The sequence below is a fragment of the Gopherus evgoodei genome, chromosome 2 (assembly GCF_007399415.2).
Source record: "Gopherus evgoodei ecotype Sinaloan lineage chromosome 2, rGopEvg1_v1.p, whole genome shotgun sequence".
NCBI lineage: Eukaryota > Metazoa > Chordata > Testudines > Testudinidae > Gopherus > Gopherus evgoodei.
Genome location: NC_044323.1, coordinates 108360219 through 108432307, shown reverse-complemented (window position 1 = coordinate 108432307; position 72089 = coordinate 108360219). Strand labels below are relative to the sequence as shown.

At 41.6% G+C, this 72089-nt stretch overlaps 1 protein-coding gene and 1 pseudogene across 1 annotated transcript; both read right to left on the bottom strand.

Moving 5' to 3' along the window:
* Nucleotides 1-24618: 24618 nt before the first annotated feature.
* LOC115644920 lies at nucleotides 24619-25317 on the bottom strand (annotated as a pseudogene).
* A 2208-nt stretch (nucleotides 25318-27525) lies between these two features.
* LOC115644980 (hsc70-interacting protein-like) lies at nucleotides 27526-28236 on the bottom strand. Its single transcript, XM_030549398.1, has one exon. The coding sequence runs from the start codon at nucleotides 28234-28236 to the stop codon at nucleotides 27526-27528; it is 711 nt and encodes a 236-aa protein (XP_030405258.1).
* Nucleotides 28237-72089: the final 43853 nt, after the last annotated feature.

The following is a 72089-nucleotide window of genomic DNA, read 5'->3' as shown; positions in this document are numbered from 1 at the left end:
ATAGTGTAGACCTGGCCTGTGTGTTTCATGTGCTACACTGCCACATGCCCTGTGGGAGTTAAACTTGGAGCCAGAATTCCCACATGGCTGCAGGTCTCGTAGAAGGTGTGTTTAAGCTACTAGGGGAAGTTAGTCTGAGGAGTCAGAACTGGTAATAAGGATGAGGTAGTTTTAATGATGAGGTCTTAGCAGGGAGCGTCAGAGCAAGATCCACATCCGGGAGTGTGCCTAGACAGGTACAGTGCCTAGACTCCAGTGGCTTAAAACACATGGTATCCCACAGCTGGACCCGCCCCTGCCTACAACAGTCTGGCGAGCAGCCAAGATCAGGCACCTGACTGGAGCTGTGCCATCTATGCAGAAAGAGAAGTGAGGGGGAGGGTTTGAGGAATGAGACAAAGACAGCAGAAGGCAGCTGCTTTGTGGGCATGGGATTCAATCAAATTAGAGGAGTGAAGTTGTTTCAACAGGAAGATGGCAGAACCGAAGGAAGAGAGAATGAATTTGCAGTAGAGGAATTCAGCGGGTCACAGGATTTCTGCCACATATGCTCTGCAGAAGCGGAGGAAGCAGATGCTGGGGGTTCTCAGGGAACACCTTGCAGTGAGAGAGAGATGGTTAAAGAATTAAAAGTGGAGAAGAGTGAAGTATGGAGAGAATCAGCATAGCATATCAATGGAATTTGTTCCTCTCCTTTCTTTCACAGTGTTCTGAGTGATGTGGGTCTCAGGAAGATGTAGGTACTCTCAAATAAATTGTGGCTTTGATTAGGAAAGCTATTTTCTCAAGTAAGTTCTCAGAGTGAATGTCCTCCAACACTAGGGGACATTATCGCTTTTTCCACAGATTATCACAGAGGATTATTGAATCATTCTTTCATTTGCATATTCATTATAAATGCATGTAATAAAGTATGACCAAAATAAGTGTGCATTTTACAATATCATAATTATCAAAAGTACATTTCTAGGAATCTGAACAAAAGTCCAACTTTCTTATCTTTTGCCAGGATAAATTATTAAAAAAACAATTTTTTACAAAAGTAAAAATGCATTTCCATAACATTTAGTGATATTTGGACTCAGATTTTGGACTGAATCCATCTCTAGTTTCCAGCTAAGTATTTGTTTTTGTTTCTAAGAGTAGCTAACATAAAATAATTTTTAAGAAGTATTAAAACAAACAAGCAGAGACCAGAAAAAGAAAAGGAATAATGATTTCCTTTATTTAGGTTTATTTAGGTTATTATTTGTGCTGTGATATTTGGACAACACTTAAACCTCTGAAGCTAATCTATTTTATTTTTAAAGATAAACATGCGTGGTTAGGAGGAGCTCACATTTGTAAGCTTTCCTGCTCACTTTTGCCAGCAAGTCTCAAACTTTAAGACCTAACATTCCACATCTAAATCTCAAAAGTAGTTGCCATGTCATCTTTGCAATTTTAAACAGTGTAGTCCTATGGACTCTTATTTAGATAATCACAGTGTCTTAAACAGGTGGAGCCCCACAAATGCCCATCCTTTGAGTGCATCTGTGCATACTTTGATTTACTGAGCTGATTGTTAGGGCTATTCTAATAGAATCCTAGAATTGGAGGACTAGAAGGGACCTCAAGAGGTCATCTCATGGACTCAGGGCAGGACTAAGTATCATCTTCTAGACCATCCCTGACAGGTATTTGTCTAACCTGCTCTTGAAAATCTCCAATGATGGAGATTCATAACCTCCCAAGGCAATTTATTCAAGTGCTTAGCCACCCTGACAGTTACAAAATTTTTTTGTAATATCCAACCTAAACCATCCTTCCTGCAATTTAAGCCCATTGCTTCTTGGCATATCCTCAGAGGTCAGTGAGAACAATTTACCTCCCTCCTCCTTGTAACAACCTTTATGTACTTGAAAACTGTTATCATGCCCCCTCTCAGTCTTCTCTTCTCCAGACAAAACAAAACCCATTTTTTCAATCTTCCATCATAGGTCACATTTTCTAGACTTTTAATAATTGTTGTTGTTGTTGTCTGATATTTCTCCAATTTTTCCACATCCTGTCTGAAATGTAGTACCCAGAACTGGACACACTACTCTAGCTGAGGCCTAATCAGTATGGAGTAGAGCAGAAGAATTACTTATGTCTTGCCTACAACACTCCTGCTAATACATCCCAGAATGATTATGTGTTTTGTTTCTTGGCCACAGTGGTACACTGTTGACTCATATTTAGCTTGTGGTCCACTATGATCCCTACATCCATCTCTGCATTATTCCTTCCTTGCCAGTCATTTCTTATTTTGTATGTGTGCAACTGATTGTTCCTTCCTAAGTGGAGTACTTTGCATTTGTCTTTATTGAATTTCATCCTATTTACTTAAGACCATTTCTCCAGTTTGTCCAGATCATTTTGAATTTTAATCCTATCCCTCAAAGCACTTGCAGCCCCGCCAAGCTTGGTACTCTCTATACCATTATCTAAATCACTGATGAATATTTTGAACAGAAACAGATTCAGAACTGATCCCTGTGGCACCCCACTTGATGTGCCTTTCTAGCCTGACTGTGAAACACTGATAACGACACGCTGGAAATGGTTTTCCAACAAGTTATGCACCCACCTTATATGCACCCACCTTATAGCTCCATCTAGATTGTATTTCCCTTGTTTGTTTGAGAAGGTCACACAAGACAAAATCAGAAGCCTTACTAAAGTCAAGATTATACCACATCTACTACTTCCCCACATCCTCAAAGCTTGATACTCTGTCAAAGAAAGCTATTAGGTTGGTCTGAGATGATTTGTTCTTGACAAATTCATGTTGACTGTTACTTAGCACATTATTATCTTTTGGGGGTCTGAAAATTGACTGCTGAATTATTTTCCCCATTATCTTTCTGGGTCCTGAAGTTAAGCTGACTTGTCTATAATTCCCTAGGTTGTCCTTATTTCCCTTTTTTATAGATTGGCACTTTATTTGCCCTTTTCCAGTCCTCTGGAATCTCTCCCATCTTCTGTGACTTTTCAAAGATAATTGCTGATAGCTCAAATATTTCCTCAGTCAGCTTCTTGAACATTTTAGGATGTATTTCATCAGGTACTTGTGACATGAAGACATCTAATTTGTCTAAGTAACTTTTGACTTGTTTTTCTCCTATTTTAGCCTCTGATCAACCTCATTTTCACTGGCATTCACTATGTTAGATGTCCAATCATTACTGACCTTTTCTGGTGAAAACTGAAACAAAAAAGTCATTTAGCACTTCTGCCATTGCCACATTTTCTGTTATTGTTTCTCCTGCCTCATTGAGTAACAGGCCTTTTCTGTTCTTGGTCTTCCTCTTGCGTCTGATGTTTTCTTCTTTATGTCTCTAGCTAGTTTAATATTGTTTTGTGCCTTGGCCTTTCTGATTTTTGTCCCTACATATGTTTGTTTGTTTACATTCATCCTAGTTTCCAGACTCTCTTTAGAGTTTCAGATTATTTCAGATAATTTCAAATCAATAATTTCCACTGAAACTGTTTTTTGACAGAAAATTGGGTTTTCACTAAACATTTCCCCCCAAAAGCAGCAGGATTCTGTGGACTACTTACAATTTTTATAATTAAAAAAACCTAAAAAATTTAAAATTTTTCATCTTGTAACTGAAAACTAAAACATTCAACTTAAAACATTTGACTGAAAACCAAAAATTTTGATTAGGTAATGATGCCTTATTGCCTCATTGGCTTTGTAGTTCAGATGCCTCATTTGCCCATTCTTTATGGGTCAGGTTGAACATATTGATTACATTTCCTATGACGCACAGCAGTAGAGCAGCAAGAAGGGAGATTGTGATGTATCATGAGAGATGTAGTCCAGTAAGCAGCCTAGTTTATAGAAAAGAATGAGGGCATGAGGCACCCAAATCACAATTTCCTTGGGGCAGTATATTTAAATTAAAATTTTGGTTATCAACTAAAAAAATAGTTTTTGTTTTTTCACTAAAAAGGTGGGATTTTTCACAGAAGCAAAAAACACAATTTTTGATCAACTTTGCTGATTATAAAATCTTTTTTAAAGCCAACTAGCATACCACTTTGTTGCAGCCAGTGTACTAGTTTGAGGACCACAGCTTTTGGCAGATTTGGAAACTATTGTTTGGTCTTCCTTTTTACACTATCTGGAAGGATGGACTACAAGAACATAGTTATCTTTCTATTAATATATAGAGAGAGTCTTAGTAGATGCATAGTTTATTTTACCATTCTAATCTATGATCCCTCATCCTTTCCATTTATCCCATGTTGCACTCTTGAATGACAAGGAGAAATTCCCTTTCTTTTCAAGTCTTACTTATACATATGTTGTTACTGATATACTGCAAAAATCAGTTAAAGAACACCATTTGTGAATGTGCCTAAAGTTGGATGACCTTTTGCTTTGGATTGTACACTGATAAAATCCATGACATTTTGTAATTATGTCCACATATGTTGCAGAATTCTTATGAGGCAAAAGGCAGATGATTTACCCAGCTCCAGTTTTATCCATCACTTTATTTGGCTTCAGTCTTTCAATACACTTTTATTGCCAAGGGACTGATAAAGTAAAATATTTATTTTTCCTACATGTAACAGGAGGTCACTATACCCTGAGAGCTCTAATATAGGAAAGCTCACTTTATTCCAGCACTGACTCCTTTCTGCCATCTAAAGCACCTCTATGGGCAGGAACTGCATCTTTTCCTGAATGCTTTTTAATCACATTTGGTAGCAAGTCAATGGAGCAACATCAGTTTATATGAGCTGTGTGTCTAGCTCAAGTGCTTCTACAAAGGAAGCCTCCTCAGGAACCAGGGGTTACAACAGGGATAGGCAACCTATGGCACGTGTGCCAAAGGCGACATGCGAACTGATTTTCAGTGGCACTCACATTGCCGGGGTCCTGGCCACCAGTCTGGGGGGCTCTGCATTTTAATTTAATTTTAAATGAAGATTCGTAAACATTTTAAAAGCCTTATTTACTTTACTTACAACAATAGTTTAGTTACATATTATAGACTTATATAAAGAGACATTCTAAAAAACACTAAAATTATTACTGGCACGCAAAACCTTAAATTAGAGCGAATAAATGAAGACTCAGCCCACCACTTCTGAAAGGTTGCCGACCCCTGGCATGACAATTAACATTCTGATTTACGACCCTGAAAGATAAGATGCATTTTATTCACAGTGAAGGAAGAGGAAACCAAATGTAGTAAATTGGCTCACAGGTACCCAATGTAAAGCCGATACAAATGTACTTCAGTTGAAATCCTGTCCATTGGTTTTTCCCTTATGCGTTCTCATATCAAAATGTATGTGGGTCAGAGCATAAATAAAATGGTAACTTCTGAAATAGGTACACCTGTCATATTTATCTTGGTCTTTTTTTCTTAATTGACAGCATCCCCTGTGTTTCATATCTCTGTAGCTATAGTTCAACTGATAATGTTGAAATATTTCCTGGGTCAGGACTAGGTATGGGCTGAAATGGGATTTCATCCTCTTTGTATGTAAGAACAATCCATAAAGTGGGCCATGTAACTTGTCATTTCAGGATTTCATTAGCCCACCCATTCCTTTGCTATCAGAAAATAATATCACCAGTGGTCTTTTCATTGGCTATAATGGGCAAAGAGAAGTTCTTGTTATGCTGTATTACTCTTGTACCACGCTGCTAAACTATTTCTGATTATCACTAGAATAAAGAATAAACCTATACAAACAAAGGAAGACAAAGCAGACAGCTCATGTTGTACTCTGTAAACTTATTGTATATGATCAAAAGAGTGTATATACCCTTATTTGAAAATATACCCAAATATCATTATGCTATTGATGAGTATCTTGATGACTTGTAAAGATGTGAAAAAAAATATGCCATTCACTCTAGGTAGAAGAGCCTTAGAATAACAAGTATAACCTTACTTACGTAACATAAAAATGATCAAGAGGCTGGAAGAATTGACTTAAGAAGAAAGATTAAAGGAGTGAGATATGTATAGCTTGCCTAAGTGCTGACTAATGGAGAACATGATAACAGTCTACGGATATCTAAAGGATGTAAATGCCACGTCTTTAGAGAAATTATATAGTGTTGCTTTCAGAGGTAGAATAAGGAATAATGGGATGAAGTTGAAAAAGGGAAAATTTAGGCTGAACATCATAGAAAATTTCCTGACAGAGAATTGCATTAGGCTGCAGAGTAGTCTCTCAAGAGAAGCAATGGAAGCATCATCTGATGTGACATTAAAAGTTAGTCTGGGGTAAACAAGAGAAAATGTACTGTAGGCAGAGACGGCTCTAGGTTTTTTGCTGTCCCAAGCAAAAAAATTTTTGGCTGCACCCCAGCCCTGGGCTCTCCTCCCTCCCCCCGCCAGCACTCCCCTGCTGCCCCAGCCCTGGGCTCCCCTCCCACCCCAGTGCTGGGCTCCATACTTTTCCCCGCACCAGTGCCCTCCCTCCACCTGCATTCCCCTGCCGCCCCAGCCCTGGGTTCTCCCTCGCAACCTGCACCCTCCTACTGACCCAGCCCTGGGTCACTGGTAACTCGCTCCCAGGGCAGGTCATTCAGCAGGAATTTTGGATGTTCACAGAACACAGACAGGATTGGTTCCCATATGGTTACAGAACTGCAGTAAAGTGGAACAACTTTCAGCTTGTGTGATTGGAGGATATCTGGATACATATTATAAGACTGTCCTACATAAATGAGGAAAAGTTGAGATATCTTTATTATTCTTTTGTTCCACTCTTTCTTTCTATGGGGAATTTGCCAATGCAATATCACTGTCTTCCTTTTAAACAAATAAAACTTTAAAAAAGGGGCGGGGAGGCGATAGCTGTTGAAAATAGCAATTCCAGTTCTAAAAACCACTGGGAAGCATTTCTTGCTTCTTTATTTCTTATCCTACTTTTTCTACATCAAGTTACAGTGGATCAGTATATTTGCTTTGGGAGAAATGAAGTAACTGCTGCCCAAATTGAGTTTGCACACTCCTGAAGTTTGAGGGTGTTCAAATCAGGAAGGCAGGTGCTAGATTCCGTTTCTGAATATTAGCTAAATCTGGTAAGGAAAAGTTAATTTCTGCTTCCATGGCTCAGAAGTAGACATTTTCCTACGTGCCTGGTACTGTATTTAAAGCTGCTGAAGTCCCCTAGCAGAGCCTCCCATTTCTTACTTTTCATTTTAAATTCTAGTGAAATTCACGTACCTCCTTTGCTAGGCTTCAGATAGAGAGGTGCACTGTTCATTTAGTCCACCCAATTCCTCTTCTTGTGGGCTGCAAGGTGAGGTCCCACCAGTATCCCTAATGCAGTCTGGGTAAGTCTTCTGAAGGGGATATCTGGGCCAAAGCCTTCTACTTCTTTGGCATACTTGTTCCTCATTCACAGTGCCACCCCTTTCAACTTGCAGCATGGCTCAGCTACTTCACGTCCTACCCCTCTCTTTCCTCTTGATAGCTGCCAAGGGATTGCTGGGAAATGTAGTTCTTTCCCTGCTCCAGGACTGGCTCTATAGGCAAGGAACTACAGCTCCCAGGATCCCCAGCTCCCATGCTGGATCCCCAGCTGCCCCAAGGCTCTGCTTCTGCAGGGTTGTGAGAGGGCAGGAAGTGAGTTTAAAAAAAAAAAAAGGTGACCGAAATGCTGCCCCCTGGAAATGTGCTGCCCCAAGCCCCTGCTTGTTTTGCTGGTGCCTAGAGCCAGCCCTGACTGTAGGAAGCACTCCTGTATTTGTAGGGAGATTGAGTGAAATGGTGTAATAGATCTATCTCTAATTGTGCATAATAAAATAAAAACTTGTATAAGAAATTCCACTCCTTCTAAAACATTTAAGATGACAGATGGGGAAAATAGTTTGGATTAAATAAGGCAGGCCTTTAAACTAGAACCAAACCAAAACTTTTTTGTATATTAAGAGGATTAGTTTATGTTTATGTAGCACATTGAAGAAATCTAGATTACATCTACACTATGGCTAGGCAGATAATTCCCCTCCTCAATACACATCCTCACATCAACTGTCATAAAGCTAGTTTGCATATAAATAGCAGTTTAGCTTCAATAGCATGGATAACAGCAGCAGAGCTATGGCTGAGCCGTGCTGAGTACACATAACTGTCAGGGGCGGCTCCAGGCACTAGCACACCAAGCGCGTGCTTGGGACGGCAAGCCCGGTCAGGGCGCTCTGCTGGTCACTGCGAGGGTGGCAGGCAGGTTGCCTTCCGTGGCATGCCTGTGGAGGGTCCTCTGTCCCGTGGCTTCAGCGGACCTCCAGGTGTGTAGCTGAATTCGAGGGACGGGGGACCTCCCGCAGGCATGCCGCCGAAGGCAGCCTGCCTGCCGTGCTTGGGGCAGCAAAATACCTAGAGCCGCCCCTGCACACTGGTTTCTGGTGAGTTTTTGCTGCCGCTGCCCTTACTACCGTGGCTACGCACCTCCATTTATACTCACACGAGCTCAATGAGAGCTCGTGTGAGTATGTATACACAAGTAGGGGAATCACACTCCTATATCAGAGTTTAAATATAGCCATAGACAGCTACTTAGCTACAGGATGTGGCTATTCATAACTATTATTTACCATTACTTATATACTTCCTGAATTTAGAAAATGTGAGTGGATAAGGTTTCTGTTTTGTTTAAATGTTTGTGTGCTCCTTAACTACCTGGTTCTGTATGTATCCATATAAGCATAAGTACCATCTCAGTTCTCATGGTATTCCCAAGACAGGCCTATTTAGCAACTAGAGCTGGTTAAAAATTTTCTGATAGAACATTTCTGTTAGAACATTTGGATTCTGCTGGAAAATTTTGATTTCAATTAAATTTAATTTAAAAAATCAAAACCAAGTGTTTTGATAAGTTCAAAAGTATTATATTAAAAATAATGAAAAAAATGAAAAATAGAACATAAAATATAAATATTAAATAAAAATAAAAAACCTGAAAAGTGAAATCAAACTGAAATGTCATGAGTTTTTTCGGGGGGGGGGGGGGGAATCAGAAACAACATTCCATTACAGTAGAGACTTAGAGTTATGAACAGCTTGGGAATGGAGGTTGTTCATAACTCTGAAATGTTCGTAACCCTGAACAAAACATTATGGTGGTTCTTTCAAAAATTTTCAACTGAACGTCAACTTAATACAGCTTTGAAACTTTACTATGCAGAAGAAAAATACTGCTTTCCCTTTATGTGCTTAGTAGTTTACATTAAACACAGTACTGTACTGTTTTTTGATGATTTTTTTGGTGTCTGCTGCTGCTTCATTGCATACTTCTGATTCCAAATGAGATGTGTGGTTGACTGGTCAGTCCGTTGCTCTGGTGTTCATAACTCAGAAGTTCTACTGTAACTCTAAACAACTTTTTTTTTTTGCATCATGGGAAATTCTGAAACACCAGCTTGTTGTTGTGAGAGGGTACTACTTTTTTCAAAAGTCCAGAATTTCACAGAGAACAGAAATTATAGCGCCTGATCAGCTATATTCTGTATGTAACTGTTATCCCTCTGTTTTATGTGTACTATTGGCCTGCTCCAAAGAATGAAGTCAATGAGTTCAGGATTAGGCCTTATACCATCCGCCCCACTGTTTGCAGAGAAAGGCATTATTTTGAGACAGAGTTGCTGTGGCATTTTGCAGATAATACATGCATTATTCCTTACAGAGACTTTACTGTTTTCTCTTGGGTTGGCTATTTCCCTTACTCTAAAACAGGCTCATTCAGTCAGAAAGTATCTGTTGGCTGTGTATGGAAAAACAGAAGGCCAAACCAGGAAACACTGCAAATTTGACAAGAGAGTATTGTTCATTTCCTTACATCAGTGGGGTATGTAGTGAAGGTTCACCCACCCAAGGACAAAAACCATTCTATAAAAAGAATTAGTTTCTTGTTACCTCTTATTCACTTCACTGATTCATATGATATATTTGAGTTTACATTCAATTATACAAAACAGGACACAAAATGACATACAAGTGCACATTATAAAGAAATGGAAAAATTCAGCTAATAGAGAAAATAAAAGAGAAAAACCCAAAGGTTATATAAATATTTGGGAGGCATTGCTAAGCAAGTAGTTTGAGACAAGAAAATATTTGCTAGAATTATTGTCTGCTGGAATATTATCTGCGATTCACAGAATGTACAGTGTGTTCAGACTGGGATATTTCAATTTAATTATTATCAAATAAACTTCCCACTAATAAATAGATTTTTTAATGTTATATGTAGACTGCATACACTAGAGTGCTGTAGAATTATAGTATAATCACTAACTGAGTTGTACTGGAAAGTTCAAAGCTTAAGAAACACTTACACGCTGGCAATTTCATTGTAACATGGCAAGGAAATTATTGTACTTCCATGCTGTGCAGTTCCCAGTTTACTTTTATTCTGGATGTGTTTACTAGAGCTGACCATACACAGCTGTTATAGTTCCTGAAGGACATTTTGGGATTGATTAACCATCTGCTAGTTCTCACTCTAACAGCCCAGTGACAACAGCAAGATGGAATTTGCTTTAGAAAATCTGTAAGAAGGGGGGGAAACACATATTCCTTTCCCACCTGCTGCTATGATTTGGTATTCCTGGTGCTATTGTGTAATAGAATTTGGATTAGATCTGATCTTTGCAAGTCTGTCTGTGTAAGTTCTATGTACAGCACCTGGCTTGCAGTTAAAACAAAACAAAAACTGGAGTCACTATAATGTTATGTCATTATTTATGATGTCTTTTGACATAGTGTGTTATCACACAAAAGCACTGAATTCCAAAAAGTGTAACAGCAGGTTTTGAGTGCAACATAATAGGCTCTAAGTTAGCACTTTGTAATTCTTATTAAATATGAATAAAACAAAGAAGTCGGAGGCTGCTAAGAAATCATTTCTGATTGCAGTGGAGTCAGAGTGCAAATTTAAAAAATGAAAGATGACTGTACATTACCAGAAAATTAGTGAATGTTCATTTAGTTCTTATTGTTGTTATTCCAAATAAAATAAATACCAATTCTAAATGAGAGGTGGACATATGGTACCCAGTTCTCTGATGCTAAATAGAAAATAGCTGACCAAAATCTGCAATGTAGTACAATAATGGAAATATGCTTATTTTCAGAATGCAGTTCAGCAATTTTTTCCCCTGCTTTTAAAAATATTGTTTAATAAGAAATGGTAAGGTGAAGTGTTACCTTCTGTTTACATTTAGTTTTATTAAAAATATGACATCACATATTATTTAGAAAGCGCTTACAGAAATAGAAGGCACTCTACAAGGCAGTCATCAATTCAGGAGAGGTGCCAGCCCGAGCCTCATTGAGACTGGATCCTGAAGTGATTCCATCTACTTCATCAGTTCCTACTTGAATGTCTAACCAGTAAGAGTCTATTCCTGTAACATCTACTTGAAAGGCTTCTGCTGCAGCCCAGGAACTGCTGCCAGTTTTGCTCACAATTCAAAAGTATTCACGCCCAGGAATGGTAGCTACTGTTTCTTTACCGGTGGTGTCCCAACAGGTGGTACTGGGGGCAGTCCACTCTCCCACATCCCCGTACCTCTCCCCACATGCTCCTATGAGCAGTATCAGCCACAGAGAAGTCAGTCAGGATTTCACCACTATCCATTTTTCCAGGCTCCCAACAGCAATCCCTGGCACTGAGGGCATGAGTGCGCCCTTGGTTGGAGGAAGTGGATTCATCTTTGGACTCAGAGATCAGCTTTTCTGATTTGCAGCCACATCACATATGGCACCATTTGGCACCTACCATTAGCAAAGACAGTGAGACAGGAATTTGTCATTGGTGGATAAGGATAAATTAGTGGCCAGGACCTCACTCCAAGTGAATGTGGATATTGCTGATTCTGCAGCTAGGGTCACGGCATCAGCTATTACAATGTGCAAATGTTTGTGGCTCCAGTCATCAACTCTCCCTCAAGAAGTCCAAAGGCTGTACAGGTCTATCCTTTGAGAGTCTGTCATTCATTTCTGTGCAGACAGATGACAAGCTGCATAGCCTGAAGGACTCGAGTGACACTCAAATCTTTGGGCACTTACACACCTGTCCCAAAGAGGAAGCAGTTCTGACCTCAGCAGCCTCATCATTATTCAACTTTCATACCTCACCCCCAGTATCTAACTAGGAGAAAAAGGCAGAAATTATAGCAGAAGATCATCTGCCCCTTCCCCTCCCCCTGCTTCTTCTGCAGCACCTCTCAAGTTCATCTAGACAGCCTGGGAGTTCTAAGCAAACCTTTTAATGTGTTTGCTCAAGACAGTCTATAATTTTCCAGAGTGCCAGCCTCTCTTACTGCATTGTTTGCCAATCTGCTGTCCCATTACATAAATGCTTGGTCCTGCATCACTACAGATCAGTGGGTCTTAATCATGGTGGGATTGGCATACAACATTCAGTTAATTTCTATTCTCCCTTCCTCGTTCCTTTTCAGGGACCAGTCTCATGAGGTTGTTCTCCTTTCAGAGGTGCAATCTCTCCTTTAAATGGGACCCATAGAGGAAGCGCCTCTGTTTCTCAGTGGGAAGGGGTTTTATTCTCGGTACTTCCCAATCCCAAAAACAAAAGATGGTCTCTCAGTTCTATTTTAGACTGGAGAGAGATGAACAAATACCTGAAGAAGATAAAGTTTTGAATGGTCACCTTGGCTTTCATTATGTTCTCTCTGGAAACTGTGGTATAGTGTCATCAGCTTAAAAGATGCATATTTTCATGTGGCAATACATCAGAGCCACAAGAAATTTATCAGATTTGTGGTCATCAAAATCCCACTAGCAGTTTGTAGTACTACCATTTGGCCTGTCCATATCCCCATGTGAGTTTACAAAGTGTGTAGCAGTGGTGGCAGCGTTGCTGAGATCTCAGGAGTTCAAGTGTTTCCTTACTGGGATGACTGGTTGGTCAAAGGCAGATCCTAGCCTCAGGTGCTGTCCAGCCTGTTGGTCACCTAGTCCACCGTCAATGCTGGGGGTTGCTCATCAACACTGAAAAGTCAGTTCTGTCACCTGTACAAAATATAGTGTTTTTTGGAGTTCTCTTGGATTCTACAGAAACCAAGGCCTCCCCTCCACAACTAAGATACCAGATAATACTGGCCACTGCTTTGGATCCGAGGCCCATCCTATCACTATAGTTTGAAATTGCCTCAGGCTTCGAAGACATATGGCCTCATTCATTGACGTAATTTAGCATGCCAGGCTTCATCTCAGGAAACTGAAAGGGCAGCTAGCTTTGATATACACACTGATTCATCATCCTCTGGGCATGTCACTTCAGGTACCTGCACAAGCCCAGACTGATGGCCAGACCTTGCAAATATCTGTGTGGGAGTTCCATTTGCTGATTCTCAACCAGCTTTCATCCTATTCACAGGTGCATCTGCCCTAGGTTAGAGATCTCACCTGGGATCCCTGCAGATGCCAGGTTTACTCTACATATAAATGACAGAGAATTGAGGGCCATCTGGCTAGCTTGTCAAGCCTTCCTTCCCTATATCAAGGGGAAGAAATCTGCTTGTAATTACAGTGGCCATGTTCTATGTGAATAGGCAAGGAGAAGCCTGGTCAACTCTGCTGTGCCAGGAGGCAATGAGGCTGGCACTACTGTGTCACCAACTCAATCCACCTCCAAGCCTCTCATCTTCTAGGTGTGCAGAACAATCTGGCAGACTAGTAGAGCAGCCCTTTCACCAGTCATCTCAAGTGGTCTCCCAACCTAGATGTTGCCAGGTGGGGGACTATCTATATGAACTTTTTTGCAACAAAGATCAACAGGAAGTGTTCTAGCTTTTGTTCCTGAGCAGGTCACAGCCCAAGGTCTCTGACAGATGCTTTTCTGTTGCCTGGGACAGAAAAGCTTCTGTACGTATATCCTCCAGTTCCACTCCTACCCAGAGAGTTGTTGAAAATCAGGCAGGACCATGCTTGAGTCATATTCATAGCTCCAGCGGGGTGTTGGCAACATTGGTTTTCTGCTCCAGGGATGCTCTTAGACAGAGCTCTATTGACACTGCCACTGGACCCAGACCTCATCTCTCAGGACCGCTGTTGTCTACTCCATCCTAACTTGCAGGCCTTCCATCTGATGCTTAGATGCTCCATGACTGACTTGTCTGGAGGAGGTTTGTTTATAGGAGGTTCAAGATGTGTTTTTGAATAGTTGGAGACCTTTTTACTCTGTGTTCTTACCTGGAAAAAGTAGAAGAGATTCTCCATCTGGTCCCTGCAGGAGAGTGGGTAAATTAGGAGCTCTAGTTTCTGAATCTCTGTATATGGTCTTCTACAAGGACAAGGTATATCTATGCCCTGATCCAACATTTCTCACCAAAGTGGTGTCTCAATTCCACATCAGTTTAGGCTATCCATTTACTAACTTTCTTCCTTAAGCCTTATAGTCATAGGGATAAGCAGATACTCCACACTTTATATACTAGGAGGGTGTTAGCTTTTTACCTGGATGGACTAAACCATTTAGGTCATGTTCACAGTTGTTCATGGCAACTGCAGACAGAATGAAGTGTCTTCCAGACTCTTTTCAAAGGATCTAGGAAGATCGCCTCTTGTATTTGTTTTTGCTATAATTTGGCTAATGTAACACCACCAAGTAAGGTGCTAGCACATTCAGCCAGATTTCATGCAACCTCTGCAGCTTTCTAGCTCAAGTGCTTATTCTGGACATTTGTAAAGCAGCAACTTGGTCTTGTGTCTGTTATGTAAAGCCTCCCCTCAAATGCGATTGTAAGATCTGTAACTTGTACCATTAAGTTCTGCAACCTTTTTGCAGACTTCGTACCTTCAGTTATTGTTAGCATAGCCTTTGAAATTTTGTAATCTCGCAAGCTCGGCAACCTTTTCAAGTTACCACTTGTATGAACTTCCAAGCTGTGTAATATCCCATTACACAACCAGAGAGAGTGTGAACAAGGGAATGTATGTGTGACTGGGTGGAGAGAAACTGCAAGGACAAAGGAGCCAGGTGTGTCTGATATAATCTGCACTGAGAAGACAATCATGAAGTGCTGTAAAGAAAAGAAGAACCTGGTATGAATGAAAGGAACTGGTGTGGGAATGCTTCTCTGTGAAGGACACAGAAGGAAAACTCAGTGTATGTGACAGGAGCTGCCCAGTTCCAGCAAAAGGAAGCAGCCATGCACACAAGCAGCTGCTGCTCCTTGACCTGCTCATCAGCCTGGATTCATGACCGCAGGCAGACACATCAGATCTACCACACTTTGACTTCTCAGGCTCTATGCTGTCTCTGGTAACGCTCCACCTGTGTAAGAGTGTGGGTGCATGAGAGTCTGAATGTGGTCAATGTGTGTGTCATAAACAGATAGTTAAGGGTTAATAGAACAGAAGTACTTCATGTCTCTTTTGCCTGTAAGGGGTTAACAAGTTCAGTGAGCCTGGCTGTCACCTGACCAGGGGACCAATCAGGGGACAGGATACTTTCAAATCTTGAGGGAGGGAAGTTTGTGTGTGTGTGCTGTTAGTTTTTGGTTGTTGTTCACTCTAGGGGCTCAGAGGGACCAGACGTGCAACCAGCTTTCTCTCTAATCTCTCCGAGACAGGCTCTTATAAGTTCAGAATAGTGAGTACTAGGTAGATAAAGCGAGTTAGGCTTATGTTTGTTTTTCTTTATTTGCAAATGTGTATTTGGCTGGGAGGAGTTCAAATGTGTATTTGGCTGGAAGGAGTTCAAATTTGTATTTTGTTGAAATGATTTTAATTTGTACTTGTATACTTAGGCTGGGAAGGTATTCCCAGTGTCGATAGCTAAAATACCCTGTACCTATTCCATTTTAAATTTACAAAGATAATTTTTACTGTTTTTCCTTCTTTAATTAAAAGCTTTTCTTGTTTAAGAACCTGATTGTTTTTTTATTCTGGTGAGACCCCAGGGGACTGGGTCTGGATCCACCAGGGAATTGGTGGGGAGAAAGGAGGGAAGGAGGAGAGAGAGGTTAATTTCTCTCTGTGTTAATTTCTCTCTCAGGGAGAGTCTGGGAGGGGGAGAGAGAAGGAGGGGGGAAGGTGCATTTTCCTCTCTGTTTAAGATTCTAGGAGTTTGAATCACAATGATCTTCCAGGGTAACCCAGGGAGGGGAAGCCTGGGAGAGGCAATGGTGGGAGAAAGGGTTTACTTTCCTTGTGTTAAGATCCAGAGGGACTGGGTCTTGGGGGTCCCCGGGCAAGGTTTTGGGGGGACCAGAGTGTACCAGGCACTGGAATTCCTGGTTGGTGGCGGCGCTACAAGTAATAAGCTGGTAATTGAGCTTAGAGGAATTCATGCTGGTACCCCATCTTTTGGACGCTTAGGTTCAGAGTGGGGAATTATACCATGACAGTGTGCATGTATGAATAAGTTCCATCTCTTTTCTATCTGACCCAACAGTGACATGATGATAAAACTAATACAAATGTGACCATGGGTTGGTTTTTAGGGGAACAGATATGGAGAATGCAGGCAGCTTAGTGGAGGATTTGACCCAAGAGTAGGGGTCCCCTGGTGCCCCCCAGTGCTCTCTTGGGTGGGTCTGGCTTGAGCCTGTGTAAAAAGTGGTAGACTAGCAACCCACTGCAGGGAGAAAAGGATACCACTGTTGAGTGCTGTTGTAGGGCAAGGGAGAGAATTAGGCATAACCCCCCTGGTGCCCCTAATAGCTACTTAAGCTAAGCAGGTCCAGTTTGTGCCTGCATGGAAAAGTGGTAGGCTAGTAACCCACTGCAGGGAGAAAAGGACACCACTGCTAAGTATGCCACTGTGGGGCAAGGGGAAGGGTGCCACCTGGGGTGTTGTTAGAATGGCTCCAAAAGAAAGGGGCAGAACCCTGGATGCCAAAGGCCGTTCCACCTGGGAGTACACTTCAGGAGTTGGAGAAGGAATGGGATATGTGGAATGTGCAGGCTCTGACTGCTAGCACCCAGGCATCTTCTCTCTCTGTAGCCGTAGTGCAGGTGATGGCAGCAGAGGAGCTGGAGCGAGTGGAAGCAGAGAATGCCGCTCTGAGCCAGGTAGTTACCTGCCTAAAGGATCTGGTCCTGGAGGGGTCTGCCCAGGAGAACAGGGTCTGGGGGGCTTTTTCAGCCCTGGTTACCACCATCGGAGTGAAAGCCCAGGGGGTGCAGGACCATATAATGATTGGAACAGAGATATCTGGTATGATCCAGATCCGGACTCCGGATGGCCGGACTGCAGACACCACAGACAACTCAGATGAGCAGGGTCTGCCACGGTGGGAGCACTGTGCTAATTTGTTTCTAAGCTTCTATCTTTCAGCTTCCAAACCAGAACATAAGGAGAGGTGCTACAGCTGAAGAATTATAAAAATATCATGGTTATAGTGTCGCAACAGAGTCTGTGTTCGGTGTTCTGTGTTGCATGTTCTGTGTTGCATGTTCTGTGTCTCTGGTGGGTGTCCTGTGCTAGCATTGGGTCCAGAGAGAGAGGGGATATCACACTAGACAGGGTAAATGCCTTTTCCTCTCTCTACTTCCCTCAGCTGCAACCAAATTATCAGTCACATCCACCTCTGTCCAAAAGACTTTGGTCCCCAATGCATCAGGTTTATTTTTTGTTAGGTTCTCTAATAAGTATTTTGTTGTTGATTTTTTTTATTGATACATTTGTATTGTGAGTTACATTCTCTTGTATTGTTAATTCCACACTTTCTTCTATGCACCCTGGTTCTACTTCCCCAAGCCCTGAAGGATAGTTCATGGGCCCCCATAACCTGTAAGGCCTTGGCCTGTGACTGTAAGGCCTTGTCTTTCAGGTCTTGGATTTGTCCCCTCCCTCCCCCAAAAAGACCTCTTAAGAACAACTGTTAGTAATAGGGGATTCTGCAACATTTTAGCAGTTAAATGTTAGGTTAAGTCCAAATCATTTTAACCTTGCATGACAACTGTGGTACTTCTACAAATCTTATTTGTTATGTGTACTTAAGGAGGTCCTGACCTCAGTGACTTTTATTTTTTGATGGCTATTGCAGCATCAATCTTGGGCCTCATTTTGTTTGTAAATGTACCTAATTATTGTAATGGTGATGTTTTTATTGTATTCCCAATTATTAAGATTATGATTGTTTGCATTTGTGTTTATGTTATATCTCATGGTTAGTCAATTACAATGGTTTTACTTATATTCACCTGGTTATGATTGTTTGGTTCACCTGTGCCCTGCAACTACTACTACTGTAATGATCATAGATCAAGGGGCGAAGTGTTGTAGGAGCACCAGTGATCTGTATGCTATGTATAAGCTGTATGCTCAAAAGGTCTGTTACATTTCCCTCTCCCTCGTCCTGTTTTGTCTCCTCTCCCTCTTTGAATACCTGTGAAGTGGCTTTTCCCCTTCCCCTCCCTCCTGGAATGCTTGTGGGATGAATGGGCTGATTGAAAGAGCAGGTCCTCAAAAGGGGAAGGGGCCATGTGCTCAGCAGTGCACTCATAAGCTTGTACCTCCTGTGAAGGCCCTTCACCCGGACTGCCTGGCCAGTGTTTCGCCACACTGCATTCCATCATGCCTTGGGATGACTTACCTTCATCACACTGTCCATTGCTGAGCTGGGGGACATTTACTTTAAAGAATCCTGACATCTCCAGTGCTGTGCCTGTCCTGGGAGCATGAGTATGCGAGTGTGAATGTGACCCCCGCCCCTTCTTTTAAGCTTAGCTATCAGTATAATAAATATGCTGCTTTCTGCCAAACTCTGATGGGTCGTTAGTCCTCCCTAAGCTTACTAGCTAGCCCAATTTTGAGTAACAGTATCCATACCTTTGCCTCTCATTATGCCATCTCTCAACTATTTAAAGATGATGCCGAATTTGGATGTTAGGTCCTTCCATCTTTATTCAGATAGACTCCAATCTCACTTCTACATTAAACCACTTATGAGTCACCTAAAGTGGAATGGACATGTGCAATCACTTGAATTAAAAAAAGACCAGTTACTACGCTGTCCTTGTCCTGTATCTGTCATTCTTTAAGATGTGTTGCACATGTCCATTTTGCAACTCACTCTCCTTCCCCTTTAGATTGGAGAATATCCGGTAATAAAGAACTGAGGAGGTTCGGGGGTGGCTCTGTGCTTTTTACTTGCATGCACTGGTGCAAGGCAGCAGAAGGCACATGTGCTGCCCCAACAGGTACTCCTGAAGGAAATACCTCCTACAACTGTGTTTTGGGCCTACGCACACGTGAAGTAGAATGGACATGTACAACACATCTTGAAGAATGACAGTTATAGAACAGGTAACTTGTATTTATTCTGTTATTACCTGTTAGTAAATATTACTCCCTTAATCCTCTTTTTCTTGTATATTAAATTTATTTGAATATTAACTATTCCCCCAGAATCTTTTACAATATTAGCAAAGAGTGTGTCTGAATTCTAAGGATCAGAGTATTGGTTCTTGACTTGTGAGTGACCTGTTTTCAGGAACTTCATGTGATCAAGTATTTGGCTGTACTTCATTGTGGCAGGTGCTTCTAAGTCTGTGGGGAAATAAATGTGTACGGAAAGGGCCCCTTAAATTGATAACAAGTTGTTTACAGAAGTATGATTTAAACAAGACTGAGTGATTGATAAGAGCTACTTGTTACTGCAAACGTTTTCTGTAATTTTTAACTCAGAAAGGACTGCCAGTGGTCATAGCTTTCAGTAATAATCATCAGATTAGAATTCCCTTTATCTTATTAATCATATAACCTAAAAATACCATAAAAGAAATCCCTTAAGTAATTAGGTAAAATGAAAATGTCAGACCAGAACATATAGTGAAATTAATCGTGGAAAAGGATTTTCCCTCCAGAAAGGAGGGTGGGAGGTTGGTCTCGTACTCTATGTAAGACAGAAGGCTTGAAAAATTAGGTTGGGCAGTGCAAACTACTGACATCCCAGCAGTTACAGGGGAAAGAGAGAGAGAGGCCAGCTCTTTACCTTACATTACCACCCTTGGTGTATCTATTCTTTCTGTATTCCATATAGCACTGTAGTAATCTCTCTGATATTTAATCAAGAGATTAACAAATTCCATTTGTATTGTTGCATGGTTGAAGTCAATAAAAAATTGAGATGCTTAAGCTGAGCACAATATGTAGGCTTTGAAGGATTAGATTTTATCAGTAAATGTCAGTAAACATCAATTTCACCATACATCAAATACCCAGTGACAAAATAATTCCATTGATAATAAGTTAAATGTACAGATAGGTAAAATAAGAAAAATGCTGCTTCAAAACTGACTTCGATTTCAGGATACTTGCTTTTTTATATTTTGACATGTGGTATTGACAACTTGTACTTAACCGTTATAAAATTTAACTTTTTGAATCTCTCTACTGTCACTAAAAATTGTTTGACTCCTCAACCAAGCCTAATTATATGGTAATGTTTTCACTTCTAGCCTTATGATGGTTTTAGGCAAAGCTGTAGTGACATCTTTGAGAAAATCCAGCTGGCATGAAAGTCTATTTTAAAAATAAAGCGCACCAAACTCTCAAGCCAAAATAATACAGTTAAAACCAATGGAATTCCTCTTTTCTCTGATACACAACCTTAGCTGTCCCTCCCACAGAAAAACCCTTAGATCTTAGATATGATTTCTGGGACTCAGTCCATTCTCCAGTCTTTCTCACTTTTCTGCTTGCGACACTGTTTCTGTAATGACATAGATTAAATATATTAGCGTGAATCAGAGCTCTAAAAGGGGCACAGAACAGCAGGTTTCCATTAGACTGGAATTGTTGAGCTCTATTCTGAGACTGAAGAATAGATGAACTTATAGTAGGGTTCTGAAGTACTGTTTGCTGGTACTTCAAAGAACTTGGACCAGATCCTCCAATCCAGCAGAGATTCAGGGGAAATCAAACTGAATCCTTGCCTGCTAATCAGATGGATCATAGCTACATGGCATCACCTGAAATTCTGGTAGGGACACAATGTTTCCCCAAAGCAGCCAGCATCACAAAGAAATCTAAGGAGGCTGCAGTCCCACACCAGAGCATGCTGACTGCATTCAGAAAGTTCTCTCAGCAGCAAATCTGAAGAAATAGTTCATCTGGAACGTCAATGCATAGACTATAATGGGATGTAATAAATTCTTTGTTAATGAATTACCCTTGGACTTGTCATATGACAATGGTAAGAATCACAGAGTTATTATTTTTTCTATACCTAGAAGAAACATTATTAGAATAAGGAACCAGCATTATCCTAATGTATTCTGACTCCCTGGATCATGGAACGTTTTCTGCCTATAAATTTCCCCAACCTCCTTTCTGCCAGGCTTATTGCTACAGATTTAAAGAGACAGTGCTCATTCTCCCACAAATCAATTACATTGTAAAAAATGTTTCTCATGCTTTTCTATAAAACTGTTCCACATTCATGATAAACATTCCTTAGACTTCTTATTCTTAGCAAGCCTAAGAAGGTCTGTCCATCTCTTCCTTTTTCCTTTTCCCAAATACTTTGCAAAAGTGCTTTAGCTGCTTGTAAAAAAAATATGGTGAGCTCTGGCTGCATCAGTCACTGGTTGAAGAGCCAAAATCCATTTGCCGTGTTTGTAAAAGCCTGACCACAGGCCCTGTCAGAAACTTTCCACAGAGGCCCAAAGTCCAAAGCTTGGTTTGAGCTGGGGGCCTACCGTGAATGATATTGGCTAAAAGAAGCTGAACAAACAAGAGACAACCTTGCTTTTTACTAAGATAAGCATGATCAGTAAAACTCCAGATGGAGAGAGGTAATTGGTGTCCTTATCAGAAGCTACAGACATACCAAAGTATTGAAAGGATCCTCCATATTCACTCCGTGGAGGAAGAAGATAGCTAATACCCTCCCCACATACCAACCTTGAATTCATGGAGAGACCCAAGCATGTCAGTATGAGATATGACATTCTCTCTTCCACAGATGCATCCCCACCCCTCAGATGCCAATGTTAGCTTTTAGAAACACAATGGGGCACCCTGAAAACACTTTCTATGGCCATGTACTTTTCAATGTCTTTTTTGCTTTAACCCCTAGGAATGTACCTGTTGGACAACTGGAAGAGCTACCTCATTCCTATAGGCCTCAAATCAGAATTCAACATATATATATTTTATAATTATACACTTTATACATTGTTTGAGGGAAAACACCTGTATACTAACAATCTGTTGTATGTTAATATGTTAACCTGAAACCATGGGCGAAGCCATTATGTAATCTTTTAGACTATTGGCTTATTGTGCTTATCTGGTCTTACTGTTAGATCTATCCAGGGGCTCTGGACTTCCCACGCTGTCGCTTCCCTCCACCCACGGATAATCTACTGTTATCAATTTCTTGGCAGTGTCTTTGAGCCTAATAAGCAAAGTGACAATCCGCTAGTGCTTTGTATAATAAACCCATGTGCTTGACTCTACACAGTATCCATTTTATTCCTTCACTGGTGCAAAACAGTAGTTACATAATTCATTAAAAATTATATTAGGGGCTATATGGAGGAGCTCTTACTCATACCGATGAGCATTTACTCTCTTGAGAAGTCCCACTGACTTCAATAAACCCTCACATCACATGCAATTAAAAACTCAGCAATTCACTGATATTAAGGCCAGAAGAAATCATTATGATCATCCATTTTAAACTCTCTGCATCAGACAGGCCCCTGTGAGGAAGAGTAGCAGAATCTGTCCTCTGGTACCTTTGTTGCTGTTCCTGTGTTACCCTTCTCTTTGGTCTTTTCTTCTGCTGATGAGATCCCCTTCCAGCCACCTCTTTATTTCAGTGTAGATTATTTCCGACACTGGAAAATGTTTATCTGCATTAAAAAGAAGAGACAGAACAACAAAACCTCTATTGTGCTTTTGAATGACAGAAGCATCTGGAGCCACCACTGTACAATGTGTGCTTTCCACACTTCCTCTGCAACCTCTTCATATGCTTTCTTGGGTGACACTCTGTCCTTTGTTCTTGAATTTTGCTAGAAAGGTTTAATTAACTGCTGCTGAAATTTCACTTCCAGGATTATTTGTCACCTGGTGTGAAATGCACTTATAGAAATGGGATTTCATTGTGTGATGGATAAGACCAGGGTATCCCTAAACTCTGTAAAAAAAAAGTTGGGCAATGGCCAATCCATTTATTCATTATTTGATTTAGTTTCACTTATCTCTCCACAAAAGGGCAGAAGTGATAAGTGATGGGAAACTTCTGACAAATGTTAAAAACTTTGTAAGTGATATTGGATATACTGAATTTCTACAAGGAGCTCAGGCTTCCGCTGTATATATTAAGCAAAAGAAAGGCTTGTATTGATTTTTTTTTGATGGCATAAGCAATTTTGAAACCATCACTGGAATTAATGGGGAAAGGTTAAATTCCCTGAAGAAAGATCTCTTCTGCTATTAGAAGTTTTTGCTGAGAGGAGATTTTACTACTGGAAATTCACTTAGGAAATATAACTGAACCAAAAATAACTTAGTTTCCAAATATAAATGATTTGTTTACAAAATTGTGGAGAAAGTCTGGTAAAATTCTAAGTGGCAGTGATGGAGAAGGGAAAAAAGTGCCTGCTCTGGTTAAAATATGAAGATGTTAAATGATATCTTCTCATTAAAGCTCTGTTCCTCCCATATCTGGTTTCTGAATTAAATATTGTGGCAGAGCACTGAATGCTTCATTGAGTAAACATGGGATTTTCAAAGGCACTCAGTCTTGGCATAACTGTGCTTCCATTGAAGGCAATTTAAATTTTTCAACCGAGCTCAATGGGAGCATAATTAGGCCAATGCTTTGCACTTTTGAAAATTGCAAAGGTGCTCTATACCAGTATAGCTATTCCCAGACAGGAAAAGGAATAAGCTATACTAATATAAAGCACTCTTCTGTTTAGGCTTCAAAGGATAAGATTATTATCAGTACATACTGGTAAAAATTGATTTCAGTTTGCACACACAGAGATGAAAAAATATGTCAATTTATAATCATAGAAATTTACATATAGGCAAAGTAAGAAAAATGCTTTATAATTTAGATTTTGATTTAAGAGATAGGTCCACTTTGTATTTTTACATGTGATAGACAATTAGTGTTTTAATTATAATAAAGCTTTAACTTTTTTGAATCTCAGTGTCTGTCATTAATTATTGTCTGACCTCCATAATTCCCTCCAAAAGTAAATAAAGTAAGAAAAAATGTGTAAAAATAAACATGAATATAATCCATTGAAATTCTAAGAAAATCAAATTCTGTCAAACCTACTATATCCATGGTAGGGGTTGTAGTGATTGAAGTGTTTGGTTTAAAAATAAAATCACACCCCTAAGTGAAATACTTATACTGGTACAAAAACTATATGTAGCCCAGGCCTTAAAGAGACATTATAAAGGATAAATCATGTTTTGTCATAAACCTTACATTTATTTGAATGAAAAGGCCATTTATGGTTGACTTCAGTCATACTGACCAATTAACTTCATGAACTTGCAGTTGCTCTGGTATTTGTAAATGTTATCTGGGTTCCAGGTCACATCCATCCATGCTATTATAATCCTTGGATCCAGAATGGTTGTAAAAAAGTCAAAGTACTTCTACCAGATACTAATCATCCATTGCCAGGTACTTTCCTCTTTCTGGGTTCTCTTTTGCTTTTCCAAGGCCAATTTTACCTTTTCCAGTATCTTGCGGTGTGCCTTTAATTCATGCTTACGCTCACACATTTGCTGATGGTTAACAATCTCCTCAGCCCTTGGTTGTGCATTCTTTAGCATGGTGTTGGTATCTTCATCATAATCCAGTTGACATGCAAAGGTAAAATCTTGGGCTTCCTCCTCCCCGTGCCCCCAAAGCAGGTGTGCTTGTCCTGTCCTCTTGTCAGACTCTGCTGAATTGGGGTTAAGCTCACAGGCTCTGTCACAGTCTCTAATGGCAGCATTCGGCTTCTGCAGCTTCACAAAAGCACTGGCTCGGTTAACATACAAGAGGGTGAAGTGAGGATTCAGCTTGATAGCATCTGTGAACAAGTCAATAGCTTTCTGAAGTTCATTTTCATCCAGGGCGGCAAAGGCATGTTCCCTCTTTTCATTGGCCTGATTTATCATCTCATTTGTTATTTCCAAATATTCATCTCCCATTTCTTGGGGAACATCCAGATCTGGTTCAATAACACCATCATCCTCAATTTCCAAGTCACTTTCCTCACTCTCAGCTGCTTCAGGTTGTTTCCCTTGCTCCTTGAATGTCTTCTCTGCAGAGCCATGTTTCACTGAACATAATATGGTATCTCCCATGCTATCTATAGAGTCCCGCAGGAAACTCAATTGCTTGGCTCTCAAAAGAGTTGGATCCTGGCTGTAGAGATCCACCAAGGCCTGAAGTTCAGTAATTTTTTTTTGGATCCATAGTGGCTTGGCCAGAAGGGAGCTGGGCAACACAGACTGTGCTGGGGCAGAGGGAAAAGATAAAAGCTGTAGCAGTTGCTTAACTACTAACTCAATGTGAGACTATACTATGGAGGAACAAGCTAAACTTGTATGTTCCCTTCTGACTGTGGTCTTTATACTGCAGTTTGCAAATACGTATATGGTGTGTTTTTTGAAGGTGTCATTCTCTATTACAGCTCTGGTTATGTCATAAATTCTGATGATGTAATAAATTATGATATCATCTGAACCCACAAAAAGATTATCTATTTAATCACCAGACATGCATTCACTGAACTACATATATTATAGGAAAGCGCCAGGGGAAAGCGGCTGACCATCCACCTATATTTTTACTGGAATGTTATGACCTTTTATTAATATATGTGTAAATAATAAGATTAGTTTGATCCCTTTATTTATTTTTAAAGAATATGAGATCTTGCATTGCTATATAGAGGGTAATGCAACAATTTTTACTGCATGGGCTTCATAGATGCAATCATATTGTGATTATAGAATATTTTACCTCTCATTATTTTATGACTACTGTAGTAATTATAACACCAGATATTAGGCACTATAGCCAAGCTGTATCAGCATTTCCATTAAAGGCCCCTACAGTATATTTACTATTAATTACCTCTGAGTCAAAACACAGCAGATTGATTCTTGACCAAGGAAGGAAGCTTTTTCCTTAATTTTGAGTAATATCTGTCCTGTACATTTTTTTTTAATGGAGAGATCACTGTGTCTTCAGAATGTTTATTTTCCTCACCCCTAAACAGGCAAGATACATACAGTTTACACTTGATAATTCAGTGTAAACTGTAACAGAAGACAGAGAATAATTTTGGATAATAAAATACATTTTCGGTAGGAAATTTTATCCTCTTTTGAATAACACAGTTTGTGACTACTGACGTTTAGATAATCAAGATTACACTGTGAAATAGCCACTTATTCCTGATTCAGAGCAGAAATTTTCTGATGTTTTCATAAGATTCACTAGAAATGCACACTCGCTTTTCTATAAATATCACTGATAAAAATCATTACAAATTTGAAATGTTACATAGTTAAATATGCTGTCTGATAACCACTCTTTTGAATGATTACACTGTATTTGCAATGAGATTAGTGTGCCATTCACATAAGTAATAATCAGTTTTACAGTCAGTGCTTTCTAGTTTATCTTCATAAAAGAGAAGCATCCCGGTCTCCGTAGACAGGCTTGTGCTATGAAACAATCACATGGATAATCTTCCCTCCCTATAACATCCTTGTGGCTACCATAGCAATTGCATATACGGAAAAAGCAATTTTAGAAAGGCACTTACTTTTTTTTTTTCAAATGTGATATAGTAACTGAAAACAGAGAAAAATCTGGAATCACGTAACCAGATTTTTCTCTATGAACCAGTAGTAGAGTACAAACCCGTTTACACACGGATGTTAGGAGTCAAGGTGTCATGACCGCGTGTTAACAGACTGCAGGTTAAGAGGGCCATGCTGAAATATCTTAAGATATCTATATAGACATGTATATTTATCTAAGATTACATACATATTCACAGTGTCCCAAATACTGCAGGCGTATCTGTTAATGGTGCTTTGCAAGAATATAAATTTAAATGTGTAATCCAATAAAACCATTATTATGACTACACAGGGGTGAAAGTAACTCAGAACATTTACCGTATGGGGCAGGGCTCTGGCCCCCAGAGGAGCAGGGCCTTGGGCAGAAGGGGTGGGGCTAGGAGTCAGCATCCCCCAGCCAGCCCTTCCAGGCCACCTGGTCTGTGCCACCCAGGGTTCCTGTGGTGATTTAAAGGGTCCGGGACTCCGGATGCCACTGCTGCAGTAGCGGCATCCAGAGCCCCAGGCCCTTTTAAATCACCATCCCCAGGGCAGCTGCTCCCTTTGTCCCCCCTGCCCAACGGCCCCTGAGGAGGGGAAAAAGAATACTCAAAGCGCTGCTGTGGCAAAGGACCATTCTTAAAACACTGCCATGGCGGCGCTTTAATGTCCCTGCCCTTTTTGCCTCCCCTGTTGGTGGGCCTGCTGGTAGGGTCCCTACCAGCAGGGCCACCGTTGGGGATGGAGGGGGGAAGGGGCAGCACTTTCAGGACGGTTCTTTTCCATGGCAGCGCTTTGAGGATCCTTAAAATGCTGCCACAGCAAAGGACTGTCCTTAAAGCACTGCCGTGGCAGTGCTTTAAAGTTGCTGCTCCTTCCCAGCTCCCCCCTTGGCGGTAAAGACATACAACACGTTTCCGCTGAACTGGGGTTAAGCTCACAGGCTCTGTCACAGTCTCTAATGGCAGCATTCGGCTTCTGCAGTTTCACAAAAACACTGGCTCGGTTAACGTACAAGAGATTGAAGTGAGGATTCAGCCTGACAGCATCTGTGAACAGGTCAATGGCTTTCTGAAATTCACCTTCATTCAGGGAGGCAAAGGTGTGTTCCCTCTTTTCATTGGTCTGGTCTATCATCTTGTTTGTTTTTTCCAAATATTCATCTCCCATTTCTTGGGGATCATCCAGATCTGGTTCAATAACACCATCATCCTCAATTTCCAAATCACTCTCAGCTGCCTCTGGTGATTCCTCCTCCTTCTTGGATGTCTTCTCTATAGAGGTATTGTACTGAAGAAGTGATATAGGATCTCCTATGATCTTCACATTGTCACACAGTAAACTTAGCTGCTTAGCCCTCAGGAGGTCTGGATCCTGTCTGTATAAATGCACGAGGGCCTGCAGTTTTTTCAGTCTCCTAAGATCCATGACACTCTGACCTGCACAGTATAGAGGAATTGGCAGGTTGCTGTTCTGCTTGTAAGCAGAGAGAGATGAATTAAACAGTAAGCTCTTCAGAAGAGAAAATCACTATGGAGCTGCAAATGAACAGAACAACCTGTAGCTTTCCCGTGCACTAGTATAATGCTGCCAGTCGTTAAAAGGCTGTAGCTCCAACTCTTTGGATTGATGTCATAATACATGCAAGTGCTGATGGTGATATAATCAGTTCTGATACAACAGCATAAAAACCTAACTGTATTTTATCTCCTTATTTTTATCAGTTTTTAAAAATTTTTAAATATAAGTATATAAATGCTCAGTACTAAGTACCATAAGTGCACAGATGACACATGTGCCTGCTATACAGTATGTTTCATGTTTTAACACTGGGATTTTATTATCTCTACAATTAAAATGGATTTCCTAATTAAATAGCTTTATTATGGTCTAATACTCAATGTGTGGGTTTTTTTCTGGTGTAGAGAGAATCTTATGTAAGAGACTTTCAAACTGCCTTTATCTAGTGGGAAGAGAAGATCATCCTGACTGTAAGGTTGAGAGAGATAAGGAGGAATCCCTTGGTTCTCTGTTGCAGTTTTTCATGATGAGGAGTGAAGAGCATAAGTGAGTTAGGTGCCCAACTCCCACTGACTTTCAACAAGAGTTAGGAACCTACTGTGCTTAATCAGATTGAGTAATCCTACAGTCCTCACACAGTCAAAATTCCCATTGACTCAAGTGCATTTTGCTTAAGGTGTGACTATAATTAGGTATTATACTTCAACCCAAACTTATTTATATTGTGGGCCACTGAGCTCTTCTCTGCAGTGACAGACCCAATATTGAGCAACTTTGAATTTTTATCTATACACTTCACTTGGTCTATCTGGTTAATAACAAGAGGAAATTTTCATAGACCCAAAGAAACAACAGCCTGCACTGGGCTCACAGTAGTTAGGTCTGTGCTAGATTTACACTCCTCTCTCTTTCTCTCACACCTACCCTACCTTTCTCCAGCAAAAGAAAATGTTCCAATCAAAATCAACATTATACATGTAGAAATCAGCCTTTGATAGTTTGTGTGATTAGTCAGTATTGAATGTTTTATCAACTAATAACATGGCATCTACTAATAAAAATACTTAGTGATTGTGCCTTGTCTTTTTTGTTTTGTTTTTGACTAGAAAATGCTAATGAGGTAACCAGAGAAAGGAGGATAAGAAGTGACTTTGAAATTTAGGCTAATACATCCTACAAGCTACTTTACTGTTTTAGGACCCATTTCAGCAAAATTCTTAACCACAGTCTAAATATAAACATGGGCAACTCAATTTGCAATGACACAATCTTCTTTTGCCCACACTTTCAAATCCTTTTTATTAAACGTTTATATTTAATTTTTGTGGAATTTATTTGTGATTAAATAAAACCTTGTCATCATATTTCCTAAGATTTTAAGCACGGGGAGAGGCGGTAGAAATACCTGGATAAATTCCAGTTTTAACTGGTATCCAGATAATTTAAACTTGGTCCTATCACAATGTGCAAAACTAGCCCCTTCAAATTGTATACTCTACACAAGAGAGTTAATTTAGGAAAACTCTTAATTCAAGAAACAAATAATATCACTATAATTTAGGAAGATAAAAACTTCATATTTTCTGTTGCAGAATAGAGTGAAACTTATATTTTACTATAATGTTGATTCATGAGACATAGTACATATACTGGTAGGGTTCATGAAATATGTCATGGAATATACCAGGAATTATTAGGTAGTGTCTAATTTGTAGTTTATTTGGCTTTTCTCTGAAGATTTGCAAAATGCCATAGATGAAACTCAACTCTCTCAGCAATGTTTTTTTTTAATAAACATTAAGGGATCATCCAGAATGATTTTTTCCCTAACAAGATTTCTCAATTTCTAAAGCTTGAGTTTTAATAGAAAAATGTTAGCACAACTAATAGGAGCACAGCACTTAAAGATGAAAAAGACCTATTATATCATTTAATCTGAGTAAAATTTTCAATACCTACATGACTTAAAAGCTTAAATCTCATTTTCAGAAGTGACTTAGGGCCAGATTTACAAATGTGTTTAAGTAGCTACATGAGTTGCTAGCCAAAATTCAGGGTCTTGTAGGCTGTTCTGATCAGGAGGAGAAATTGATGGAGTCTTCTACCTTTGATGCAATCTTCTTTCTATGTTTAAAAAGCATGTATGAGGTTTTGTTTCTTTGAATACATGAGGGACCAAACAACAGGAGGTAGTTGCTTTCTGTTCTCTCTCTCTCTCTCTCTCTCTCTCTCTCTCACACACACACACACATGCACCCTTAGCCTGCAAACTCCCTCGACCCAGATCATTCAAATTCCAGACTCATATACTCCTTTGTTTTGGTCTTAATTGTCTCTTATAGCTAACTTAAATGAAAGGGCAATGGTTAAACCTTTAACATGTATATAGGTGCCTAAGGGATTTACAAAAGAACCTACGTAGGTAAACCTCTAACTCCAATGCACTTTGAATTAGATTTCAGCTTCTAAGTGCATAAGTCACTTCTGAAAGGGGACTTCAGCTACCAAATCACTACAGTACTTTTCATAATTTTACCCTCTGTCCTTTTTCCAAGCACGGCAGGCCAGATCCTCTATACAGCTAGGGTGACCAGGTGTCCTGTTTTCGACCGGAACACTCAGTTGAATAGGGACCCTGGCGACTCCAGTCAGCACTGCTGACAGGGCAGTTTAAAGTCCAGTTTGCGATGCTGCAGAGCTAAGGAAGGCTAGTCCCTGCCTGTCCTGGCTCTGCACTGCGCCCCAGAAGCAGTCAGCAGGTCTGGTTCCTAGACAGTGGGGACATGGGGCTTTGCACACTGCCCCCTTCACAAGCACCAACTCCGCACTCCCATTGTCCAGGAACCATGGCCAATGGGAGCTGTGGGGGTGGTGTCTGTGGGCGAGAGCAGCATGCAGAGCTTCCTGCTTCCCCTCCGCCTAGGAGTCAGACCTGCTGCTGGCTGCTTCCTGGGCACAGCATGGAACCAGGACAGGCAGGAAGCCTGCCTGAGCCCTCTTGCAGAGCTGCTGCCCAGGAGCCATTGGAGGTAAGCCTGTGCCCCAAACCTGAGCCCCAACCCCCTGCCCCAGCCCTGAGCCTCCCTAAAACCTAGATCCCCCTCCTGCACCCCAAACCCCTCATCCCCAGCCCCACCACAGAGCCTGCACTACCAGATGCAGCCTTCACTCACCTCTGCACCCAACCCCCTGCCCTAATACAGAGAACCCTCTCACAACCTGAACCCTTCTGCCCCACTCCCAGGCTGGAGCGCCCTCCTGAACCCCATACCTTTCATCTCTGGTTCCACCCTACAGGCCACACCCCAGCTGTAGCCCTCACTCCCTCCCACACCCCAACCCCCAGCCCAGAGCCCCCTTCCACACCCTGAACCCCTCATTTCTGACCCCACCCTGGAGCCTACACTCCGGGTTACAGCCCTCACCCCAGCCCTGTGAAAGTTGGGGAGAGCGATCCACCGAGGGACAGGGAATGCTGTGAGCAGGGGTGGGAGGGGCCTGGCCTCAGGGAAAGGGCAGGGCTAGAGTGTTCAGCTTTGTGTGATTAGAAAGTTGGCAACCCTCTTTAAATCACCATCAGTCCACTGAAAAATCAAAGTCTTTTAAAGTAAATCAAGTTGGGCACTCCAAAACTGAGGCATATAAAATCACTAGTCATTCATGAAAACTTAGGGCTGTATCTCTGACTCCCCCAGTGACAGGAAACAAAGGATTAATGAGGACAATGTTATGTGAAAAATCTATATTGCACGTATAATATGAATCTTGGAGATAATCCCAAATTAAATATAATTTCAGAAACACCTTTGAAATTACAGACTTGATAATGCCTTCCTTATACACCCAAAGTTGTAAATCTAATCAGTAGAGGTTTTATGCACACAACAAATGCATATTTATCAACCAGTTGATGGAGGAAGAAATTAGTATTACCAAGTGGTATCCTTATTAGAGGAAGACTAGAAAAACAGTGGTAATCATGCATGACAAATCTATTGTAAGTGAAAAATGCAAATATAGAGTCTCCAGAGGTTTAAGTGATCAATGCAGTGATGTAGAATGAAAAACAATGGGAAAAAAAATCAGGATATATATCAGAAAGTACATTTACCCTACAGAGAATCATCATAGCTGTATAATGGCTATCCAGGCAAGATTACTTATGCAAAAACATTGCATTATTAAAGAAACAATTAGCTGGCATCAGTAGGCAATGGAGCATTTACAAATGGAAGTTTACAATAGCTAGTTAGATTGAATGGTCTTCATTAATGCCTTAAAATCTTCTAACACATGCTGTCAGGGCAAACCTATTTTGAAAAAAGTACCATTATCTTTCCCGATTGTTAGATGTGATCTCAAAGCAAACTCTTTTTCATGGTTCGAAAATGTTTTAATCCTTCTTTCTCATTAGTTTTCATCGTCAAGCACATCTACACTTTGACGATTGTAGTGGTATATCTGGCCCAACCAGAAGCAAGAAACACTGAAAAGTTTAACACCTTCACCCATGTGTTTCCTAAAAGTTGGAACTTAATATATGCAATTTCCAGTTGAACAATTTCTGAATTCACAAATATTTTTTCTACAGATGTAAATTGTCATTCTTCTTCCTACTCTGTAACAAGTGTGTAATCTGCTCATTGGGGCTGTGCAACACTTAACTATGTAAGTAATTTTTCTCTCTTACTCTCTTAAGGAACTTTATGGTACTTATGGAAGCTGGTTTTACGTACAAATGTTACAAGTCTAAATACTAAGATGAGTGAACTTGAGTGCCTGATATTAAATGAGGATATTGATATAATAGATACCACAGAAATTTAGTGAAATGATGATAATTAATTGGACACAGTAATGGCAGGGTACAAAATGTATACGAATGACAGAGTAGGTCATGCCAGTCGGGTTGGCACTATATGTGAAAGAAAGCCAAGAGTCAAATATACTAAAAATCTTAAATGAATCAAACTCTACCATGGAATCGAATTCCATGCTTGAATAATAAGAATATAGAACTAGGGATGTATTACTGACCACCTGACTAGGATGATGATGATGATTGTGAAATGCTCTACAAGATTCAAGAGGCATAAAATAGAAAACTCAGTAATAATGGAGAATTTCAACTATCCCCATATTGACTGGGTGCATGTCACTTCAGAAAGGGATTCAGAGATAAAAAATGTTAATACAACAAAAGATTGCTTTTATCTTTTTGTCTATACAACGCACAACAATTTGAAAGGACATTTGCTTTAATTAATTAATTTTGAATTTATTTTCTATTTTATTAAACAAATTCACAAAAGAATTTATGAAATTGCCTCTAAAATACTATAAACAAAAATACAAGAAGATCCAAAGATTCAAACCTTGGACAATCAGCAGATCTCATCAGCTTACATGAAACTTTCCCACTTAACTATTACAAAATGTCCATATGTAGAATAACTAGATTATGAAAAACCAAAATTCTCCCATATCAACAATGTGGAAGCTAAGCGCTCATATAGCACCTTCGGAATAGAGTAAAAATTATTATACAAAAATAAAAAAATAGTGGCAAAACCGAATCAAGGCATTAGAATAATATGGTCTTTCCTAAGTTGAATTGTTTTGAGAAGGTACCATTTTCAAGCTCTACTAAACCTTTTCAAGGTGACTTATGAAAGTCTTTGAAACATTGTATTCTGCAAGACATGTAACAGTCACCAAAATGAAATGGGTCATTGAATAATTTAGTTTCCAGTGGTATGGCACTGAGGTGGCACTACATGGCCTTTATTCCCACAGAGAATCTGCTTGGAAATACTCTAGATACTGAGGTCTGGGCATGATGTGGACTGCTTGGTGAAATAATGGCCTCACTGAAATCAATTACAAAACTCCTAGTGAATTTATTGGGGCCAGGAGTTCCCCCTATAAGGTTCCCGGCTAAGGTTCTCTAACACACGGCATAGAAACAAATATTTCATTTTGATGATGAACTTCCTTTCCTTTATCTTTCCATATGTGTGTGTGCATCTGCATGGTATGAAATGGCAGTAGCACACACAGAACTAGCCATTCAAAACTCCGCATGCCCTGATGCTAGAGAAGAATCTTTTATTTTATTTATTTATTTGATTGAGTGATTTATTTATTTAATAAGAAGAACTTAGTGTTTATTGAATGGAACTCAACCTGCCAGACAGAATTTTTTTTCAGGTTGGAGGACAGTATTTTTTTAAAATAATTATATGTAAGAAGAAAAAGAAGGAAATAGCAACCCCGATCCTCTGTTGGTGTAAATCAGCCATAGGTCCACTAAAATTAATGGATCTAGGCCAGTTTACGCTAGCTGAGAGTCAGGCGCATCATGTATAATTATAAAGATAAAAATCAATGAACCTAAGGAAGAAATTGTCTACAGTCACAAAACACTGGGAATATTGCTACAAGAGGCTAGCATAATATGGGAAGATTGAATGAAATTGTAAATTCTAAGTGTCTTAACTTAATTTATGTAGTTTCAGATTTGTCTACACTGAAATGCTTTGCTGTACTAATTAGACCAGCACACTTAAAGGAGCAAAAATAACCCTGGTGTGGACATGGCTATAACAGTATAGCTTATTCCAATATGGACAGCAAAATAAGCTACATATTGATGTAAGGTAGTCTTTACACCAATAGAAAGAGCATACCAAGCAATAAGGGGTATGAACATCTTTAGATATATTCTTAATGCACTTTCACTCTCAGACCCTGGTCCAAAGCCCACTGAAGTTAATAGGTGATGATCCTTGACTTCAGTGGTCTTTTGATCAGGGCCTGGCACATACAGTTTGATTTACATATTATAAATTAAGCATGTACTTTAGTCCATACATGCATAGCAAAGTACTTAAGCATGTGCTTAAGTCCCAACAAAGTCAAGCACCTGCTTAAGTGCTTTTAAGAATGGAGATAGTCTTAAGCACATGCTTAAAGTTAACCACGTGCTTAAGTGCTTTGCTGAATTAGGGTCTTTTTATCAATCTCTGTCCACATTACCAATTTTCATTGAGGTCAACAAAAGTTTTGTCCACTATTAAGAGCAGTGCAAGGTTCTGATGTCAATTACACTGGCATATCGCTTAGAAAAAGCGAAAATAAATTACAGCATAGATGTTTGTTCTGAGCCTACAAATTATTATTATATCCTCCTTTCTCTAACTGGTCACACATAAACAGTTAAGAAAAAGAAAAGTACTGGGAAAAGCTCTGCAACTCAATCCAAACTCTCTTACTCTTTGAACTTCTTCTCTCTGTTGCTAACAATGCCTTGAAATGAATTATCGGGGGACTCACCTCATATTTTGACCTCTTTTGACTCTCATTTTTATGCTCAAGAAAAGAAAAAGCACTCATTGTAAAATGTTCTCCAGAAGGTGCATTCATATGCCGTTTTCTCTTCCTCCTCCCCTCTCAAGCCCCATTCTTCCAAACGCACTCATGTGATTAATCCTATTGATTCCATTGGGACTAATCATTGGGTAGGATATTTGCATTAATGTCTGCAACATCAGGCCTCTTTGATGCTCAAACTGTTACTTTGAAAATGTCCATTTGGTATTCCCGTGCTCTATATTTCTTTGTATTTGGGAGTTAATCGTTAGCTAAAACAACAGTAAAAAGAAAAAGCAAATGGTGGAAGTGATCTGGTTCTGAATGTTACCTTTGGGCCCAATCTGATAGATGCTGAGAACCTCCTGGCAGTTGTGGAGCTCTCAGCTACCAATGTACTAAATAGAAGTTGAAGGCTTTTAGACCCAGATCCTCAAAAGTATTTAGATTCCTAACTGCCATTGATTTTAGTGGGAGATAGTCACTGAAATACCTTTTGAGGATCTTTGCCTTTATGCCTCACGAGAGATGCCATTACAGATTCAAGGTCATCATGTCTTTTGTGCTTGAAGTATTTTCTACTGCCTAATATGTTATTGAGATTCTTTTCAATACATTATTTTAGCTTCTCTTTGAAACAAAAGAGCATATGGAAATAGATAAGACTTCTTTTGGAGAAGTTGTGGATGGGGAGGGATATTTTGTTTTAAATATTAAGGTCACTCTTTTTGACAGCTGCAGTGTACTCACAAAATGGAGCATGCAAGAGACCGAGGTGTTTGACCTTTTTGGTGTAGAAGTGAATGCGCTATTCTTTTATAATACAACTGAGAGTCCCGTGGCACCTTATAGACTAGTCTATAAGGTGCCACGGGACACTTTGTTGCTTTTTACAGATCCAGACTAAGACGGCCACCCCTCTGATATTTTATAATACGTGCATGCATATAGTTTGTAACATTCAAATGGATAGCACAAGATTCTATTCAAAGAAATGCTACCCCTAAATTAATTAATTAAAATAATTAAACTAATGGGCATCTTATATTCTTACTAGAAATCTATGAACTTAATACGTACATAAGAAACAAGCAGTTTATTATGCACGTATAATTTACTAACCATTCTGTTCTTTGAGAGGACATGGGGGGGTGGTAGGAATCCAATAATAATCCAGGAAGAAATATTTACACCCACAGCAATTAAACTATAATTTTATAATAATCAGAAATCAAAGCTTATGAAAATGTAATGAGGTCCAATTTATTGTTAACAGTGGTGTTTAATTTCCCTGAAAATAATGTTTTTCTTGCAATTCAAAACACAACTCTTGGGGAAAAATTTGAACAGTGTGGTTTGAGAAGAAATATTTTATATATTTTCAAATGAAATTGTTAAGACTACAGTAACAAAATAGCTGGAGGCTTTGAGAAAAAAATTAAAAAGTAGAGTGAAAACAAGAAACTTTTCAAATGTTTTGTAGATAAAAGATAAGCTGCAGATGGTTCCCCCAAATCCTTGAGATCTAAAAGTCAGCTGTGTCCTTCAACCTGTTGCGGAAGTCCTACTGATTTACATAAAAATTTGTATTTAGAGGATGGGTAGAAAGGATGTAGTAATGGGACCTACATGGCCAAAGATAGCTACTGAAGTAACTTTTTATTCTGGAAAAATGAGTTGAAATCATGACTCTGATCACAAGTGGCAATATGTTTGGTGCATTTAACCTAACTGGAGTTGAGTGAACAAGCTGACATAACATTAGACCCTTTCACCCCAAATTCAAAGTGCTCCATTTATTTATTTCAGAAGATGAATATACAGTTTCTGTTTTGGTTTCTTTTATTTGTGTTTGCATATGCACTATATTTCTCCTGTTGATATCAGAAGCTGAAGTGCCGAAACACCATTAGCTAGGTTATTTTCATAAGACTTCTATTTCAGCATTAAGTAAACAGTACCCAAAGTCATGATAAACTATGACTCTGTAAAAGTCTCAGCTTGAATTACTTATTTAAGTGCCTGAATTTTTGGATGCCTCTCCAAATAGAACCAAACCTTTAGAGATTCACCCATGTTAATTGTAAATTTAGTTTGCACATATTTCTGTCCAAGAAAAGCTCAGAATTGTGCATATCCTGTTAAAATCTGTATTCCCAGACATAGCTATGGGGAAGTGGAAACTTGCCTAGCACCTGCCTATACTTAGTTCCCAGAGGTCAAGTTTTTTTGTTTTCATTCAGTCTTTTCAAAAAAGTAAATATTTCCTAAAAAAACAGTCTGACAAAATCTAAAGTCTTAGTGCTGAAACCTTCCCTTTCCTACAGTTAATTCTATATGGGTTGTGCCCTGTGAGGACACAGAGTTCAACATGTGGATTCAGTTGTAGAATTCTGTCCTAAAAGAACACAGGATTTGTTCCTTAAGGATTTTGTTCCTAGTTATACCCTTTATACTATTCCATGACACTGGATATTGAAAGGGATAAGTTCATCCTCCTTGATGTACTCCCGCTGCTGATTTAGAAGAATCTTTCCATCTTCCACAGAAATTTCTGAATTTATCTCTGGCCCATATCCTAGTGCCTAAAAAGTCAATGGGCATTTTGCCATTGATTTCAATGCAATCAGAATTTGGCTCCCACTGAGCATTCACATGCAAAATAATTTTCTAGCTGCAATATCATTGTCTTGAAAAACTTTAGGCAATATTGCATTGCACTTAATATACATATGGTTACTATTTTGCTGTTTTCTCTGATACGAGTTGTGTGTGTGTGCGGACGGATAGCACAGGCAACCACGTCAAACTATCTATCTCCTGGCTGGGGTATCCCCAAGCCCGGCAACCCCTCTGAATTTCGATTGGTCATCGACTATAGACAAGCAAACAGTCGAGTCCAACACCTTCCATTTGCGGGCCCAGCCACCATTCCAGAAATACGGCAGCAGCTAAGCGATGCCAGAGGGAGGTGGGCCTGCACCCTGGATTTAAAGGATATGTTCTATCAAATCCCATTAGAGGACAAACCCCAAATCCTAAACTTCGCATTCCAGGGCGCACAGTACCAGTGGAAGGTGTGCCCTCAAGGGTTCTGCAATTCCCCCGCCTTGGCCACGTCCGCTCTTGCAAAAACCTTAAAAGGGGTAGAAGCCACTGGGGGCACCACCATTTTAGCCTATGTGGACGACATAATCATAACTGGGCCCAACGAACACATAGTCCAACACATAACTAATACCGTGGTAGCCGAGCTAAAGGCCAATGGATGGCGAATTAATGAGATAAAAAGCCACCTCGTGCCCTCTCAAAGCTTTTCCTTCTTAGGCCAACATTATGACCCCTACAATTGTGGCCAACCCACCTCGGGAATTCTAGACCCTTGGGTAAAAGACCCGCCCGAAAATAAAAAGCAACTACAGAGACTTTTAGGCCTAATTAATTATCACCGACACTTCATCCCGGATAAACACCTCGTAGACCTTGAAACGATCCAGGAACTCCTCTCGTCCAAACGGAAGCGGGAAATATGGAGTCCTGAGGCCCAAAAAAGCCTGGAACGAATAGCCGCCTGGTTTGCCTCTAACCCACGGCTAGCGCGATATAAAAGGGACTCACCTTTTACCATTACCCTTTTCTTTACACAACATCACTATGGGTACTCAGTATCACAAGACGAGCAACCAGTCTATAACTGGGCCCGACGGCTCAAGGGCCCTCAGTATCGATATGGACCCATAGGACTTATGTTGCTAGCCGCAGGCGAGGCACGCATTTGGGCTCCGCTATCTAGTAAAAGAACCCTGATTGGCCCAGAGGTAAACCTCATTCCTTGGCTCACGCGGCTGCCCCCCCCCAGTTTTCATGGGACCAGCCTAACTTGGCAACAGCTGTGTTATTTGGGGGAAATCACGTGGCTGGAATGGACGCTTAAATCGCTGCCAAACGATGTCCGATTCCCAGCAGCCTCCGAACCCTTGTGTATAGAAACAAAATATGACCCCTGGATTGTGTCCGACGGGGGCACTTCCCCGACCTCCCGGGCAGGAGTCCTCTGTGCTAAATGCGACCACTTCCAGGTTGATCTCCTTCCCCCGGGTTCATCGGCCCAGCATAGCGAAGTCCATGGGGTCCTTCTCGCTGCCCAGCACGTTACCCAGGCCCATTTCGTTTCTATTCAAGTCGTGTTGGGCATAGACTCACAATTTTGTCTCAGCATTCTCACGGGAGAGGCTAACCCCACAGCATTTACGCCCCTGTGGGACACTATTTTCAACCTTGTACGTAAGTTCTCCCAGCCCTGGTTTATAACCCATTGCCCGTCGCATCGTCCTAATTCTAACCCCCTCCACTCCAAATTGGACCAAAAAATAAGGGAAATTCAAGCGCCCCAAGTGTGCCTGGGGCAACAGCTCCAGCTCAAAACCGATCCATTCCTCCGATGGCTTCATGAGGATTGGGGGCATTTGCCTAGCGGCCGCCTATACAATCAGTTAGCCCTAGGTGCTCAGGGAAAACCCGAGGTACAGCGGCAGGACTGCGAAAGAATAGTGCAGTCCTGCCTTAATTGTGCACAAATCAAGTCCCAAAACCGCCCGCGTTACGAGCGGTGGGTGTACGCTGCAGAGTACTTTCCTCCCGGCGCGGTGTGGCAAATAGATTTAATGGGACCCCTACCCGGAGCCCGTCACCACCCAAAGGCTCTCGTAGTGGTGGATTTGGTCTCCCGTCAAACTCACTGCATCCCCCTGAATACCACCACGGCTGCGGCCGTGGCTGGGGTGCTGCAACAGGTGGCAGCGGCATGGGGTGTGCCCTCCGAAGTTCAAGCAGATGGGGGACCCCCTTTTACCAGCAAGCGTTTCGAAGCATTGGTGTTGGGATGGGGGGCCTCCCTCCATATTCATTTAAAATATCACCCCGAAAGTAATGGCATTGTAGAGCGGAAAATCGGGGTTCTGAAAACCATGATACGTTCAGTCAATCCCAGCGTTGACTATAAGGGTTGGAGTGCGCTATTACCACAGGTTCTTATCTCCCTCAATGCAAACTATTCTCATTGGCCTGAAATCAGCCCCAGGCCTAGAGGCCCCTGGACTCCCGTATATCACCCTGACCAACTTGTCTGGGTGGCTGAGCCACAGGCCTCAGGTCACCGAGAACCCTACGCTGCACAAATTGTAACTGCAGGTAAATATCCCAATACCTATATGGTTGTAGATGTCCAGGGCAACCACACCTTGGTCCAGCATAACTGAATAAGCAAACGTTCTGAATCAGGAGCGAACTAACGGAGGCCAATAAGGCCGCCTTCTGCTTTGTCTTGCAGCTCGCCATAGCGGCAGGAAGCCGGGACGACGACCAGAAGGGCCCAGATCTGCTGACCCTGAGACATCCGTATCCTGTGGGCGAAAATACCCATCAGCTTATGTTCGCAGCCTATTGGATCCAGGAAGCCCTGGGAGGAAACATCGACTTATCCTCACTGACCCTTGATAACTGCCTTTCATGTTCCAATGGGCTGTCTGTAAATAGGCCTTTGTTTGATTTATTGCCTTTAGTGTTTAATTTTAGTAGCATTAATGGTCCCCTTAATTGCTCTTCCCCCTTTGCTCAGTGGCTCCCCACCGTACAATGGATAGGTTGCACAAACTATCTTTTCGACCCCATTTCCCCCCTTGTTTTTTCTATTTTTAATGAAACTAGGGTACGTCGTATGGGCCCACTCCCCTTGTCACCTGGGGAAAGGCCCATGGCATCCCACTGTTGGGCCTTTTTGGGAAATAATCGAACAGAAACCATTTGGGTTGGGGCCTACCCCAATTGTTCCCAGTGGCAGCTTGTAGACGGAAATGAGACGGCCAGCAGCCCTATTTTCAATCGTACGTCCCCACCCCCCATTTTATGCGGTAACCGCGGCCGGAAAATTGGGTCCGGCGGCATCACTTATAGCGGCAAAAAATTCTATCAGCCCTTTAGACACACATATCTATCCCACAGCCACATTAAGAAGTTAGTTTTTAAGGGAGGCTCGGCATGCCAAAACTCTGCCTTTTCCCCTTGGTCCCCCAGACCCGGTCACTTTTGGCTGTGTGGCGAGGCAGCCTATACGGCGCTCCCCCCTAACCCTAGAGGTATATGTACCATTGGCTCTATCCTGATAAAAGGGAGTGGTATTTACGTTAAGACCTGGCATCCCAACTCAGCCGGACGGGTTCGATGTTCCTGGGGTTGGTGGGAGAAGGCAAAGGGTGCGCTGTCCTCTGTAGTGTCTTCAGCGGTCTCGCTTAACCCCGTTGGATATATGTTATTACGTGAGCAAGTATTATTCCAATCACTGGCTATTGAAACGCTGGCAAATACCACCGCAAAAGGTTTTAATTTAGTTAATCAGCAGCTAACGGAATTATCAGATTATTCTTTTCAGAACCGATTAATGATACAATTTCTGTTGCAATCACGGGATTATTGTGAGAGCCTCATATCCATGTACCCACAGTTTAAGGATAAGTGTTGTGTCTCTGTTTCTTCTGTATCTGGAAATTTAACGGAAGTAATTAATAATCTCAGGGCTTTAGGAACCGCCATGCGTAAGTCCAGGGAGACCTTCCGATTTTGGTCCTGGCTCGATTGGTTGGGTCTCGGAGCCTACAAGGCTTATTTCCAATCTCTCCTTATCTCCCTCCTGGTCGGGTGTATCCTGCTCTGCCTTGGCTGTGCCTGCTTAAAAGCCTGCGTCCATCGTGTTATCGGGTCGGCCTACATTGCCTCTTCCCCCGACACACGCCCTCTTGTAGAAGAGGACGGCGAGTCGGACGATGAATCTGAGGTATAGGCATAACATTCACATGGAGCCGAGGGCACGGGGGCATGTTAGTGCCTATGTTAGTGCTGCAGCTTTAAGCAGTTTTTGCCCTGGCCCCCATGTTCAGGAAACGAGCCTGCACGTACTAAACATTTCCGTTAGGGCTAGGCAAATTTTGTGGTCAGCCATTTCCAGGAAACCCCCCCCTCCCTGAGTGTGGTAACGAGGCACCTGTAAATCTCCTAATTAGGAGAAACCTGGCCAAAAAATTGGACACGTCATTACCCTTATAAATTGCCCACTGTCCGAGAGTGGGCAGAGAGAGACGCAGAAAGCTGTACCCGAAACCGAGCCTGATCAACTCGAGGACTCCCTCAGCTGCGTGTTCTAAGAAGCCTACCCGTCTGCCGGTGATGATGAAACTTTTGTGGTTTGTGTGTGTGAGTATGTCTAACTGCTGATTTTGTTACTTCTGCTATTTTTGCTAGCTAACTGAGCCTGTAATCGTGTTGTAAGCCAGAGTCTCACGGCAAGCTTTAGTTGTCTTATTGCATTTTGTTTTTATTTAGACGAGTAATTGCATTTATGCTTAATAATAGCGCCAATAGCACTCTTACTAACCCTTGGAAGGACCTGAATAACTACTGGGACCTAGAGCGGTACCAGGGTCAGCTTCTGTTTGTAATTGCAGTATTTTTGTTATTTGTTCTGGTATTATATTGTAAGCCCAAGTTGTAACTAGTATTAAGTTGTTCCTTATCCTCACCTGTAACCCATTCAATAAACCCTCAATTTTAACCCCACGACTGATTGTTTGCGTTATCCCCATTGCTACCTTGGGGCACTTGTCACCCCTCCCGAGGGCATCCAGTGATCGAACCTCCGCCCTATCCCAACGCTCATTACCCGGTAGATAACGGGCACCTTGTGACCATATCGGGGGAGCGAGGGGCGAGAGTAATCAGTAATCAACAATTCTCACAATTTTATTAACACAGTTGTCATAAACAGATAGCTAAGGGTTAATGTCTCTTTCACATGACGCACCTGACCAGAGGACCAATCAGGAAACCGGATTTTTCAACTTTGGGTGGAGGGAATTTTGTGTCTGAGGTCTTTGTTTTCTGGCTGCCTGCTTTTCTCTGAGCTTTGGAGAAGTAGTTTCTGTTTTCTAATCTTCTGTTTCTAAGGCCAGGTCCAGACTAGAGCTTTAAATCGATTTTAAGAGCTTTAAATCGATTTTAAGCTGTAACCGTCCACACTACAGAGTGCATAAAATCGATTTTAAGGGTCCCTAAAATCGATTTTGGAACTCCATCAAAACGAGAGGAGTAACCCCAAAATCGATTTTATAAAATCGATTTTATGCTAGTGTGGACGGAAACAGAAGTTAATGGCCTCCGGGAGGTATCCCATAGTGCACCAGTGGCCGCTCTGCACAGGGAAAGGAACTCTACTGCTGGCCAGGTAAACAGGAAAAGCCCCGGGAACTTTGAAACTTCAGTTCCTGTTTGCCCAGCGTGGAGCTCTCAGCAGCAGAGATAACAATGCAATCTCCTGAGAATAGGAAAAGAGCTCCAGCATGGAACACACAGGAGTTACAGGATCTGATAGCTGTATGGGGCGAAGAGTCGGTGCTTTCAGAACTGAGGTCCAGCAGAAGAAATGAGAAAACCTTTGAAAAGATTTCTAATGCCAGGAGACAGAGAGGACACAGCAGAGACTCGTTGCAGTGCAGGGTGAAAGTGAAGGAGCTCAGACAGGCGTATCAGAAGACCAAAGCAGCAAAGGGCAGGTCAGGATCTGGCCCCAAAACATGCCGCTTCTACAAGGAGCTGAACGCAATATTGGGGAACTGTGCAACGACAACCCCCCCCTTGTCTGTGGATTCAGAGGTGGGGGTAGTGATCTCTGCCACTGCCGAAGATTTAGAGGACAGCGAAGATCACGATGAGGACCAAGAGGAGGACGAAACAGCAGAGAGCACAGAGCATTCAATTCCCCCTAACAGCCAGGATCTTTTCCTAACCCTTACAGAAGTACCCTGCCAGCCCTCTCAAGCCAGTAGCACAGAAAATGATGCTGTGGAATTGTCCTCTGGTGAGTGCACTTTTTTTATTAAAAGCGTAGGCTGAATGAATGCAAGCCTTTTTTACTGGGTGATTTGCCATGAGTGCCTGCATGCAGTAGCTGGAATTAGAGTTACTGGAACAGTCTGTTAACATGTCTGGGAACAGAGATGACCATTCATTCCTTTCTTCTGTGCTGAGCCAGTAAATGAAAAACCTTTCCTAAAACAATGACCCAGGTGGTGGTTGTTAGAAAGCTGTTCATTCCTACGGGGTGGTGTCTCCTAGCACTTGGCCAGCATGAATCATCCCTATTAACTGCCATGGCAGAGGGGGGATGGGGTTAGGTAGATGGCATTAAAGCTAACTCCAAAGTGCAGCACAGATGATTGTGGGAGGGAACTTGTATTTCCCTGTGCTGCACCTTTTCCATGGCTTAAGAAAAGAAACCAGTGTTTTTCCTCAAAGCGCTTTGCCTCACTACTGTTCATGCTACCTGATAAAAGCAGGGGGTGCAGGGTACTACAAGCCACTGCACGGTTCACTACCAAATAACTTACCATTGTCTCCGGACACGGTCTGTGTGCTCCCCTGACCTGCGGCTGAGCTGAAATCTCAGTCCTCAGCCACAAGCAATAAGTATTAAAAGAATCCTAAGGCGACCTTGTGGTAAAGTTACATGCTCAAGGTACGGTGAATAGCGCAGTTCACTGAGAAAGACTGTATCCATTGTTCTATGAAATGTCTCTTATGATTCTTCTATCACTCTTTCCACCCCCACCCCCCCGCACAGCTGCACATTTCTCCAGCCTCCCTCTCCCTTCTCCTGTCCGACGGGGAGGTCACATAAGAAGGCTAAGAAAAAAGAGGATGCGTGAGGCGATGTTCACAGAAATTATGGCAGTAACCCGTACTGAGAGAGCTCAGCAGGGGGACTGGAAACAATTGGTCGCAAAGTACAGGGAGGCTGCCAGTCAACGCGAAGACAGGAGGGATGCTAAAAATGATTTCAGGTGGCAGGAAGATCAGCGCTGGCGGGCAGCAACGCTGGATCTTCTTCGTGATCAGACCGACATACTCCGCGATATGCTGGAAGAGCTGCGTGGTCTCAGGTTGCCTCTGCAACCCATGTATAACCTCCCTCAGTACTCACCCTGTCCCACACATTCCAGAACCAGGCGTGTAAGAACGCGTGGGGGAAGGCTATCTGCACCAGCCAACTACACCCCTGTGGACAGTCCAACCAGAAGGCTGTCATTACATTGAAAACCCCTTAATGTTATGTTTCTTTCCCTCCTGTACTCCTCCCAAACCTCTCCCTTGGCACCATTTACTTACTTTACTCTCAGGACATGCTATGCAAAGGCAGTGTGAGGGTGGGTTGTTAAAGAAATAAAGCATGCAGCTTTGCAAAGCTTCAGGGAAGCTAGTTTGCAGCATCAGGAGTAAACACATGGGAAGATGGGTAATACAGGGAAAATAAACAAAGCAGTCATACCGTACCATGGTCCATGATAAATCTTGTTATGTCTTCTCTGATGCGCCTTCTTCTTACCAACCTCCCTCCCCCTTCCTCCAAACCTCCCTCACTCCCTTCCCCGGAGAACCCCGAGTTATGAAATGTCATGCACAGGATTGTAACAGCAAGCATGATGATTGATTTGTGAAAGGGTCTGATTTTTAATAAAGAACTCAATTTCTTTAACAAATACCAGTAACTTTATTTTCAATAAGCAAGCAGTTAAGGAAGGGTGCAGGGAAGCTCGTTTGCAGCAGCCAGAGTCAAGACATGGGGAGGTAGGTAATAACAGAGAAAAAAACATACCAATCACACCGTTCCCTGGTCCATGAAGCCACTTCTGGGCTTCCTTAACTGACTGTGTCTTTCCTTCCTACATCCCTCCCTAACCCTAGCCATTTACTATTCTTCTCCCAAAAAAACCCTATTACTGTAATTCTATTCGCAGGGTTCTAAATGCAAGAGGGAGGGTGCGCTGCTTACAGTGACTGTCTTTTAATAAAGAATTCAATGTTTTCCACAGACACAGACGGCTATTTTAATTACCGTAAGCAAGCAGTTGTGGAAGGGTGCAGGGAATGCAGCTTGCAGCAGCAGGACTGAATACATGGGGAGGGTGGTAATCAATGGAAAAGAAACTCAGCATTCAAACTGTACCCTGGCCCATGAGGAAGCTACTTTTCAGGGCTTCTCTGATGCGCACAGCATCCTGGTGTGATCTTCTAATTGCCCTGGTGTCTGGCTGCGCATAATCAGCGGCCAGGTGGTTTGCCTCAGCCTCCCACCCCGCTATAAAGGTCTCCCCCTTACTCTCACAGAGATTGTGGAGCACACAACAAGCAGCAATGACAAAGGGGATATTGGTTTGGCTAAGATCTGAGCGAGTAAGAAGCGTTCGCCATCTTCCCTTCAATCTGCCAAATGCACATTCTACCACCATTCTGCACTTGCTCAGCCTGTAATTAAACAACTCCTGAGCACTGTCAAGGCTGCCTGTGTATGGCTTCATTAGCCAGGGCATCAAGGGGTAGGCTGGGTCCCCAAGGATAACTATAGGCATTTCAACATCTCCAACTGTTATTCTCTGGTCAGGGAAGTAGGTCCCTTGCTGCAGCCGTTTAAACAGTGTAGTGCTTCTGAAGACACGTGCGTCATGAACCCTTCCTGGCCATCCCACGTGGATGTTGGTGAAACGTCCCTTGTGATCCACCAGGGCTTGCAGCACCATTGAAAAGTACCCCTTGCGGTTTATGTACTGGGCGCCCTGGTGCTCCGGTGCCAAGATAGGGATATGGGTTCCATCTATGGCCCCCCCACAGTTAGGGAATCCCATTGCAGCAAAGCCATCCACAATGGCCTGCACGTTTCCCAGAGTCACAATCTTTCGAAGCAGCAGCTTAATGATTGCTTTGGATACTTCCAGCACAGCAGCCCCCACAGTAGATTTTCCCACTCCAAATTGATTACCGACTGACCGGTAGCTGTCTGGCGTTGCAAGCTTCCAGATGGCTATTGCCACTCGCTTTTCCACTGTGAGGGCTGGTCTCATCCTGGTATTATGCCGTTTCAGGACAGGAGAAAGCGAGTCACAAAGTTCAAAGAAAGTGCTCTTACGCATGCGAAAGTTCCGCAGCCACTGCGAATCGTCCCACACCTGCAGGACTATGCGGTCCCACCAGTCAGTGCTTGTTTCCCATGCCCAAAAGCGGCGCGGAACGGGTAGAACCTCCCCCAAAACCGTCAGGAGCTCCAAAGTGCAGGTGCCCGGGGTGTCGGAAATCTCGTTCTCCAAGTCCTCATCACTGTCGTCCCCGCAGTCAAGCATTCTCTCTTGCATTTCTGACTCATGGTTCAGCATGGATAGCATGAGAATGCGTGAACTATTTACAGCATTCGCGATCAAGGATAAGAGCACTCCTGGATCCATGCTTGCTGCAAAATGGCGTTTTCTCACTGCAGCCAGTAAAAACCGCGCGAAGTGACTGTGTTCCGCTGACAGGAAGGGAGGGGGTGAGGCTGTACCCAGAACCACCCACGACGGGGATTTTGGCCCCATCATGCACTGGTGTAGTAACCCATAATTCCAAAGGCCAGGGACCCATGCAGGAACTGTGGGATAGGTACCCAGAGTGCAACGCTCAGGGAAAAGATGGACGCCAGGGAACATGGACGCTCAACATCGATGTAAGTAGCCCTAGTGTGGACGCGCAAAATCGATTTTATAAAGCCTGCTTTATAAAATCGATTTTAATAACATCGATTTTACCCTGTAGTGTGGACGGGGTGTAAGTGTATGGACAAAGAGATCAGATAGTAAGTTATATGGTTTCTTTTCTTTGGTATTTGCATGAATATAAGTGCTGGAGTGCTTTGATTTGTATTATTTTTGAATAAGGCTGTTTATTCAATATTCTTTTAAGCAATCGACCCTGTATTTTGTCACCTTAATACAGAGAGACCATTTGTATGTATTTCTTCTTTCTTTTTATATAAAGCTTTCTTTCTGAGACCTGTTGGAGTTTTCTTTTCTGGGAAATTTCAGGGAAATTGAATCTGTACTCACCAGGGAATTGGTGGGAGGAAGAAATCAGGGGGAAATCTGTGTGTGTTGGATTTGCTAGCCTGATTTTGCATTCCCTCTGGGTGAAGAGGAAAGTGCTTTTGTTTCCAGGACTGGAAACGGAGAGGGGGAGTCACTCTGTTTGGATTCACAGAGCTTGTGTCTGTGTATCTCTCCAGGAGCACCTGGAGGGGGGAAGGGAAAAAGGATTATTTCCCTTTGTTGTGAGACTCAAGGGATTTGGGTCTTGGGGTCCCCAGGGAGGGTTTTTCAGGGGGACCAGAGTGCCCCAAAACACTCTAATTTTTTGGGTGGTGGCAGCAAGTACCAGGTCCAAGCTGGTAACTAAGTTTGGAGGTTTTCATGCTAACCCCCATATTTTGGATGCTAAGGTCCAAATCTGGGACTAAGGTTATGATATGAGTAGCAGCGGTTGGGATATAGACAGAATCCAGAAGCCAGTAGGAATATTATATTTTTCTTTTCTCTGCTAAGGGCTTTTTAGCAGAGAGAAACAGTTTGGTTTTAAAAGGGAACCAGAGAGAATTTTTTTTTCTGCTCTCTCTGGCAGTTTGTGGCTTGCATGTTAAGCAAGAAGCCATTAAGGAGCTGTTACAGGTCTTTTGTCATGCAATAGCACTCCCATTAGGAGTCATTACCAGCACTATATACATGCAAATAAAGTGGTTTTTTCAGGTTTACTTAACATTGAAGATTAGCTAAAGGCACTGTTGCTAGGCAGACTTCAGGAGGCAACAGAGAACCTGCAGTTCAGAAGATAAACACCGGAGGGCACCCCAACACAAGAAAACAGGAATCATGACTTCTAAGGCAAAAATTGAGGCCGAAGAGCAATTCAAAGAAGCTGAACACAGGCGACAAATGGAGATGAAAGAAAGAGAAGAACAAATCAAAGAGGCAGCACACAAAATAAAACTAGAAGAAGAAGAGGTGGCCTACCGAAGGAAACAAGCAGAAGAAGAGGCGGCCCACCGCCGAGACATGGAAAAACACCAAAAAGAAATGGAAAAACAACAAAAAGAGAATGAAGAGAAGGAAAAACAGAGAAAACATGAACTGGACTTGGCAAAAGCTGGGCTGCATGTGCCAGCCAACCCTAACAACCCGGCACCAATTATTGCTCCACAGCACAGGAAATTTCCCACCTACAAGGCAGGTGATGACACCGAGGCCTTCTTGGAAAATTTTGAAAGAGCCTGTCTTGGGTACAGCATCCCCGAAGACCAGTACATGGTAGAATTAAGGTCACAGCTCAGTGGACCTTTAGCAGAGGTGGCAGCTGAAATGCCTAAGCAGCAAATGAATGACTATAAACTTTTTCAAAACAAGGCCAGATACAGAATGGGGATAACCCCAGATCATGCCCGTCGGCGCTTCAGAACCCAAAAGTGGAAACCAGAGGTGTCATTTCCCAAACACGCCTACTACGTTGCAAAAAACTATGAGGCCTGGATAACAGGAAACAACGTTCAAACCTTGGAAGAACTGCACCTCCTCATACAAATGGAGCAGTTCTTCGATGGCGTTCCTGAAGACATCACACGGTACATACAAGATGGAAAACCCAAAGATCTCGCTGAGGCGGGGGAGATTGGAGCCAAATGGATGGAACTGGCAGAAAGCAAGAAAGCTACTGTCAAGGGGAATGGTTACCACAGGGGGCACACAGACCATAAACCCTACAACCGAGGACAGCCAAAGACCCCACATACCACCCAAGTAAAGCCACAGACACCCTACCCTTCCATCTCACCAGTCTCCAGTAACTCACCTCGGCCCAGTGACCCATCAGATGGAAGATGCTTTAAGTGTAATGAACTGGGACATATCAAGGCCAACTGTCCCAAGAACACCATGCGAGTGCAATTCATTACACCACCATCACCCCAAAGATCCCCAGGCCCGGATGCCTCTCAAATACCCTTGGAGCGAAGGGAAAATTTGAGAGTGGGCGGAAAGAAGGTTACTGCGTGGAGAGACACGGGGGCACAAGTGCCAGCTATCCACCAATCCTTCGTTGACCCCAAATTCATCAACCCAAAGGCCAAAGTTACAATTTACCCCTTCATGTCACAAGCTGTAGACTTGCCTACAGCTCAACTGCCTGTCCAGTACAAAGGCTGGTCAGGAATGTGGACTTTTGCAGTCTATGACAATTATCCTATCCCCATGCTACTGGGGGAAGACTTGGCCAACCAGGTGAGGCGGGCCAAGAGAGTGGGAATGGTTACCCGTAGCCAAACCAGGCAAGCTTCCAGACCCATTCCTGTTCCTGAGCCGTCCACATACGCCCCGTCTGTGTTACCAGAGACCCAGACAGAGGTAGTGGACCCGAATTCCATGCCTACCACTGAAACAGCCACAGCATCTCCAGTCCCAGGCCCGGAACTGGAACAGCAACCAGCCCCAGCAAGTGCAACCACATCTTCAAACTCAATGCCAGAGGGTGCCAGCGAGCCAGAACTGGCAGAAGCAAAAGACAGCCATACCCAAAAGGCTCAGCCAGAGCCTGAAATACCCTCAGGTGCACCAGCGGAGAGCGGTTCACCAGCAACGGAACCAACCCCATCACCTACATCGCTTCCAGAGGGACCAAGCCCAAGTCCACAGTCTGAGGAAGAACTGGTGACCCTAGAACAGTTCCAGGCTGAGCAGGAAGCGGATGACAGCCTTCAGAAAGCTTGGGCGGCGGCACGGAGCACCCCACCGCCTCTCAGCTCTTCTAATCGATCCGGTTTGTTATAGACCAAGGACTTTTATACAAGGAAATTCTTTCTGGTGGACACCGGGAAGAATGGCAGCCGCAAAAACAGTTGGTGGTTCCAACTAAGTACCGGGAAAAGCTCTTAAGCTTAGCCCATGATCACCCCAGTGGCCATGCTGGGGTGAACAGAACCAAAGACCGGTTGGTGAAGTCCTTCCACTGGGAGGGGATGGGCAAGGACGTTGCCAAGTATGTCCGGTCTTGTGAGGTATGCCAAAGAGTGGGTAAGCCTCAAGACCAGGTCAAGGCCCCTCTCCAGCCACTCCCCATAATTGAGGTCCCATTTCAGCGAGTAGCTGTGGATATTCTGGGTCCTTTCCCAAAAAAGACACCCAGAGGAAAGCAGTACGTACTGACTTTAGTGGACTTTGCTACCCGATGGCCAGAAGCAGTAGCTCTAGGCAACACCAGGGCTAACACTGTGTGCCTGGCCCTAACAGACATCTTTGCCAGGGTAGGTTGGCCCTCCGACATCCTTACAGATTCAGGGTCTAATTTCCTGGCAGGGACCATGGAAAAACTGTGGGAAACTCATGGGGTGAATCACTTGGTTGCCACCCCGTACCACCATCAAACCAATGGCCTGGTGGAAAGGTTCAATGGAACTTTGGGGGCCATGATACGAAAATTCATCAACGAATTCTCCAATAATTGGGACCTAGTGTTGCAGCAGTTGCTGTTTGCCTACAGGGCTGTACCACATCCCAGTTTAGGGTTTTCACCATTTGAACTTGTGTATGGTCACGAGGTTAAGGGACCATTACAATTGGTGAAGCAGCAATGGGAGGGGTTTACGCCTTCTCCAGGAACTAACATTCTGGACTTTGTAAGCAACCTACAAAGCACCCTCCGACACTCTTTAGCCCTTGCTAGAGAGAACCTAAAGGATGCTCAAGAAGAGCAAAAGGCCTGGTATGACAGACATGCCAGAGAACGTTCCTTCAAGGTAGGAGACCAGGTTATAGTCTTGAAGGCGCAACAGGCCCATAAGATGGAAGCATCATGGGAAGGGCCATTCACGGTCCAAGAGCGCCTGGGAACTGTAAACTACCTCATAGCATTTCCCAATTCCTCACTAAAGCCTAAAGTGTACCATGTTAATTCTCTCAAGCCTTTCTATTCCAGAGACTTACAGGTTTGTCAGTTTACAGTCCAGGGAGATGAGGCTGAGTGGCCTGACGGTGTCTACTACGACGGGAAAAAAGACGGTGGCGTGGAAGAGGTGAACCTCTCAACCACCCTGGAACGTCTGCAGCGGCGACAAATCAAGGAGCTGTGCACTAGCTTCGCCCCATTGTTCTCAGCCATCCCAGGACGGACTGAACGGGCATACCACTCCATTGATACAGGTAATGCTCACCCAATCAGAACCCCACCCTACCGGGTGTCTCCTCATGCCCAAGCTGCTATAGAACGGGAGATCCAGAGCATGCTACAGATGGGTATAATCCGCTCATCTACCAGTGCATGGGCATCTCCAGTGGTTCTGGTACCCAAACCAGATGGGGAAATACGCTTTTGCGTGGACTACCGTAAGCTAAATGCGGTAACTCATCCGGACAACTATCCAATGCCACGCACAGATGAGCTATTGGAAAAGTTGGGACGTGCCCAGTTCATCTCTACAATAGACTTAACCAAGGGGTACTGGCAAGTACCACTAGATGAACCTGCCAAGGAGAGGTCAGCATTCGTCACCCATGCGAGGGTGTATGAATTCAATGTCCTTCCTTTCGGCCTTCGAAATGCACCCGCCACCTTCCAGAGGCTGGTAGATGGTCTACTAGCTGGACTGGGAGAATTTGCAGTTGCCTACCTCGATGATGTGGCCATTTTTTCAGACTCCTGGCCCGAACACCTACTACACCTGGAAAAGGTCTTTGAGCGCATCAGGCAGGCCAGACTAACTGTTAAGGCCAAAAAGTGTCAAATAGGCCAAAACAGAGTGACTTACCTAGGGCACCAGGTGGGTCAAGGAACCATAAACCCCCTACAGGCCAAAGTGGATGCTATCCAAAAGTGGCCTGTCCCAAGGTCAAAGAAACAGGTCCAATCCTTCTTAGGCTTGGCCGGATACTACAGGCGATTTGTACCACACTACAGCCAAATCGCTGCCCCATTGACCGACCTGACCAAAAAGACCCAGCCAAATGCAGTTAAGTGGACTGATGAGTGTCAAAAGGCCTTTACCCAACTTAAGGCAACGCTCATGTCTGACCCTGTGCTCAGGGCCCCGGATTTTGACAAGCCATTCCTGGTAACCACGAATGCATCTAAGCGTGGTATAGGAGCAGTGCTCATGCAGGAAGCAACAGATCACAACTTCCATCCTGTCGTGTTTCTCAGCAAAAAACTGTCTGAGAGGGAAAGTCACTGGTCAGTCAGTGAAAAGGAATGCTATGCCATTGTGTACGCCCTGGAAAAGCTACGCCCATATGTTTGGGGACGGCGGTTCCAACTACAAACTGACCATGCTGCACCAAAGTGGCTTCATACTGCCAAGGGGAACAACAAGAAACTTCTTCGTTGGAGTTTAGCTCTCCAAGATTTTGATTTTGAAATTCAACACATCACAGGAGCTTCTAACAAAGTTGCTGATGCACTCTCCCGTGAGAGTTTCCCAGAATCCAGTAGTTAAAAAGTGTTCTTAAAATGTAAAAGTCTGTTAGTTATATACTTAGTAGTATATGTAAAGGTGCATGTGTTGTAGTAATCTGTTTATTTTAAAGTTCTAGAAGGAAATCGCCGCCAGTGAGCTTCCCCACTGTCTGCAATTTGGGGGGGCGTGTCATAAACAGATAGCTAAGGGTTAATGTCTCTTTCACATGACGCACCTGACCAGAGGACCAATCAGGAAACCGGATTTTTCAACTTTGGGTGGAGGGAATTTTGTGTCTGAGGTCTTTGTTTTCTGGCTGCCTGCTTTTCTCTGAGCTTTGGAGAAGTAGTTTCTGTTTTCTAATCTTCTGTTTCTAAGTGTATGGACAAAGAGATCAGATAGTAAGTTATATGGTTTCTTTTCTTTGGTATTTGCATGAATATAAGTGCTGGAGTGCTTTGATTTGTATTATTTTTGAATAAGGCTGTTTATTCAATATTCTTTTAAGCAATCGACCCTGTATTTTGTCACCTTAATACAGAGAGACCATTTGTATGTATTTCTTCTTTCTTTTTATATAAAGCTTTCTTTTTGAGACCTGTTGGAGTTTTCTTTTCTGGGAAATTTCAGGGAAATTGAATCTGTACTCACCAGGGAATTGGTGGGAGGAAGAAATCAGGGGGAAATCTGTGTGTGTTGGATTTGCTAGCCTGATTTTGCATTCCCTCTGGGTGAAGAGGAAAGTCCTTTTGTTTCCAGGACTGGAAACGGAGAGGGGGAGTCACTCTGTTTGGATTCACAGAGCTTGTGTCTGTGTATCTCTCCAGGAGAACCTGGAGGGGGGAAGGGAAAAAGGATTATTTCCCTTTGTTGTGAGACTCAAGGGATTTGGGTCTTGGGGTCCCCAGGGAGGGTTTTTCAGGGGGACCAGAGTGCCCCAAAACACTCTAATTTTTTGGGTGGTGGCAGCAAGTACCAGGTCCAAGCTGGTAACTAAGCTTGGAGGTTTTCATGCTAACCCCCATATTTTGGACGCTAAGGCCCAAATCTGGGACTAAGGTTATGATAACAGTGATGTTATTTTCATGAAGCAAAGTTCAGATTTTGTTCAGGAACATAAAACTTTCAAATCTGAAACCTTTCTTTTGCTTTCAGTGTGCTGTTTTTGTATCTGAATGAAACAGGACAGAAGGCTGAGTAAATCAAAATGAGTGTGCCGCTTAAAGATTCACATACTGAGAAATTGTCAGCTGGAACAGATAATTATTTGCATGACTGAATGACTATAGCATAATATGGATTCCTTTCCCTTGTGTTATCTTGCTCATTTCATGAAGCTCCCTTGTTCTCTACTGGAATTACCTTTTTAATCACAGAGCATGGTGTAGAAGAACAAAATAATTGTAGCGCTCTGTTTGGGTTCACATGTTTTTTTTTTAAAGTGTGTGTGAGTTGGTGGGGTAGGGGGCTACAGGCTGTAGAAGTGAAACATATTAACCATAATAACAAACACCTGTGGACTGGCATTTTAAAGTGTTCAGCATGAGCTTCAATAGGAGCCAAGTTGGGCTACTGCTCAGTGGTTTGAAAAAGCCATCCTCTGTGCATTGAGGCAAGAAGGTTGTTTCAAGGGACATGAGAAAGTAGAAAATCTAAAAGGTGATGTTCTGGTAAATAGAGGTAACAATATTATTGAAGGTATATCTATGAATGTATTATTCTATTAAATACAATAATTTGTTATGAATAGTGCTCCATTTCGACTATTAACGAACAAACTTAAAAGGATTCAAGTTTGGTTTGGAAAAGCCCTCGAGGTGAGCTGTAGATCCAAAGTTTCTCCTAACTCTAGGATCATAGAAGTTACAGAGCTCCAATCTGAGAAACTTCAAAGCTCTCCAATGTGAGAAAATAGGCTAGAGGTCCACAAAGAACTGAATGTCATGAACTTTCTGGGAATTTCTATCATAAGTAAAAATCATGAGGGCTTTTTCTGTGTTATATCAACACCCCTGGCAATTGCAGGACACTAGCAAAAAACAAACATGTATTTGAATAGTTCAGAAGCTTCTCAAAGTTTGATTCAAATTAAATTCCAGAATCAGGAAAAAGTTTTGCAGAAGACAAATTTTATTTAACCAAATTACTCATTCCTAACCTCTAAGCAGTTAAGATCTAATAGTACACGCTAACACTTGCACAAAATAAAAGGTAGATGTACTTAGGTTTTCATTGATTTAGATGGCGCTCACACGTCCTACCACAAATGAAGTGCTGTACTTTCTCTTTGTGACACTAACATTTTGATACGTTCCTTACGGTTTGTATTGAGATCACAGTTGATTGAATGAACAAGAGTCCTGAAGACCCTAATAATTAAAAAAAAAAGTCTCCTGAATTCAATTAAAATACAGTAGGATACCACAAGGAGATTATCATTGACTTTAATAATTGACTCAGAGGTAAGTTCTGCAGAAGGACTCTAAACTAAGGATAATGATTTTCTCGCTGCTGGAATTAGATTTGTAATTTCTTCAATGAAATGCACAAGAAATTCCTCTAAGGTTCTGTTGACTTTTAGAACATATTTATTAGTGAATAGTGACAGGTGCTTGATTTACATTGTATTCTCTGAAATATAAATCAGTCACTTTTTTGTTTCTCTTCAGCTGTATATTGTGTTCTATTGAGTTTGTGTGCGTAGCAAAATATCACTGCCTTATCCGGGTATAATTCTTAAAGTATAACCTCTACTTGTGAGTAGAAGGCTGTTGATTAACTGTGCTAATTTAGGATAGGTGTTTATTGCCCAAGTTACCCTCCCAGCAGGCAAAATAATTCAAAATTTAAATATTATTTAAAAGTATATCAAGAGAATGAGGATAAACTAAAAATTCCACCAGACATATATGTAGTAAGCTAAATGAGTATTACCACCATTTTACAGAGGGGAACTAAGACATTAAATGACTTGCTTAAGGTCTAGTTTGTAAGTATTCCAATACAAGTTGTATTTTACATTTAATTTGTTTTTATTAGTACTTAATCTAAATTATGATAATTGGGGTCTCAGAGACTTGGTAGGATAAATCTCATGACTGGAATATTGGTATAGAGGACTATAGCTTGTTCAGGAAGGATAGGCAGGATAAAAAGGGAGGAGGTGTTGTATTACACATCAAGACTATATATGCTTGTTCTGTGTTCCAGAAAGAGGTGAGAAGTGGATCAGTTGAAAGTCTCTGGGTAAAGATAAAAGGGCTAAAAAAAATAGGGGTGATGTCATGGTAGAGGTCTACTATAGACCACCAAATCAGGAAGAGGAGGCGGAGGTGGCATCTCTCTAACAAATAAAACAAATATCCAAAACAGTAGTAGTAATAGGACACTACTGAGACATCTGCTGTAAAACTAGAACAGCAAAACACAATCTGGAATGCACTGGGGACAAATTTGTGTTTCAGAAAATGGAGGAAGTAATCAGGGGGACTGCCATTGTAGACTTGTTTCTGGTCAGGCAGGAATTGAGAGTGAACCTGAAGGTGGAAAGTGATCGTGAAATGACAGATTTCTTGTTTCTAAGGAAAGAGTGAGATCAGCAGAATAAGGGCAATTTATTTAAATAAAAACCATCACACATTTAGAGAGCTACTAGGTAAAGTCCCATGGGAAGAAAATCTACGGAAAAATAGAGTTCAGGAGAGCTGGTAGTTCTCAAGGAGACAATATTGAAGGCACAACAGCAAACTATCTTGATGTAAAGCAAAGGTAGGAAAAATAGTAAAAGGACAATCTTTCTCCATCAGGAACTCTTTACTTACCTAAAAATCAAAAAGGAATCCTACAAAGAGTGGAAACATGGAGGAGTAAAAATGAATAGCACAAGTATGTAGAGACAAAATGATTTACACCAGCAAGAGATGCAAAAGACAATAAGATGTTTATTAAATAGATTAGAGCTAGAGAAAGATGAAGAAAAGCTTGGGTCCTCAACTTCATGGGGAAAGGAGAGCTAATAACTGATATCAAGACTGAGGTGTTTAATGTCTATTTTGCCTCAGTCTTCACTGTGTCCAAATACTCTGTACAATTAATACTAACAAGGAGAACAAGTCAAAATAGGGAAAGAACAGGCTAAAGAATATTTAGATGAGTTAGATGTATTCAAGTCACCAAGACTGGACAAAATTCAACCTAGGGTACTTCAGGAACCAAGCTGAAGCAAGCTTGGAAAAGTTGGCTTGGTCTACGCTACAGAGTTAGATTGATGTAAGGCAGGATATCTGCTCCAAGCCGGCTACCACTCAGGCTTCCTGCTTGGGCTGACACCCCGGGTCCCTGGGTGGAGCCCTGCTGCCCCCTGACTTCTGGCTCCCCACTACTCACAGGGAGTATGGCAGCCCACTGGACTCCAAGTGATTATCTCCCCATCAGAAGTGAGAAGCCCCAAGTGGCTTGACCCCTTTTCCTGACTGGAAGCAGGGAGGTGAGAAGCCCTGGGGCGGGGCAACTGGGCTCCTGGTGGGGAGTTGTGCAGAGGTGAGAGCCCTGACTCTCAGCCAGCCATACTGCTCCTCTTCAGTCAGTGCTCCTGGTATGGATGTGCACCACTGACAGAAAGAGAGTAGTGTGGACATCACTGCGGTGGCTGTAAATCAAGCTAGCATAGGCCCATTAAAGATTACAGTATAGACATGCCCTTAGTAGTGATCTTCTAGAACTCAAGGAGGACGGGTGAGGTCCCAGAGGTCTGGAGAAGGGAAAAAATAGAAAATTATAGACCCAGAAAATTATAGATCATCAGTCTTACTTTGATTCCCAGAAAGATACTGGAACAACATTATTAATCAATTTGTAAGCATCTACCATATAACAGGCTTATAAGGAACAAATTATATTCTCATGAGCAAACTAGGGATAGAGTTTGGTCACTAGCCTGGCTGGAAGCATGTGGTGATAATGTTTTGCTTGACTCTAGTATTGTTTGTGAAGTTAAACATTAGTAAACATTTTATCAGCCTCAGAGGAGGCTGATAAAGGAGGTGCTGTTGTCATCATGAACAGGTCTGACTACCAAAAGGAGGCAGCCAGACAACTCTCCAATACCAAATTCTACAGGCCACTTCCCTCAGATCCCACTGAGGAATACACTAAGAAACTACAGCATCTACTCAGGACACTCCCTACACTAACACCAGAAGAAATCAACATACCCCTAGAGCCCCGACCAGGATTATTCTATCTACTACCCAAGATCCACAAACCCGGAAATCCTGGACGCCCCATCCTCTCGGGCATTGGCACTCTCACTGAAGGACTGTCTGGATATATGGACTCTCTACTCAGACCCTATGCCACCAGCACTCCCAGCTATCTCCGTGACACCACTGATTTCCTGAGGAAACTACAATACATTGGTGACCTTCCAGAAAACACCATCCTAGCCACCATGGATGTAGAGGCTCTCTACACAAACATCCCACACACAGATGGAATACAAGCTGTCAGGAACACTATCCCTGATGATGCCACAGCACAACTGGCTGCTGAGCTCTGTGCCTTTATCCTCACACACAACTATTTCAAATTTGATGACAATATATATCTCCAGATCAGTGGCACTGCTATGGGCACCTGCATGGCCCCACAATATGCCAATATCTTTATGGCCGACCTGGAACAACGCTTCCTCAGCTCTCGTCCACTCACGCCCCTTCTCTACCTACGCTACATTGAGGACATCTTCATCATCTGGACCCATTGGAAGGAGACTCTGGAAAAATTCCACCACGATTTCAACAGCTTCCACCCCACCATCAACCTCAGCCTGGACCTATCTACACGGGAGGTCCACTTTCTTGACACCACGGTGCAAATAAGTGATGGTCACATTACCACCACCCTATATCGAAAACCTACCGACTGCTATGCCTACCTTCATGCCTCCAGCTTCCATCCCGGGCACATCACACGATCCATTGTCTACAGCCAAGCAATGAGGTACAACCGCATCTGCTCTAACCCCTCAGACAGAGACCAACACCTACAAAATCTCCACCAAGCATTCTCAAAACTACAATACCCGCACGAGGAAATAAGGAAACAGATCAACAGAGCCAGACGTGTACCCAGAGGCCTCCTACTGCAAGACTAACCCAAGAAAGAAACCAACAGGACTCCACTGGCCATCACATACAGCCCCCAGCTAAAACCTCTCCAACGCATCATCAAGGATCTACAACCCATCCTGGACAATGATCCCACACTTTCACAGGCCTTGGGTGGCAGGCCAGTCCTTGCCCACAGACAACCTGCCAACCTGAAACATATTCTCACCAGTAACTGCACACCGCACCATAATAACTCTAGCTCAGGAACCAATCCATGCAACAAACCTCGATGCCAACTCTGCCCACATATCTACACCAGCGACACCATCACAGGACCTAACCAGATCAGCCACACCATCACCGGTTCATTCACCTGCACTTCCACCAATGTAATATACGCCATCATATGCCAGCAATGCCCCTCTGCTATGTACATCGGCCAAACTGGACAGTCGCTATGGAAAAGGATAAAAGGACACAAATCAGACATTAGGAATGGCAATATACAAAAATCTGTAGGAGAACACTTCAACCTCCCTGGCCACACTATAGCAGACCTTAAGGTGGCCATCCTGCAGCAAAAAAACTTCAGGACCAGACTTCAAAGAGAAACTGCTGAGCTTCAGTTCATCTGCAAATTTGACACCATCAGCTCAGGATTGAACAAAGACTGTGAATGGCTTGCCAATTACAGAACCAGTTTCTCCTCTCTTGGTTTTCACACCTCAACTGCTAGAACAGCGCCTTATCCTCCCTGATTGAACCAACCTCGTTATCTCTAGCTTGCTTGCTAGCATACATATACCTGCCCCTGGAAATTTCCATTACATGCATCTGAGGAAGTGGGTATTCACCCACGAAAGCTCATGCTCCAAAACATCTGTTAGTCTATAAGGTGCCACAGGATTCTTTGCTGCTTTTACTGATCCAGACTAACACGGCTACCCCTCTGATACTTGCATGCTAGAAGACTCTTAGTGACCAGCTTAGGTGGGAAGCTCTTCAGCTAGGCATTATATGGCATCCAAGGTTCCAGGATGGGGGGGAAACTGCCCCCACTGGTCTGGATTGTAATGTGGTATGTCACAGTGTGTAAATAACTGCTTGAAAGATCATACTCAAGGAGTAATCATCAATAGTTTGCTATGAAATGGGAAGGTCCATATCTATGGTGGTCAATCCTGGGTCCAGTGCTAGTCAATATTTTCATTAATGAGTTAGATAATGGAACAAAGAGCACGCTGATAGATTTGCAGGTGACACCAAGCAGGAAGGGGTTTCAAGTACTTTGGAGGACAGGATAAGAATTCCAAATGATGTCCACAAATTGGAGAATTAGACTGAAATCAGCAAGATGAAATTCAATAAAGACAAGTGCAAAGTATTTCACTTTGAAAAGGAAAAATCAAATTCACAACTACAAAATGAGGAATAACTGAGTAGGTGGTAGTACTGCTGAAATGGACCTGGAGGTTATAGTGGGATCACAAATTGAATGAGTCAATGCGATCCAACTGCAAAAAAACCTAATAATTCTGGGATATATTAACAGATGTATCATATGTAAGACAGAAAGTAATTGTCCCACTCTGCACAGCACTGGTGAGGCCTCAAGTGGATTATTATGTTCACTTGTGGGGATCACACTTCAAGCAAGGAGTGAACAAAGTGGCAAATACAGGAGAGAGCAATAAAAATAACAAAGTTTGGAAAACCTGACCTGTGAAGAAAGATTTAAAAACCTAGGCATGTTCAGTCTTGAACAAAGAATGAGAGGGAACATCAGAACCGTAGTGCCAACTCCATGGGTGCTCCAGGGGAAAATTAGTGGGTGATCTGCACCCACTGGCAGCCAAGCTCCCCCCTCCTTCTGCCTCAACCCCAGCACTCCATGTCCCCACTCCTTCCTCTCCCTCCCAACGCTTCCTGACACCTAATAGCTGTTTGGCGGCACTTTCCCGGAGGGAGAGGGAGGAGCAGCGATGCAGCGCACTCAGGGGAGGAGGCAGAGAAGAGGCGAGGACTTGGGGGGAGGGGGTGAAATAGAGGAGGGGACTTTGTGGAATGGGGGCAGGGTGAGGGGTGTGGAAGGGTGGGGCCAGGGACGGAGGTGGGTCAAGCACCCACCATGCAGAGGGAAAGTAGATGCCTATGATCAGAGCAGTCCAACAGTCTTCAAATGTGTTAAGGGCTGTTATAAGCAAGAAGGTGTTCAATTGTTTTTCATGGATAATGAAGGTCGGAGAATTAGTAATGTGCTTAATCTGCAGAAAAGGAGATTTAGGTTAGCAATTAGGAAGAACTTTTTAAATATAAGGAGAGTTAAAATCTGGAATAGTCTTCAAAGGGTTGCTGAAGCATCCCATCACAGGGCATTTTAAATGAAAGGTTAGACAAACGCATGTCAGGGATGGTCTAGGTTTACTTGATCAGCACAGGTGGCTGGACTTGATGACTTCTAGAGATCTTTTTCTGTCCTTCCTTTCCTATGATACTATTATTCTATAATTTATTACTACATTATACTGTAATCTAACAGAAAAAAAAATAGCCAGAAATCTCATGAAATCCTTATTAATGAGATTTCCAGCTCAATTCACAGACCCCTCCAAAATTTGGTCAAGTATTTGATGAAGATTAGGCCTTTGGGATTCTTCTTCACATTGGGAAAATGCCAAACATTTGGAAATTTGGTTCCTATAAACATCCAAAAATACTGAACCTATCCAAATTGAATAGATTAATAAATTCACCTAGATATCTTGAGAGATCAGTCATTCTTGCAAGTTGTTCGTACTTCATTGTTTGGGATTGAATTAAAAAAGCTGTGAAAACATTTTTGTGGTATTATATTCCTTATGCACCTGTGTCAGATCCTGCACTTCCTCCAATCCAATCAGTCAATGGTACTAAGTAAGATATTGAAGTCAGAGGGAATCGAAAACATTCAGGGTGAAATCCTGGCCCCACTGAAGTCAATTGGAGTTTAGAGATTGACTTACAGCATCAGGATTTTCCTATCAGCATTTTGCAGAAAATAGATAGAATAAATAAAACTAACCAGACATTTTCTAACCTCAGATACAGGTTATAGTGACTGATCACTTCAGTGTTCCAGATTCTTCACAATATTCAAATAATTTTTCTGTATTGTTTTTTAAACCAATGAACTACAGAATTACAAATTTTAAAGACAACATAAATATAAGGTAATATCATAACATGTACTATATAACAATTCTAACATTATTGAACCAAAGCTGTAATATAATGACAGCTGTCTTTGTCAATTATCAAAAACATTAACTATGAAACTCATCCTTAAAATACTTTACATAATTAAAAATGAAAACCACAGGCAGATTGCCTTTTTTCCCCAAAAATTGAAATTTGATTCAGTATTGTAGATGACACCAGAAGAGAAGTGATCTAAAGTACTGAACCATCTGTGCTGCTAAGTCTATACACAATGGAGTGTGTTAAAGATGGAATTTCATTTCAGGCGTAACTTTTAATTGCCTTGCTTTCATGAGATTATTTATGTTAATCTTCCTTGTCTCTCCAAAAATATGTGCAACTCCCATTAATGTAAAGAAGAAAACCATGCATATTAAGAGGGTGAATATAGCAATGTTAATTTTAAGTATGCAAATATACTATCAAAACTGATAAACAAAGGTCCCACCAATGGCCTCTGCAATGCTTGCCTAGAATATTTAAAGTTTTAAAATATTGTAAGTTTATGGCCAAACAAATCTTTCATTTGTTTGGGTAAATAAGCAACAATCCCTCAGATGATTTCACAACAATGATTTAGAACAGAATTTTCATCAGAGCCTAAATGACAAAGAAGCACGAGCCCCATTGACTTGCAAAAGGATATGCGCTCCTAAGTCATTTAGGCTTTTTAGAAAATGTCATGTAAAGTGGCTAGTAGAGTGACAAGTTGCTAGTAGTCCAGGGGTGTACATCTGGATTTGCCATGACATAGAATATTACCTTATGCAAATCTGTAACTGTTGTCTCAGTGTACTCATTCTGAAAACTGGAATAATATGTTTTACCTAGTGTACCTCCTACAGGTATTCTAAATATTAATATATAATTCTAAGATTTAAAATGTTCAGATGAAAGGTGGCAGAACATTATATTTATTAACATTCTCACTGTCAGTGTACGATTACACTGCTCTACAGCCAAAATGCTTCTGAAATAAATGTAGTCCAACTTTACTGATTCTGGGTCACTGAGAACGAAAATGATGCTTAAAATTGTTGATTGGCTCTAGTTTTCAAGATATGCTATTGGGTCAGTATATACGACGCTTGACTTGGGAATGGCAGAGGATAAATGAGTTATAAAGGGAAGGGATCTCAATTTAAACCAGAAATGACTAAAATACATCTTTGACTGGATCTATGAATAAATCTATGACTGGGTTTGGACAGTACTTGCTTTTGAGGAAAAACAATGAATGATGCAATCTGAAGCTGGTATTGCATCATATATGATATGAATTGCATCATCTTATTCCTAGAAGTCATGGATGATGCAATCATAAGGAAGCTTACATCACTCTGCTGAACAAATTGCCCTATATCAGCTCTAGAAATCATACAGTGTCATGCTCTCTTATTTGTCAGTGTTTGATTTTGCAAAGGGACACATTTCTGTTTAGCCAAAGTGAGCAGAGATGCCTCATACTTGTGTGAAGAGTGCAGATAACTTCTGCTATGTTTGTGGTGAAGTGACTTTTGCATCACAAAAGCGCAGTATAACCACTCTGGTTAAGAAAGCCTATCACCTTTCTTTTGGCTGCAAAATTGGAGATCAGGACAAGAGGTGGGCCCCACACATATGCTGCAACACTTCTTCGCCAGTGGTTGAACAGGAAAAGGAAATCTATGCCTTTTGCAGTGCCAATGATTTGGAGAGAGCCAACAGATCATATCAGCAATTGTTACTTCTGCATGGTGCCTCCAGTTGGGAAAGGTGTGTCAAAGAAGAAAAAGTGGACTGTGCATTATCCAAACATTCCATCAGCTATATGCCCAGTACCCCACAGAGACAGACTGCCAGTTCCTGATGCACCAGAATCATTCTCACTCGAGTCAGACGAGGAAGAGGATGAAAATTCTGGTCCTGAACCATCAATGTCACAGGACCCACATTTTCTCCCATCCTCCTCCTCTGAATCACACCTCATAACACAAGGTGAACTGAATGACCTTGTCAGGGATTTGGAACTACCCAAGAGTAAGGCAGAGCTGTTGGGCTCCAGACTACAGCTGCAGAATCTCCTGGCAGGCTATCAGGGCAAATGGAGCCCATCAATGCTTGCAGACTATTGCTGAACGGTGACAAGAGATGCTCCATTTAATGAATACAAGAGACAAGCCAAGAAGCGACGATTAGACACTGAATAGGACTAAACTATCTACATAATAGCATTTTGCCTTTTGTTTCATAATAAATATTATTTATTTAACCCTTTTGTTGATTTTTAAAGTGTTACATAAACAGGACAGGTGAAATATTATCATGTAAAGCAACCATAAACACATGAAAAGACTTAGTAGAGTTTTAGTCATAAATTGTAAATCTATCTACACAATATACATAGACATAAAATGTAAAAACTTAAATATCTTAGAAACAGTAGCCAATCAGTTGTTTTAATTGTCATATTTGAATTCAGCACATCAAAATACATAATAAATATCACATTTTATCTCTGAAGCAGATGACTTCTCAAATTATAGACCAGTGTTATTTTTATGTATGTGACTGGAATGTGAAGCGTTTTGTGTTCAGACTTTTTGAGCACTTAGCTTTTAATTTTACCTCAACTTTGCTTCTGTTCAGCACAGTCCTGAAAAATGTAGGACAGATTCATTGGTCAAAATGATCTTTCTGAATTTACTCCCCACAATCTGATTCCAGATTCTAAAATATAGCTTATCTATAGTTAACCAAATACGCAGAGCAAATTATGTAGACACGGATAACCGTAAGCAATCGTGACAGAATTTGTCTGTATTTCTCTGAGTGGTCTGGATAAGTTGAGATCATAATGCATTTTCTTCCCCTTCCTCATTTCCTTCAGTAGTTAGATCACTGAATACAGCTGCTATTCGCTTATAATTCAATAGGTAGGAGATCAGCATTTTGTGTGTAAATTGCCCTGGGTTTCATAAAAGCTGAAATCTGCTGTCTGAAAGCAAAGACATACAAGTGTCCACAATGTTTTATTTTTTGGTAAAAATGGATTCGCAATTTCAAGGAATTTGTTATTAGTGAAAAGTACTACATTGACAGCATTAGCAACTGAAATACTATCCATATGGAAGTATACGTTTTCCAATACTGTTCTACATGTCCCCAATTTAGGAAAGCACTTGAACACATGCTTAAAGTTAAGCATCTTAAAGTTAACTGTGTGCTTAAGTACTCTCCCAAATTGGGGCATTCATGTCTATAAATAGATTTTTTTCCCCCTTTTCTTCCTCTCCACCCCTCACTTTCATTTCAATGGGAGCAGAATAATGTCACTGTTCAGCACTTTTGAAAATCCTACTCTAAATTTTCTATAATTTCTCAGCCCATTGATCTCATTAATGTATGTTCTTCCTTCTACCGTTCTACTTCCTAATTATTTATTCAGTCCTTAAGAGAGCTTTGAATTGGAGTAGCTTCCTTACATCATATTCGTTTGTAAATAATACTGGAAAATACCAGGAAAACACAAACATTATTATAATTCAAGGCCAGACAGGACCATTGTGATTATCTAGTTTGACTTCCTGTATAGCATAGGTCATAGAACATGAATTTACATAACACACTTGCCAAATAGTTCCTGCAGAGTTTGTCAATGAATACAGAGTGAAGAAAAACCAGAGGGAAAATTTAATTCAAAGTATGTTTAAAGAACACTGTTCCTCTAGACAATAAAAATCTTAGAGTATGTCTACACTGCAATAATACGCCTGTGGCAGCTGACTTGGGCTTGTGGGGCTATAAAACTGTAGTGCAGACATTCAGGCTTGGGTTAGAGCGAGGTCTCTGGGACTCCACGAGGAAAGCAAGGAATTTTATAGACCCACAACTGTATAGCTCCATAGCCTAAGCCCCATGAGCCTGAGTCAGCTGACATGGGCTAGCTGCGGCTATTCCATTGCAGTGTAGCCATTCTCTTGTTGTGCATGGCACTCAAAGTTAACTGATACATTACCAGTCATTAAGTAAAAGTGCTAGTGTATTTGAAATTCATTAACACGAGACAGCTTGACTTTTTTGTCATAAAACTTCAACAGCTGTATTTTAATAAGGGATTAAAAAAGTAGATAAAACTTAAGCCAATGGAAGTGTTTGAGTGGGAAAGAATAATAAAAATAGTTTTTCATGTTCTGTCAGGTAATGTGGTGGTGGTTGTTTATTCATATATTTCAAGGCCAGAAGGGAACACTCTGATCATCTTGTCTGACCTCCTGTATAACACGGGCCATAAAACTTCCCCCGAAAATAATTCCTAGAGCAGATCTTTTAGAAACAAAATTAAGTCTTGATTTTAAAACTGTCAGTGATAGAAAATCTACCACAATCCTTGGTAAATTGTTCCGGTGGTTAATTACTCTCAATGTTAGAGCTTTTTTTTTTATCTCCAGCCTGAATTTGTCTACCTTCAACTTTCAGCCGTTGGATTATAGTATACCTTTCTCTGCTACACTGAAGAGCCCATTATTAAATATTTGTTCCCATGTAGATACTTACAAATTAATCAAGTCATTCCTTAACCTTCTTTTCGTTAAGCTAAATAGATTGTGCTCTTTGAAGTTATCACTATAAGATATGCTTTCTAATCCTATAATCATTCTTATGGCTTTGTTCTGAATCTTCTTCAATTTATCAACATCTTTCTTGAATTGTGGACACCAGAACTGAACACAGTTGTGACACTACTTCCCACATTCATCATAGTGGTATCATTATGGTATGATTATTACATAGCTATAATGCATATTGTACAAGATACGTCTTGTGAGGTATTTCTGGAAAAGTTATGATTTGATTAACATAATTATCTTATCTGTATGCATGTATCTGAAGTTTTTAATATTTACTATGTATCTGTATTTCAAATGTGGTAACTCTGGAAAACACCCACAGCTAACCTTTCAGGTACAACAATGAAGAAGCTAGACAGTGCTGATGGCCAATCAACAAAGATGATGGACCACGGAGGAGCTTGGCCTTCCTATAAATGTTTCAGCCATCCTGAAAGTAATGGCTGCTATGACTCAAGAGAGCATGTGACCAGACCACATGCTGCTGAACTCCATTTTGATACCTGTGTTTTTCACAAGCTAGACTGGGAACTGAGTTCGGAACAAAGGATTCCTGCCCTATGGAAAAGGTATATAAGGTGGGGTGTGACATCATCTCTTGACCTCACTTCCCACGCAAGAGATCTCCTGGAAATACCTGAGAAACAAAAAATGAATTGGGGTGGGAGTGCTGGTCCCAGGATAAAGGGATTTCTAGCCTGTGCATGGAAACCTGATGGATTGATTGTATCATCAGCCAGAGTGAGAAACTGCTAACTCATATCCAATCCATCTAGTATGTTAAGTTTAATTTGTGTTTCGTTTATTTGCTAGGTAATCTGCTTTGATTTGTTTTCTGTCCCTTATAATCACTTAAACTCTACCTTTTGTAGTTAATAAACTTGTTTTTATTTTGTAATCTAAATCAGTGTGCCTTTAAGTCAAGTGTCTGGGGGAAATCTCAGCTTTGTGTACAAAAGCTGTTGAATATCTTTCCCACATTGATGGGAAAGCGAACATATTAATAAGCGTACTTTATACAGATCCCTGTGCAGTGGAAAACAGTATAATTTTGGGTTTATACTCAGCAAGGGTTCAAGCTGGAGAAGCTGGGAAATTAGCTATTGTCTCCTGCCTATCTTTGAGTGGCTTAGGTAAAGCACTCAGGTAGCTCAGTTTGGGTTTTTGGCACTACTTGCTGTCATGTTGGGTGATAACAGGGCCTGGTAAGGCTGGCAGAACCTCCAAAAGAGCAGTTTGTGCAGGGCCAGCCCAGCTGGAGGGTTATGGGGCACAGCGATTCCCATGGCTTCCAGACTGCACCCTGGGGGTGCCAAGGTTGCACCAGTGCCAATTATAAAGATAGAATGACCTCTTTATTCAAGTTTCTCCTGTTTATGCATCCCAGGATTGCATTAGCTTTTTGGGCCGGAGTGGCACATTGAGAGCTCATGTTCAGCTGATAATCCACCACAACTCCTAAATCTTTTTCAGTCACTTCTTCCCAGGGTAGAGTCGCCCCTTTCTGTAAATATGACCTGCCTTCTTTATTTCTTGATGTATATGTTTACATTTATATGTACTAAAACATAGTTTGTTTGCTCCCAATTAACCAAGAGATCCAGATTGCTCTGAATCAGTGACTTGTCCTCTTCATTATTTACCACCAGCCCCCATTTTTGTGTCATCTGCAAACTTTATCAGTGATGATTTTATGTTTACTTCTAGGTCATTAATAAATGTGTAAAATAGATAGGGTCAAGAACTGACTCTTGTGGGATCCCACTGGAAACACTCCTGCTTGGTGGTGATTCCACACTTACATTTACATTTTGAGACCTATAAGTTACCCAATTTTTATTGCATTTAATATTTGTCATTAATTTTACTTTTTTTTTAATCAATGTTGTTTAGACAGTTTTCAGAAGAAATTTAGAAGTTTCTTTTGAACTTTCCTGTTACTGGTACAGTCATATAATCTAACTGATTCTCAGATCATTGTGTTTTTAATTATTTATTATTATTATTATTTGAGACTAAAGCAACATAAATATTTTAGTATCTTTTGTGTTTTGGCCTCATGCTTTTTATCCTTCTCTAGTATCCATTTCTCTAATTTATATCAACTGGTGCCAGCCTACCCATGGGTCCATCATTCGGATACGTCCTGGGCCAGGGCTTCCAAACAGGACAGTGTAGACATCTGAGATCTCCTTACAGTGGGAAACTATCTTGTCAATCAGTGATTTTATGCATGTGTTAACTTAAAAATGGTATTAATACTGACCTAAAAAGACCAGATCTCTTAATAGAAGCAGAAAATTCTGCTTAAATCTTTTTACCGGTTTCCTGGGAAAGGTTCTTCTATGTAATGGAGCAATAGTCTTTGAGGGGATCTATCTTCAGAGATAATTAATGACATTTTCAGCCTTGAGGTAGCTGCTGTCAGGTACAGATTTGGCAAAACTGAATCTTTTGGAGTTTCTTTTTGATTTCTCAGAGTAAACTTGTGAGGTCTCTTTTCTACCTCAAAGGAGCTTTAGTTGCTGTTTGTTCCTATATTTTTGCAAGATGTGCATTTTACCTGCATTTATAAATTTTCAGCATGCTTTGGATCATTGTGCTTTCTAAGTCCCCTTGGGAACACTTAACAAATTTTGGAAAAATAGCATAATATAATATGTTGTCAATCATATCCCCCTACAAAATAATGCATATTCTGCAATGAAAGCTACAGCTTTTCATTGCTTTACTCCTCTATGCCATTCTCAGCTCCCATTACATTTTATATTCATGTCAGCTTTAACTAGTTTGCTATATTTGTACCTTGGCTATTCAAACATAAATTTCCTATTGTCTATTGAATTGTTTAGTTCATATAATGATCTTTATACATTATACTCCACTTTAGAGTATAAAATAAAACAAACAGCAATAGACCTGATGGAAAGTTCTTTAACGGTATTTGGAATACTGAGTTAGTGGGAGGAATAACAAGTGAATAAAAGTAGCATAAGTAGAAGAATATGATTAGCAAAAAATATTATTGTGCCATTTATCCAACATGTTCAGTGTTTTCAAGGGATCTTAAAAAGTAAAATTATCAAGAACATATTAGAAATTCATAAAGTCAAAGTACTTCTTGCACAATAGTACATGTAAGAGCAACCAAGGCTCAAGGTGAAAAGGATAAAAACCCACAGTTCCATTCTTACAAAGAAAAATTTCCAATTTGAAATATGAAATGTTGCACAGTCCATGATCTGACTGAGAGTAAGGGAGGAAAAAAAATTGCCTAATGTCCCTTAAAATCAATCTTCTTTGATTTAAAAGGTGCTTGGATAAATGGCAAGGGAAGTGTAGGAGCAAGCGCATTGTATGCATAGATTTTTGTTAGGTTGGTACCCATTGCTATTGCTAAGAGGGAAATTCAACCTTGTGCAAAGGATTATGTACAATTTATGTCCCACTTAAGCCATGTTTTGAGGATGTCAGACGAGAGACAAAGTCAACATGTACTTTTCATTCGTCTACTCAAAAAGCCAAAGGTTTCAGGAAGATAGAGACACTGATGCTTTTGGTGATGATGGTGAATGGAACTGGTCAATTTTTTTTTCTACTGGAAACGTTTAATTTAATAAAATATAGAAGTCAAAATGAAATTTGATATTGAAACAAAATGACTGGATGGTTCCAAATTGATATTTTGTTGGAGTTTTCATTTTGCAGGAAGTTTTTGTTCCAGATTGAAAAGATCTTCTTTTCTCCCAAAAATATCAATTTCCAATTGACACCACATAACTGGAAATTCCAGTTTCCAGGCAGATGTAGTGAGAAATTCCTCAGGCTTCTTGTTCCAGAGGCCATTAAAATTCATGTTGACAAGGCCTCATATGCATTATCAAAACCAATCCTTTCCTTTCTTCCAACTTCATGGTTCAGATTCTCTTGACATATTCGGTATTGACATGGAGAAACATGAGCTTTTTATGAGCTCAGTTGCCAATATGCAGATGATAAACAACTCCATCTGTCTTTCATAACATCATACGACTTTGTTGTTGTCTTGGTATTTGGTCAAACTCAATATATTGATGAGGAAAAGCTGGTTCATAA

Bases quoted from the DNA above. Each gene is read 5' to 3' on its own strand.
- LOC115644980 (XM_030549398.1), bottom strand. From the start codon at position 28,236: ATGGATCTTAGGAGACTGAAAAAACTGCAGGCCCTCGTGCATTTATAC.